At 45.2% G+C, this 60,948-nt stretch overlaps 1 protein-coding gene across 4 annotated transcripts; it reads right to left on the reverse strand.

Moving 5' to 3' along the window:
• Nucleotides 1-23,863: 23,863 nt before the first annotated feature.
• GMEB2 (glucocorticoid modulatory element binding protein 2) lies at nt 23,864-52,040 on the reverse strand. Of its 4 annotated transcripts, none has more exons than XM_069751056.1 (11): nt 51,913-52,040; nt 39,958-40,098; nt 38,324-38,398; nt 37,974-38,062; nt 37,026-37,156; nt 36,392-36,495; nt 35,203-35,354; nt 31,369-31,449; nt 31,020-31,157; nt 30,528-30,650; nt 23,864-25,703 (listed from the first exon to the last, which is right to left on the reverse strand). In XM_069751056.1, the coding sequence occupies exons 2-11, from the start codon at nt 40,074-40,076 to the stop codon at nt 25,057-25,059; spliced, it is 1,659 nt and encodes a 552-aa protein (XP_069607157.1). In that variant the 5' UTR covers nt 40,077-40,098; nt 51,913-52,040; the 3' UTR covers nt 23,864-25,056. The 4 variants fall into 4 exon arrangements, with proteins under 4 accessions (XP_069607157.1, XP_069607156.1, XP_069607159.1 ...); XM_069751055.1 differs by having other exon boundaries at nt 35,197-35,354; XM_069751058.1 differs by lacking the exon at nt 38,324-38,398.
• Nucleotides 52,041-60,948: the final 8,908 nt, after the last annotated feature.

Below are 60,948 nucleotides of genomic sequence, written 5' to 3' on the forward strand. Positions count from 1 at the left end.
AGCTTATAGCTTGGGATAGTACCTCTGATGCTGGACATTACTTAACAAAATTTATCTAGGGGGGAATGTGAAGGAACAAATTATGAAAGATTCTCCATTTTGTGCTAGATTCTCCATTTTGTGCTTTGACTCCATTTTCTTGTTGGTTAAAGGTAAATTCTGTTATTTAATTAGGTAAAAGGTTACAGCTGCCATGAAGTAATTTTATCTTGTTTTTCATAAGTTTGTTATTCAACTAGGCTATGGTTCATAATTGGTATAAAGATCTTGAGTGTTCTAACTCGAGCCAGATAAGAGACTCGGGGGTGTATCGCTATACAAGACTGAGGCATCTGTTAGTATGTCTTTTTTATGCCAAGAAGACATGACCATATCTGTAGTTTCCGTTTTTTTCTGTATCCTCATGGGTTAAGTTTTTCCTGCATTCTTATAGGTTAAGAACTGTGAGCGTGTTCTTATGCTGATTGGTTGAAGTATAATTTTTATGACTATAAAGAGTGATGCACAATAAACGGGGGCCCAGAGATCTGCTTGATCCCCCCCAAACAGAGACATACGTCTCCGTCTGGTCATTTTCAGTTGCCGGCAACGCCCTGTAGATTAATTTGGAAATCACTGAGTGAAGGATCAGTTTAGATCCTCCCTCAACACAACTTTGAGCCGAGTCGCTTGCGATAAGGAAATCGTCTAAGTAAGGGACTATTAATATATTTTGTTCCCTTATGTGAGCCATCATTTCCGCCACTATTTTTGTGAATACCTGTGGAGCTATTGATATTCCAAACGGGAGGGCTCTGTACTGGAAATTTCTTACTTGTCCGTCTATTGAGACTGCCATTCTGAGAAATTCTCGGGATTGTTTGTGAATGGGCACATGGTAATATGCATTGCTTAAGTCTAGCACGACCATGTAGCAGTTCAGGAAGAGGATTTTTATGGTGGATCTTATTGTTTCCATTTTGAACTTTTGTTTTTTTTACATATTTTTTCAGGTTTTTTAGATTTATTATCGTTTGATAAGAGCCATCCGGTTATGGCACTAGAAATAATGGGGAGTAAAAACCCCTTCCTGTCTCTTGGGGGGGGAGATCTCCTGAATTACAGACTTCTGTAATAGGGTTATAATTTCGTTTTCTAGTGCGGTTTGCTCTGCTGCTGAGGACCTTGTCTTTGTTATTACATAATTTTGTTTTTGGGGGGGGGGGGGTAAAGAGAAAAAAATCTATTTTTAGCCCTGAGTGTATTAGATTTAAAATCCAAGAGATGTGGGATATTTTCTTCCAGGCGGGAAGGAACGAAGTGAGTCTTCCCCCCACCCTGGGAAAAACGTCATTTAGAGGGTTTTTTTGTCACGGGAGGTGTTGCCAAAAAGGAAACCCCTGTCCTTTCTTCTTCCTTCGTCCCATCTAATTTGTTCTCTGGGGGGCCTTCGGCGAAAAAATCTCCGGTTCCGAAAGGACTGTCTAAAGGCAGTTGGTCCTAAGTTTGGAAACCCTTTCTTTTTATCCCCCGCCTTCTGGAGGATGTTATCCAAGGTCTCCCCAAACAAGAAATTTCCTTCACATGGAATAGAACATAGTTTGAGCTTCGTTTGGAGATCCCTCGGCCAACCTTTAAGCCATAATGTGCTTCTGGCTGCGTTGGACAGAGCTGCAGCTTTGGATGTTAAGCGTACGGAGTCCGCTGAGGAATCTGCTAGGAACGCTGCTGCAGCTCTAATTACAGGAATTGAAACTAGCATTTTATTCCTGGGTGAACCGTCTTTAATTTGTTTTTCCAACTGGACAACCCACACCATTAAAGATCTAGAGGTGCGTGTCGCTGCTACCGCAGGTCTCAAGCTACCCTCAGCCGATTCCCAGGCCCCCTTAAGAAAGGTATCCGCTTTTTTATCTAAAGGGTTTTTAAGGGTACCCATATCCTCAAATGGGAGAGCAAATTTTTTTGAGGCCTTGGCTACAGCAACGTCTAATTTAGGCGCTTTGTCCTAAGAAGTAGATGCCTCCTCTTCGAAAGGATACTTTCTTTTAAGAGAGGGTACCGAGGAATTTCTCCTATCAGGTTTCTCCCATTCGTTTTTATCAATGTTTGAACATTAGTATTTAGGAGAAATGTTCTCCGCTTTTTCTGCCCCAGGCCACCAAACATTATGTCTTGAGCAGTTCTATCAGGATGGGGATCCTCTACCCCCATAGCAACTCTAACAGCTTTCACTAGAGCGTTTACCTCATCTAGTGGGAAGCAGTGACGGCCTGAATTCTCATCTGAGGAAGATGAGGAGGAATCAGATTTATTGGAATCAGCGTCCTCAGATGTAGACTGGTCAGAGTGGGAATATACCACCTCTTTTTTCTTATCTTTCCCCTTTTTGAAAGATGTGAGGGCATTCTGAACTTCAGATCTAATTATTGTTTTCAGTTCAGACGTGAAATCAGGGGTTTCTTCACATAATAAACGTTGTATACATGAATTACAAAGCTTTTTGTTCCAGGCTACCGGCAAAGCTTTGTTACAGGTGGGACAGGATCTATTTTTCGTTTTCTCCAACCTCTTCTTTCCCTATTAAGGGAGAGGAAGGAACCCCATTACAAAAAACAGACTTTCTCGGAGTTCACTCACCATTCAGACATGGACGTAGGTACCGGTTCTGGAGGGGGGCCAGGATCTGGTAGAGGAGAAACTTGAGAAGGTGATTTGGTCGCTGCAGCAGATCTGCTGCGCTGCGTTGAGCGACTGCTGGACCCGCTTCTCCTGGTCCCCTTAGGTTCTGCTTGCTTCTTATGGTGCTGGTGTTGCTGCCTAGGCTGCTGCTCCGGTTCTTGCTGCGCGTCGCTATCCTCCATGTTACCAGGGAGTTTGTGCAACAAGCATGTGAGCACTATCTCCCTATTTGAATTTGCCGCCACTTCCCAGCATCTGACGTTCTTTCCGGCATCTACGTCACGTCCCAGGGAGAAAAATGCTTCTGCACATGCACGCGGCGATGACCCAAAAGTCCTACTGCATTTCCTGAGCGTGCACTTGTCGGCACAGGTGCTCCGGGTGTCTCAGCGCCCCTTCCTCCGTCGGAATGGCGGCGATTCTCCCTCCGCACACCCTGAAGAACCCCACAGTTCCAGCGATGGCGGCATCGGGCACTGGACCAGCCGCGACAGGAGCCTCTTCGCTGCCAGAACCCGGCTGGCCGGCCCCGGTCCTTGGATATGGATCTTCTTTGCAGGTACCGCGCCGAAAAAGGGTTCCTCGTCAGGGACAGGAAACCAACTGATGCGAGGGAGAGGTACCGCCCTTTTATCTGTAGGTTTCCTGTTCTTGAAGGGTGGATCCCCTGTCTCTGTGGTGCTGTCATGGGAGACCGAGAAATTAACATTTTACTTTTTTTTCACAAAAATGTTACTTTAGCCCCACATTTTTGTATTTTCACAAGGGTAAAAGGAGAAAAACCTCATAAATTGTGCAATTTCTCCTGAGTACGCCTATACCCCTTATGTGGGTAAAACTACTGTTTGGGTGCACGGCAGGGCTGGGAAGGAGCACGGTTTGACTTTTTGCACGCAAAGTTGGCTGGAATCGAGAGTGGACACCATGTCGCTTTTAGAGAGCCCCTAATGTGGAAATCCCTCACAAGTGACACCATTTGGGAAACTTGATCCCTCAAGGAACTTATCTAGATGTTTAGTGAGCACCTTGAACCCCCAGGTGCTTCACAGATATTTATAACGTTAAGTCGTGAAAATAAATTAAAAATCACTTTTTTTCCCACAAAAATGTGTTTTAGCCCCAATTTTTTTATTTTAACAAGAATTACAGGAGAAATGGACCCAGAAAGTTGTTGTGAATTTTTTTCTGAGTATGCCGATAAAGCACTGCTTGGGTGCACGGCAGGGCTTGGAAGGGAAGGAGTGACTGTTAAACAATGGAAATCCCCAACATGTGTCCCTATTTTGGAAACTAGACCCCTTTCGGAACTTATCTAGATGTGTGTTGAGCAGCTTGAACCTTTATAAGGTTGAGCATTGAAAATAAAATCTCATTTTTTTTCCACAAAAATGTGTTTTAGCCCAATTTTTTTTTATTTTAAGAAAAAAAGAAAAAAAGCCAGCTCACCATATCCAGCAGAGCACGGAACCAAGTCCTGACACGATGCGAACCAATGGAAAAAAAAACCCACGATGTTCCAGCTCCAAAAGGTAAAATAAACAAACTTTATTGGGAAAATATAAAAACATGAAAAATCATGAGCTCCATGAAGACAACACCATGACCTGCGTGAGTATGGCTACGCGTTTTGACCGGAAAGGTCTTTGTCAAATAAAGTTTGTTTATTTTACCTTTTGGAGCTGGAACATCGTGTTTTTTTATTTTTTTTATTTTAACAAGGGTAGCAGGAAAAAATGGATCCCAAAAATTGTTGTGAACTTCTCCCTCACCCCTGAGTACGCTGATGCTCTGTATGTGGAAAAAAACTACTGTTTGAGCGTACGGCAGGGAAGGAGTGACTGGAGAGCAGCTTTTGATGGAATGGCCTGCGCTCATCATGACACATTTGGAGAGCCCCTGATGTGCCAAAACAGAGGAAATCTCCCAACAAGTGACTGCATTTTGGAAACTAGACCCCTCAAGGAATTTATCTAGAGGCATATTTTTATAGTAATGATTACAATGCTTTTCGTTTTACTGGTGTATGAATTCATAATGTGGTATCATGTGTAAGTTGTGCAGAGTTCATCAGACTATTAGGGTATGTGCACACGATGCGGATTTTGCTGCGGATCGGCCACTGCAGATTCGCAGCATTTTTCCCCCGAGTTTACAGTACCATGTAAACCTATGGAAAACAAAATCCGCAGTGCACATGCTGTGGAAAAAAATGCGCAGAAACGTAGCGTTGTTTATTCCGCAGCATGTCAATTCTTTGTGCGGATTACACCTGCTCCATTATAGGAATCCGCACAAAATCCGCAAAAAAACACGGTAAATCCGTGGTAATTCCACAGGAAATTCCCAGTGCAGTTTCCTTAGCTAGAAGGAATATAGAGCGCACATAGGGTCTTATCCGAGATAAAGGGAATATTCGTGAGAGACAGTATAAATACGCTCACCTATTATGGTTGTGTGAGACACAACCACTGCACTTAGCATTAGCGGCTACTGCAAGCCCCGATGTGATGATCCTTTGCCAGGTGAAGAGAATGGGGCATCAGACTGCGCTGCTCGCCTGTCAGGATAATGTACCAGAGAAGTCCAAGTAGATGTAATAGAGAATAGACTTTATTTCTACGCGTTTTTTGGTGATCACACAGATCTGAGGAAGTGGTGTGATCACCACGAAACACGTAGAAATAAAGTCTATTCTCTATTACATCTACTTGGACTTCTTTGGTACCTTATCCTGACAGGCGAGCAGCGCAGTCTGATGCCTCATTCTGTTCACCTAGCAAATGATGATCGGTTCTGAACATATTCGGTTATTTCTACTCCCATTGACTCTAATGATGTTCGACGGTGTTCCACGAATATTGCAAAAACAATATTCGATGCCGATCATATTCGGAACGGAATCCGAACACATTCGCTCAACTCTACCCCTAATACATGAAGAGTGTTTAGGTGATCCTAAGGATATGTTTCCATGGTACGGATTGGCAGCGCTTTGGACACAGCTCCGTCCAAAGCGCTGCCGGCGGTTATTCCGCATGTGTTCATTGAACACAAGTGGAATCACCGCATCATATACATGGACTGTGTAATATATCTTGCGGAGACTGAGAGGCATGGACACCCCCCAATCCAAGAGGCTCAGAAATCTATTGATGGTCTTCTATGGAGAGGTACAACTCTTTTTCTCTCCCTTTCAGGTTCCTGTCCAGAGGTGTTGGGAGAAGGTTAAGGTAAGGATGAAGAAAAAGAAGGAAAGAAAGTAGAGGAAGATCTAGCTTTCCCTTATGTTACTTCATTTCTCTAAGGCTTTAGGGCAGGGGTGTCAAACTGCATTCCTCGAGGGACGCAAACAGGTCATGTTTTCAGGATTTCCTTGTATTGCACAGGTGATAATTTAATCACCTGCACAGAATGATTCCAGCACCTTGTGTAATGCAAAGAAAATCTTGAAAACACGCATGGTCTGAGGCCCTCGAGGAATGCAGTTTGACACCCCTGTTTTAGGGCATGTATAGACATTTCTATCTATACTGGGCTTATCTATGTTGGCTGCTTAGGGAACATTTGCTAGTGCAGCAAGCCCTGGTGCAGCTGCCCCCCCAGGTTTTCTATGTGGGCAGGCACTGGGGACGAGCAGCACAGCAGTGATTGGTGGCGCAGGGTTACGGTACCATTACGTTTGAGGCCTTCACGCCATCCTTCCGTTTCATTGGTTATTGTTTTCCAATTTAGGCCCCGGCTTCAGCGCAGCCTAGCCTTGGTGGCTAGCTCCACCCCTCATCCCAGCATCATCGGGCGGGCTTTTCTCCCAACCGTTGCAGCCCCGCCCCTCCTCAGAGCTCCGACTGTTAGCCCTGCCCCTTTTCCGGCCTCATAGTGCAAGTTCTTTCTGGAAGTTCTTTTCCTCCAGTGGCACGGAATCTCGGCGTGCTTTTCACTCTGTGGGCCTTCCTCTTCCTCCCTGCGGTCACCATTTGTCGGCATCGGAACGTGGCCTCTGCAGGAATGTCTACATTTCCTCCTGAAATTGTCTTGGAGCTCCCCTACAGCCTGGAACCAGACAGGACCTGCATATGTAGCTCTGCTCTGCAGACTGACACTCTCCTCAGCATATATCTTTCTGTCCTATAACCTTCTGGCATTAGTGGGTCTGCTTATCATGTCTAATCCTATAGAACGCTCTCGCCCTCCAGCTTCTTCCTCTGCTCATCAGGCACGTTGTTTGCTCTTCATATAAATGCAAACTCCCTTCAGGTCAGTCCTCTTCCCTCTGTCAGGACTGCAGCAGCCCCCTGCACCGGCTACCCAGGAGTCCTATACTGCCCCAGGAGAGAGTGGAGCCCATTTCCCAGTGTGGGCTACCTCTCTCTCAATCTGTGACAGACCTCACCAAGGTGTCGCCGACTCTGGTGTTTGTTCTTGACAGATTGCCCCTTCCTACCTCCGCTGTTAATCACAGGCTGTACCTACCAACACGGGTCGTAAGAGATCTAGGTCTTCCTCCCGCACTCACCCTGGTCTCTCCCAGTGGACAGCTTCCTCCCGAGTCAGGCGAGGCTGTTGCGGATGTACTGTCATATGAGGACTTGGACCTGGATTCTGACCAGGCCACTAATATGAGAGACATGGTCCATAGCCTCATTGTGGTTGTCATCCAGACCTTTAACCCCTTTCTGACCTCGGACGGGATAGTACGTCCGAGGTCAGAAGCCCCGCTTTGATGCGGGCTCCAGCGGTGAGCCCGCATCAAAGCCGGGAAATGTCAGCTGTTTTGAACAGCTGACATGTGCCTGTAATAGGCGCGGGCAGAATCGCGATCTGCCCGCGCCTATTAACTAGTTAAATGCCGCTGTCAAACGCAGACAGCGGCATTTAACTACCGCTTCCGGCCGGGCGGCTGGAAATGATCGCATCGCCGACCCCAGTCACATGATCGGAGGTCGGCGATGCTTGTACATTGTAACCATAGAGGTCCTTGAGACCTCTATGGTTACTGATCGCCGGTAGCTGTGAGCGCCACCCTGTGGTCGGCGCTCACAGCACACCTGCAATTCTGCTACGTAGCAGCGAACATCAGATCGCTGCTATGTAGCAGAGGCGATCTTGTTGTGCCAGCTTATAGCCTCCCATGGAGGCTATTGAAGCATGGCAAAAGTTTAAAAAAATGTGGAAAAAATTAAAAAAATATAAAAGTTTAAATCAAACCCATTTCGCCCCAGTCAAAATAAAATTAATAAAAAAAAAAAAAATCTAACTTACACATATTTGGTATCGCCGCGTTCAGAATCGCCCGATCAATAAAAAAAAGCATTAACCTGATCGCTAAACGGCGTAGCGAGAAAAAAATTTGAAACGCCAGAATTACGTTTTTTTGGTCGCTGCGACATTGTATTAAAATGCAATAACGGGCGATCAAAGGAACGTATCTGCACCGAAATGGTATCATTAAAAACGCCAGCTCGGAACACAAAAAATAAGTCCTCAACCGACCCCAGATCATGAAAAATGGAGACGCTACGAGTATCGGAAAATAGCGCAATTTTTTTTTTTTTAGCAAAGTTTGGAATTTTTTTCACCACTTATATAAAAAATAACCTAGTCATGTTTGGTGTCTATGAACTCATAGTGACCTGGAGAATCATAATGGCAGGTCAGTATTAGCATTTAGAGAACCTAGCAAAAAAGCCAAACAAAAAACCAGTGTGGGATTGCACTTTTTTTGCAATTTCACTGCACTTGGAATTTTTTTCCCGTTTTCTAGTACACGACATGGTAAAACCAATGATGTTGTTCAAAAGTACAACTCGTCCCACAAAAAATAAGCCCTCACATAGCCATATTGACGGAAAAATAAAAAAAGTTATGGCTCTGGGAAGGAGGGGAGCAAAAAACGAACACGGAAAAATGGAAAATCCCAAGGTCATGAAGGGGTTAACATTAAGGATACTGCTATGGAACCCGCAGAACAGGTGGTTTCATTTAGATGGTTGAAACCAGCTCCCAGGTTCTTTGCCCCAGAGAATTTGAGGAGGTACTTTCCAGGGAACAGGAAAACCCGACCAGGTGCTTCCAAAGAGGGAAGCGCCTCGGCATCCTATATCCCTTTGCCCCTGAGCTCACTGGACCACTTCTCCGACTGTTGACCCTCCAATTTCCAGAATGGAGCATCCCTCAAAGACTCATTGACGGGACCATAGAGTCCTTTGCAAAGTCTGCCTATGAAGCGGCCGCTTCTACATTGTGCCCTGCCTTTGCCACCACCTGGGTGTCAAAGTCCATAGCTTCATGGGCTAAACAACTTCGTCAGGGTATTCTTTCTGGAGCCCAACAGGAGGAATCGGCCAACCTCACCGACCAGATTTCTCATGCAGGGAAGTACACAGTATCCGCTTCCCTGGACACCACTTCATGTGCTTCTCAGGCGTCCAGCAATTTAGTGGCCATCCTATTTGGCTTAAGGCGTGGCAGGCAGACTTATCTTCAAAAAAGTCCCTTACCAACTTGCCATTCCAGGGTTCCTGGCTTTTTGGCTCCAAGTTGGACCAAATTATTAAGGAGGTCACCGGGGGGACGAGCTCTCTCCTTCCTTAGTCCAAACCTTGCAGGCCTTCTCTGAAGTGTAAGCTTCAGCCGTTTCTCTTCTACAGAGGATTTCAGTTATAGCTTCTGCCTAGTGCTGCTGTAGCTGACCGATTGCTCCGATTTGTCCTGCTGCGTTTGCTGTCTGAACCCATGTCTGTTTTCCCCTGTTCCCATCTTGACTCAGTGTTTCCCTTTAGCGAGCAGACTTCTTGGTTTGACTTGGTGTGTATCCTGACCGGTTTCTGTCATTTGTCTAATCCGCTCTTGACAGTTACTGACCCCCTGGCTTGTCTCTCACAGTGAGTTTGCGTATTCCTTTGGTACTGTGCTACAGTCTAGGATTTGACCCGGCTTGTTTTGACTATTCTGCTGCCACCTGTGGAAGCCTGACTGTTGCACTGCAGGATAGCTCTGTTTAGTGCAGACCTGCTTCCTCTATACTGCCATCTAGTGAAGCCTGCACCTACCTGCATTGCAGTAGCATGACAGGCAGAACCATTTTCAGTTTGTCGCCATGACGTTCAGGCTTGCAACTGCTCCCAGGGTTTTCACAAAAATCATGGCAGCGGTAACATAGTAACATAGTTAGTAAGGCCGAAAAAAGACATTTGTCCATCCAGTTCAGCCTATATTCCATCATAATAAATCCCCAGATCTACGTCCTTCTACAGAGCCTAATTGTATGATACAATATTGTTCTGCTCCAGGAAGACATCCAGGCCTCTCTTGAACCCCTCGACTGAGTTCGCCATCACCACCTCCTCAGGCAAGCAATTCCAGATTCTCACTGCCCTAACAGTAAAGAATCCTCTTCTATGTTGGTGGAAAAACCTTCTCTCCTCCAGACGCAAAGAATGCCCCCTTGTGCCCGTCACCTTCCTTGGTATAAACAGATCCTCAGCGAGATATTTGTATTGTCCCCTTATATACTTATACATGGTTATTAGATCGCCCCTCAGTCGTCTTTTTTCTAGACTAAATAATCCTAATTTCGCTAATCTATCTGGGTATTGTAGTTCTCCCATCCCCTTTATTAATTTTGTTGCCCTCCTTTGTACTCTCTCTAGTTCCATTATATCCTTCCTGAGCACCGGTGCCCAAAACTGGACACAGTACTCCATGTGCGGTCTAACTAGGGATTTGTACAGAGGCAGTATAATGCTCTCATCATGTGTATCCAGACCTCTTTTAATGCACCCCATGATCCTGTTTGCCTTGGCAGCTGCTGCCTGGCACTGGCTGCTCCAGGTAAGTTTATCATTAACTAGGATCCCCAAGTCCTTCTCCCTGTCAGATTTACCCAGTGGTTTCCCATTCAGTGTGTAATGGTGACATTGATTCCTTCTTCCCATGTGTATAACCTTACATTTATCATTGTTAAACCTCATCTGCCACCTTTCAGCCCAAGTTTCCAACTTATCCAGATCCATCTGTAGCAGAATACTATCTTCTCTTGTATTAACTGCTTTACATAGTTTTGTATCATCTGCAAAAATCGATATTTTACTGTGTAAACCTTCTACCAGATCATTAATGAATATGTTGAAGAGAACAGGTCCCAATACTGACCCCTGCGGTACCCCACTGGTCACAGCGACCCAGTTAGAGACTATACCATTTATAACCACCCTCTGCTTTCTATCACTAAGCCAGTTACTAACCCATTTACACACAATTTCCCCCAGACCAAGCATTCTCATTTTGTGTACCAACCTCTTGTGCGGCACGGTATCAAACGCTTTGGAAAAATCGAGATATACCACGTCCAATGACTCACCGTGGTCCAGCCTATAGCTTACCTCTTCATAAAAACTGATTAGATTGGTTTGACAGGAGCGATTTCTCATAAACCCATGCTGATATGGAGTTAAACAGTTATTCTCATTGAGATAATCCAGAATAACATCCCTCAGAAACCCTTCAAATATTTTACCAACAATAGAGGTTAGACGTACTGGCCTATAATTTCCAGGTTCACTTTTAGAGCCCTTTTTGAATATTGGCACCACATTTGCTATGCGCCAATCCTGCGGAACAGACCCTGTCGCTATAGAGTCCCTAAAAATAAGAAATAATGGTTTATCTATTACATTACTTAGTTCTCTTAGTACTCGTGGGTGTATGCCATCCGGACCCGGAGATTTATCTATTTTAATCTTATTTAGCCGGTTTCGCACCTCTTCTTGGGTTAGATTGGTGACCCTTAATATAGGGTTTTCATTGTTTCTTGGGATTTCACCTAGCATTTCATTTTCCACCGTGAATACCGTGGAGAAGAAGGTGTTTAATATGTTAGCTTTTTCCTCGTCATCTACAACCATTCTTTCCTCACTATTTTTTAAGGGGCCTACATTTTCAGTTTTTATTCTTTTACTATTGATATAGTTGAAGAACAGTTTGGGATTAGTTTTACTCTCCTTAGCAATGTGCTTCTCTGTTTCCTTTTTGGCAGCTTTAATTAGTTTTTTAGATAAAGTATTTTTCTCCCTATAGTTTTTTAGAGCTTCAATGGTGCCATCCTGCTTTAGTAGTGCAAATGCTTTCTTTTTACTGTTAATTGCATGTCTTACTTCTTTGTTTAGCCACATTGGGTTTTTCCTATTTCTAGTCCTTTTATTCCCACAAGGTATAAACCGCTTACACTGCCTATTTAGGATGTTCTTAAACATTTCCCATTTATTATCTGTATTCTTATTTCTGAGGATATTGTCCCAGTCTACCAGATTAAGGGCATCTCTAAGCTGGTCAAACTTTGCCTTCCTAAAGTTCAGTGTTTTTGTGACTCCCTGACAAGTCCCCCTAGTGAAAGACAGGTGAAACTGTACAATATTGTGGTCGCTATTTCCTAGATGCCCGACCACCTGCAGATTTGTTATTCTGTCAGGTCTATTAGATAGTATTAGGTCTAAAAGTGCTGCTCCTCTGGTTGGATTCTGCACCAATTGTGAAAGATAATTTTTCTTGGTTATTAGCAGAAACCTGTTGCCTTTATGGGTTTCACAGGTTTCTGTTTCCCAGTTAATATCCGGGTAGTTAAAGTCCCCCATAACCAGGACCTCATTATGGGTTGCAGCTTCATCTATCTGCTTTAGAAGTAGACTTTCCATGCTTTCTGTTATATTTGGGGGTTTGTAACAGACCCCAATGAGAATTTTGTTACCATTTTTCCCTCCATGAATTTCGACCCATATGGTCTCGACATCCTCATTCCCTTCGCTAATATCCTCCCTTAACCCCTTAGCGACCGCCGATACGCCTTTTAACGGCGGCCGCTAAGGGTACTTAAACCACAGCGCCGTTAATTAACGGCGCTGTGGAAAAAGTGTATAGCGCCCCCCACAGGCCGATTTTCTCCGGGGTCTCGGCTGCCGAGGGTAGCTGAGACCCCAGAGAACATGATTCGGGGGGTTTTTAACCCTCCCCGCATTTGCGATCGCCGGTAATTAACCGTTTACCGGCGATCGCAAAAAAAAAAAAAAAAAGCGATCTCTTTTTAATTTCTCTGTCCTCCGATGTGATCGCACATCGGAGGACAGAGAAAAGGGGTCCCAGGTGGCCCCCCAATACTCACCTAGCTCCCCCGATGCTCCTCGTGTCTCCCGGTGGGCGCCGCCATCTTCAAAATGGCGGGCGCATGCGCAGTGCGCCCGCCGGCCGGCACCGGGAGAATCTTTGGGGTCTCGGCTGCCTGGGGTAGCCGAGACCCCAAAGAGCATGATCGGGGGTCGGTTTTAGCGACCCCTGTTTTGCGATCGCCGGTAATTAACTGTTTACCGGCGACCGCAAAAAAAAAAAAAAAAAAAAAGTAAAGTGTAATTCTCTGTCCTCTGATGTGATCGCACATCAGAGGACAGAGAAATAGGGGGATTCGGGGACCCTAGCATACTCACCTAGGTCCCTGGATCCTCTTGCTGCTCCTCCTGGCCGCCGGCAGAAGAACATGGCGGACGCATGCCCAGTGCGCCCGCCATCTGTCTCCATCTGCCGGCCGGCAGGAGAACAGCAGTTAGGGCTAAAATTAGGGTTAGGGTTAGGGGTAGGGTTAGGGTTAGGGTTAGGTTAGGGGTAGGGTTAGGGGTAGGGTTAGGGGTAGGGTTAGGGGTAGGGTTAGGGTTAGGTTAGGGGTAGGGTTAGGGTTAGGTTAGGGGTAGGGTTAGGGTTAGGGGTAGGGTTAGGTTAGGGGTAGGGGTAGGGTTAGGGGTAGGGTAGGGTTAGGGCTAGGTTAGGGGTAGGGTTACGGCTAGGGTTAGGTTAGGGGTAGGGTTAGGTTAGGGGTAGGGTTACGGCTAGGGTTAGGTTAGGGGTAGGGGTAGGGTTAGGGGTAGGGTTGGGGCTAAATTTAGGGTTAGGGTTGGGGCTAAATTTAGGGTTAGGGTTGGGGCTAAATTTAGGGTTATGCTTCTTTCACACTTACGTCGGTACGGGGCCGTCGCAATGCGTCGGCCCGACATACCGACGCACGTTGTGAAAATTGTGCACAACGTGGGCAGCAGCTGTAGTTTTTCAACGCATCCGCTGCCCAATCTATGTCCTGGGGAGGAGGGGGCGGAGTTACGGCCACGCATGTGCGGTCAGAAATGGCGGATGCGACGTACAAAAAAACGTTTCATTGAACGTTTTTTTGTGCCGACGCTCCGCCAAAACACAACTGATCCAGTGCACGACGGACGCGACGTGTGGCCATCCGTCACGATCCGTCGGCAATACTATGGGCAAAAAACGCATCCTGCGGGCACATTTGCAGGATCCGTTTCTTGTCCAAAACGACGGATTGCGACGGAATGCCAAACAACGCAAGTGTGAAAGTAGCCTTAGGGCTAGGGTTAGGGTTGGGGCTAAAGTTAGGGCTAGGGTTGGGGCTAAAGTTAGGGTTAGAGCTGGGATTAGGTTTAGGGTTTGGATTAGGGTTGGTATTAGGGTTAGGGTTGGCATTAGGGTTACGCTTGGGATTAGGGTTAGGTTTGGGATTAGGGTTAAGGTTAGGGTTGTGATTAGGGGTGTACTGGGATTAGGGTTAGGGTTGAGATTAGGATTAGGGGTGTGTTGGATTTAGGGTTTTGATTAGGGTTATGGTTAGGGTTGACATTAGGGTTGTTTTGGGGTAAGGGTTGTGATTATGGTTAGGGTTAGTGATTAGGATTATGGATCAGGTTGGGATTAGGGTTAGGGGTTGGAGCTAGAATTGGGGGGTTTCCACTGTTTAGGTACATCAGGGGGTCTCCAAACACGACAGCCAATTTTGCGCTCAAAAAGTCAAATGGTGCTCCCTCCCTTCTGAGCTCTGCCGTGCGCCCAAACAGTGGGTTACCCCCACATATGGGGCATCAGCGTACTCGGGATAAATTGGACAACAACTTCTGGGGTCCAATTTCTCTTGTTACCCTTGTGAAAATAAAAACTTGGGGGCTACAAAATCTTTTTTGTGAAAAAAAAAAATATTTTTTATTTTCACGACTCTGCATTCTAAACTTCTGTGAAGCACTTGGGCATTCAAAGTTCTCACCACACATCTAGATAAGTTCCTTGGGGGGTCTAGTTTCCAAAATGGGGTCACTTGTGGGGGGTTACTACAGTTTAGGTATATCAGGGGCTCTGCAATCGCAACATAATGCCCACAGACCATTCTATCAAAGTCTGCATTCCAAAAAGGCGCTCCTTCCCTTCCGAGCTCTGCCGTGCGCCCAAACAGTGGTTTACCCCCACATATGGCACATCAGCGTACTCGGGATAAATTGGACAACAACTATTGCAGTCCAATTTCTCCTGTTACCCTTGTGAAAATAAAAACTTGGGGGCTACAAAATCTTTTTTGTGAAAAAAAAAAATATTTTTTATTTTCACGACTCTGCATTCTAAACTTCTGTGAAGCACTTGGGCATTCAAAGTTCTCACCACACATCTAGATAAGTTCCTTGGGGGGTCTAGTTTCCAAAATGGGGTCACTTGTGGAGGGTTTCTACTGGTTAGGTACATCAGGGGCTCTGCAAATGCAACATAATACCCGCAGACCATTCTATCAAAGTCTGCATTCCAAAACGGCGCTCCTTCCTTCCGAGCTCTGCCGTGCGCCCAAACAGTGGTTTACCCCCACATATGGGGTACCAGCATACTCAAGACAAATTGGACAACAACTTTTGGGGTCCAATTTCTCTTGTTACCCTTGTAAAAATAAAAACTTGGGGGCTACAATATCTTTTTTGTGGAAAAAAAAAATATTTTTTATTTTCACGGCTCTGCATTATAAACTTCTGTGAAGCACTTGGGCATTCAAGGTTCTCATCACACATCTAGATAAGTTCCATGGGGGGTCTAGTTTCCAAAATGGGGTCACTTGTGGGGGATTTCTACTGTTTAGGCACATCAGGGGCTCTCCAAACGCGACATGGCGTCCGATCTCAATTCCAGCCAATTCTACATTGAAAAAGTAAAACGGCACTCCTTCTCTTCCAAGCTCTGCGGTGCGCCCTAGCAGTGGTTTACCCCCACATATTGGGTATCAGCGTACTCAGGAGAAATTGCACAACAACTTTTGTGGTCTAATTTCTCCTGTTACCCTTGTGAAAATAAAAATTTGTGGGCAAAAAGATCATTTTTGTAGAAAAAATGCGATTTTTTTTTTTTCACGGCTCTACGTTATAAACTTCTGTGAAGCACATGGGGGTTCAAAGTGCTCGCCACACATCTAGATAAGTTCCTTAAGGGGTCTAGTTTCCAAAATGGTGTCACTTGTGGGGGGTTTCCACTGTTTAGGCACATTAGGGGCTCTCCAAACGCGACATGGCGTCCAATCTCAATTCCAGCCAATTCTACATTGAAAAAGTAAAACGGCGCTCCTTCACTTCCAAGCTCTGCGGTGCGCCCAAACAGTGGTTTACCCCCACATATGGGGTATCGACGTATTCAGGAGAAATCGCACAACAACTTTTGTGGTCTAATTTCTCCTGTTACCCTTGTGAAAATAAGAATTTGTGGGCAAAAAGATCATTTTTGTGTAAACAAAAGCGATTTTTTTATTTTCACGGCTCTACGTTATAAACTTCTGTGAAGCACTTGGGGGTTCAAAGTGCTCGCCACACATCTAGATAAGTTCCTTAAGGGGTCTAGTTTCCAAAATGGTGTCACTTGTGGGGGGTTTCCACTGTTTAGGCACATCAGGGGCTCTCTAAACGTGACATGGCGTCCGATCTCAATTCCAGCCAATTCTGCATTGAAAAAGTCAAACGGCGCTCCTTCACTTCTAAGTTCTGCGGTGCGCCCTAACAGTGGTTTACCCCCACATATGGGGTATTGGCGTATTCAGGAGAAATTGCATAACAAAATTTATGGTTACATTTCTGTTTTTACACTTGTGAAAATAAAAAAAATGGTTCTGAATTAAGATGTTTGCAAAAAAAAGTTAAATGTTCATTTTTTCCTTCCACATTGTTTCAGTTCCTGTGAAGCACGTAAAGGGTTAATAAACTTCTTGAATGTGGTTTTGAGAACCTTGAGGGGTGTAGTTTTTAGAATGGTGTCACACTTCATTATTTTCTATCATATAGACCCCTCAAAATGACTTCAAATGTGATGTGGTCCCTAAAAAAAAATGGTGTTGTAAAAATGAGAAATTGCTGGTCAACTTTTAACCCTTATAACTCCCTAACAAAAAAAAATTTTGTTTCCAAAATTGTGCTGATGTAAAGTAGACATGTGGGAAATGTTATTTATTAACTATTTTTCGTGACATATCTCTCTGATTTAAGGGCATAAAAATACAAAGTTTGAAAATTGCAAAATTTTAAAAATTTTCGCCATATTTCCGTTTTTTTCATAAATAATCGCAAGTAATATCGAAGAAATGTTACCACTAACATGAAGTACAATATGTCACGAAAAAACAATCTCAGAATCAGCGGGATCCATTGAAGCGTTCCAGAGTTATAACCTCATAAAGTGACAGTGGTCAGAATTGCAAAAATTGGCTCGGTCATTAAGTACCAAATTGGCTCTGTCACTAAGGGGTTAAAGTGGACTTTAGACAAAACTTTACATAGAGACAAACCCCTCCTCCTCTCCGATTTTTACGATCCTTTCTAAACAGACTGTAACCCTGTAAGTTAACTGCCCAGTCATAGCTTTCATCTAACCATGTCTCGGTTATTCCCACTATGTCAAAGTTACCTGTAGATATTTCTGCTTCTAGTTCTTCCATCTTGTTTGTCAGGCTTCTGGCGTTTGCGAGCATGCAGTTTAGAGGATTTTGTTTTGTTCCAATCTCCTCGCTGTGGATTGTTTTAGAAATGTTCTTACCTCCCTTCTGAGTATGTTTTCCTGGATCTTCTTTGTTCAAGTCTAATGTTTTTCTTCCCGTCCCCTCTTCTTCTAGTTTAACGCCCTCCTGATGAGTGTAGCGAGTCTTCTGGCGAATGTGTGTTTCCCAGGTTTGTTGAGGTGTAGTCCGTCTCTGGCGAGGAGTCCATCGTACAAGTAATTCACACCGTGGTCCAGGAATCCGAATCCTTGTTGTCTGCACCATCGTCTTAGCCAGTTGTTTGCATCAAGGATCCTGTTCCATCTCCTGGTGCCATGCCCGTCTACTGGAAGGATAGAAGAAAAAACTACCTGTGCATCCAGTTCCTTTACTTTCTTCCCCAACTCTTCAAAGTCTTTGCAGATTGTCGGTAGGTCCTTCCTTGCCGTGTCATTGGTGCCAACATGTATCAGAAGAAATGGGTGGACGTCCTTGGAGTTGAAGAGCTTTGGTATCCTATCGGTCACATCCTTGATCATCGCACCTGGAAGGCAGCATACTTCTCTTGCAGTTACGTCCGGTCTGCAGATGGCTGCTTCTGTGCCTCTCAGTAGTGAGTCTCCCACCACCACCACTCTTTGTTGCTTCTTGGCTGTACTTTTTGCTGTCACTTGTTGCTGTGTGCCCTTTTCTTTTTTGCTTGCTGGTATTGCTTCATCCTTAGGTGTGCCATCTTCATCCTCTAGAAAGATTTGATATCGGTTCTTCAGTTGTGTGGTTGGTGATTTCTCCATGGTCTTCTTGCTTCTTTTGGTCACATGCTTCCACTCATCTGCTTTTGGAGGTTCTCTGACACTTTTTTCACCTTCTGTGACCAGTAGAGATGCTTCTGTTCTGTCTGTAGAAAGTCTTCATTCTCTTTGATGAGTTTCAAAGTTGCTATTCTTTCTTCCAGACCCCGCACCTTTTCTTCTAAAAGGGCCACTAGTCTACACTTCTGACAGGTGAAATTTAATTCTTCTTCTGGTCGATCTGTGAACATGTAGCACATGCTGCAGCTCATCATGTAGGTTGTCACATCTGCCATGTTGCTCCTAGATCCTGCTGACTTGCTGTGTGTTTTCCTTCTTGTCTAATCTACTCAGCCAAGCTCTCTTGCATTAATACAGTCTAGTGCTCATCCCGTACCTCGACAACATTTTCATCAAGGCTCTGTCCTTTTACTAGACCCAGGAAAGTGTGTTCTCGACACCCAGTTCAGATTGCTAATCAACAGGGCAAAGTCTTGCCTTGTCCCAACTCAGTGCCTCATTTTTCTAGGCATGCTGGCACCCGGCAGACGAGGGTTTTTCTTCCCAAGGAAAAGAGAGCAATCCTACAGCAGGGGGTTTGCTCTCTGCAGGGCCCTCGGCTTCCATTTTTCCGCTCGGCCATGGTGGTCCTGGGAAGGATGGTGACAGCATCGGAAGCAATTTCCCTTTGCACAATTCCGTTCAAGACAGCTTCAGCAGGCAATCCTATCTCAGTGGAACAAGTCTGTTCTCGCTCTGGATCATCTAGTTCGGCTCTCCTGAGTCAAACGATCTCTCAATTGGTGGCTGTCATCCCCTCTCATTTTCTAGGGTCGGTCATTCCTTCCTGTTTACTGGCAGGTGGTGATGACGGACGCCAGCCAGCCTTGTCAGCTAGGGTTCAGTCTTTCGCCACCTGGCCATCCAGGGACATTGGTTGGAAGAGGAATCATCTCCTTGGGAAGGAATCCTCGATATAAGGGCCATTCTTCTGTTCCTCTGCCACTGGGAAAAGTTTCTCAGGGGTCTGCCAATAAGAGTTCAGACGGACAATGCCACGGCGGCGGCATATGTCAATCACCAAGGAAGAACTCTGAGTCCCTTGGCGATGGTTGAGATATTCAAGATTCTGCTCTGGGCTGAGGCGACGGTTTCGTTGATATCTGTATATTCCCGGCGTGAACAATTGGGCCGCCGACTCTCAGCCATGAAGGTCTCGCGGTGGGAAAGTGGTCTCTGCATCAGGATATTTTCCATCAGATTTGCCAAGCTGAACAGGAAGGTGTGGTGAAATATGAATATATATATAGTGCCTACAAGTAGTATTCAACCCCCTGCAGATTTAGCAGGTTTACACATTTGGAATTAACTTGGCATTGTGACATTTGGACTGTAGATCAGCCTGGAAGTGTGAAATGCACTGCAGCAAAAAAGAATGTTATTTCTTTGTTTATTTTTTTTTTAAATTGTGAAAAGTCTTTTCAGAGGGTCATTTATTATTCAACCCCTCAACCCACCAGAATTCTGTTTGGTTCCCCTAAAGTATTAAGAAGTAGTTCAGGCACAAAGAACAATGAGCTTCACATGTTTGGATTAATTATCTCTTTTTCCAGCCTTTTCTGACTATTTAAGACCCTCCCCAAACTTGTGAACAGCACTCATACATGGTCAACATGGGAAAGACAAAGGAGCATTCCAAGGCCATCAGAGACAAGATCGTGGAGGGTCACAAGGCTGGCAAGGGGTACAAAACCCTTTCCAAGGAGTTGGGCCTACCTGTCTCCACTGTTGGGAGCATCATCCAGAAGTGGAAGGCTTATGGAACTACGGTTAGCCTTCCACGGCCTGGACAGCCTTTGAAAGTTTCCTCCCGTGCCGAGGCCAGGCTTGTCCGAAGAGTCAAGGCTAACCCAAGGACAACAAGGAAGGAGCTCCGGGAAGATCTCATAGCAGTGGGGACATTGGTTTCAGTCAATACCATAAGTAACGTACTCCACCGCAATGGTCTCCGTTCCAGACGAGCCCGTAAGGTACCTTTACTTTCAAAGCGTCATGTCAAGGCTCGTCTACAGTTTGCTCATGATCACTTGGAGGACTCTGAGACTGACTGGTTCAAGGTTCTCTGGTCTGATGAGACCAAGATCGAAATCTTTGGTGCCAACCACACATGTGACGTTTGGAGACTGGATGGCACTGCATACGACCCCAAGAATACCATCCCTACAGTCAAGCATGGTGGTGGCAGCATCATGCTGTGGGGCTGTTTCTCAGCCAAGGGGCCTGGCCATCTGGTCCGCATCCATGGCAAGTGTTGCAGTGGCCTAGTCAGTCTCCTGACCTTAACCCAATTGAAAACTTGTGGAAGGAGCTCAAGATTAAAGTCCACATGAGACACCCAAAGAACCTAGATAACTTGGAGAAGATCTGCATGGAGGAGTGGGCCAAGATAACTCCAGAGACCTGTGCCGGCCTGATCAGGTCTTATAAAAGATGATTATTAGCTGCAATTGCAAACAAAGGTTATTCCACAAAATGTTAAACCTAGGGGTTGAATAATAATTGACCCACACTTTTATGTTTAAAATTTATAAAAATTTAACTGAGCAACAAAACTTTTTGGTTTGTAAGATTTATGCATCTGTTAATAAATCCTGCTCTTGTTTGAAGGCTCTAACTTATTTGCATCTTATTAAACCTGCTAAATCTGCAGGAGTTGAATACTACTTGTAGGCATTGTATATCTATATGTGTGTAGGGACATATGTCTAGGGCTATATGTGTGACCAGTGATAATGTGATAACATCTGTCCTGAAGGCAAGTCGCACCTGGGTGTTAATAGGTACTTCCTTGGGAATAGTAGAAATTCTGTCTCCAGATCTCACCAGGAGGTCTAGCTAGGGGCGAAAAGAAAAGCAACATTTGGCACCTTCTAGGTCTTGGAGGGGAGATGCTAAATTAAATTATCTCGCTGAGGATCTGTTTATACCAAGGACGGTGACGGGCACAAGGGGGCATTCTTTGCGTCTGGAGGAGAGAAGGTTTTTCCACCAACATAGAAGAGGATTCTTTACTGTTAGGGCAGTGAGAATCTGGAATTGCTTGCCTGAGGAGGTGGTGATGGCGAACTCAGTCGAGGGGTTCAAGAGAGGCCTGGATGTCTTCCTGGAGCAGAACAATATTGTATCATACAATTAGGTTCTGTAGAAGGACGTAGATCTGGGGATTTATTATGATGGAATATAGGCTGAACTGGATGGACAAATGTCTTTTTTCGGTCTTACTAACTATGTTACTATGTTACTATGTAAATTGCGGCTTGAGGGAAGCTTTCCCTGGGAACCATCTCACATGTGTCTCCAGAGGAAAATAGTATATATTCATTAGTAGAGCAGCCGTGCCCAATCAAACAGACCGCAATTATGATATTAATCTGGGAGGCCGGTCTAGAAACCTGACCTCAGACCAAAGTTATAAATTTAGGCTACAGACAGAGAATTGTGTTCACATGATGGGGGCAGCCTGAGAAGCTGATGTGATCCAATGTACCTTCTTCCTTCCCTCAGGGAGCAGAAAGCAACTACCAGTTAGATAATTTCTGTAAGTTTTCTCCTGTTTATTTTGACATTGTTTGCATAAGTTGTATGTCTTTTTATTATCATATTTTTATACCTTTTTCTTATTGTAAGCATTGAACATTTTGCTATTAAAGTATAAACTTTATCAAGTTGAACCTTGAGTGTTCTAAAAGAATCCATAGGCAAAAGGTGTGTGAGACTTATGAGTGATAGACATATTTTTATTAGTATTATTAGTTCCAGGACTCATAGCCTGTGTATGAGCGGGTGTGTGGCCTGAGTCGGTGTGTGATTTATGCTCCCATTACAGCATAGGACAGAAGTTGAATGCTGGACTGAGAGTGGGAGATAGATTAACCCTTGCAGGCAAAACCTAAAGTCACGTGTGAGAGCAGGTACGTGACGAATAAGTGACACCACGGAGAAGGGATCCGTGACAGAAGGTTCCACAGATTGTTTCCAGGTCCCATGATACTCTTGCGGTGGGCGCCGACACTCTGGCAATACCCTGGTCACAGTTTGCTCTTCCCTGTTTCCTCCCTTCCCCCTTCTTCCCAAGAAGATCAAGGTGGAAGGGGTACTGGTCATTCTGATAGCGCCGGATTGGCCCAAAAGGTCTTGGTGCGCAGAGATCATCAATCTTCTCATGGATGCCCCCTGGAGGCTCCCAGACAGACTGGATCTTCTGTCCTAAGGACCGATCTGCCACCAAAATTCTCTGTCGCTCAATTTAGCGGCGTGGCTGTTGAAACCACGGTTCCGAGAGCATCCGGGTGTTCAGATAGGGTGATTCAGTCCATGACCAGGCTAAAAAGCCGTCATCATCCGGAGTCTATTATCAGACTTGGAGAGCCTATTTCAGCTGGTGCGAGTCTAATCACATCCTGCCTATGTCCTTTGCTCTCCATTCATTTCTGGCGTTTCTCCAGGTGGAACTTGGCGCTGGTCTTGCTTGTGTTTCTTGTGGCCATCACCTCTACTAGGCTTCTCGGATTTGGCGGCTCTTTATTGTCGCCCCCCCTTTCCTGTTCTCCACCAGGACAAGGTGGTTTTGCAGCCTCTACCTTCTTTCTTTCCCAAAGTGGTATCCACATTTCACCTAAAAGAGGATATTGTCTTCCCTTCCTTTTGCCCGGCTCCAACTCATTCTTTGGAGCGTTCCCTGTACAGGTTAGACCTAGTCAGGGCGGTGCGGGTCTATCTGGCTAGGACCGCCCCTTTTAAGAAGACATAGTCTCTCTTTGTCATTCCAGAAGGTGTGCGTAGAGGCCTCCAAGGTTACGATTGTTCGCTGGATCAGGATGACAATTTTGGAGGCATAACGAACAGAGCACCTCCCCCTGGGATTAAGGCACACTGTACCAGAGCAGTGGGGGCCTCTTGGGGAGTACACTATAGGGCATCCGCCCTGCAACTCTGCAAAACGGCAACCTGGTCTTCCATCTACAGGTTCACTAAATTTTACAGGGCTCATACCTACGCTTCGGCAGACGCCATCCTAGGTAGAAGGATCTTGCAGGCAGCAGTGGCGAGTTCTCCAACCTGAACAGAGTTTCTGCTGTTCCCTCCCCAGGGACTGCTTTGAGACATTCCATGGTTTCCTGTGTCCCCCAATGAAGCGTTAGAGAAAACAGGATTTTTGAATCTCGTAAAATCTGTTTCTCAAAGCCTTCATAGGGGGACACTTCAACCTCCCATGTATATCAGCTCTGGTTACTGTAGTTTGAGTTGTATTTGTTTCTTCACAAGTTGCTTCTCCTACTGCTTTCTCACTAACTGATTAACCCTAGTGCCAGTCAGTGGGTGTATACTGCAGAGGAGGAGCTAACTTTTTTGTGCAGTGTCAGCCTCATAGTGGCAGCAGCATACACCCATCGTTTCCTGTGTCCTCTAATGAAGGCTCCGAGAGAAACAGATTTTACGGTGAGCAACCAAACATCCTGTTTTATTACACCGGGTCTGTGTTTCTTCATATACTTTGCTTTATCATATCTGATAGAAAAGACCTACGTAGCCTGGAAGCTCGCTTTGTAACAATTTATTTGTTAGCCATTAAAAATTCATCATATCTACGAATTTATTATTTTGTTTCTCTTACCAAGAGCAAATCAGTATATTTTTTGGCACTGCAGACAAGAGTGTCATGGGTTAAAAGGGGTATTCCATCTTTAGCTCTCCTATAATATCTCAATCAAGCATATGACAAGGTTGAGAACAGGCCACGCGACTCAAACAAATTGTCTTCAGTCTATGGTTTTCCAACTTTTGAAGCTGGAGGTTTAATCCCCCTTTAAGAGTTTGTTCAGATGGTTAGCGGGTATTTGCCTTGTGGTAAATAGTAACCACACAGTCTTAAGAAGACACTATACACGGACTAAGAAGTTCTAACCTGAGCTAAGGTAAACTGCCGGGATAAAACCTTCTTATATCTGCTGAATACTGAAGGCATCTCTGTGTTAGGATCTACAAGGAGGGAGGTTTAAAGAGGCAGCATTGGGAGGACTCCTGGATGTCTGGAAGCCTTTACCTGTGTGGTAAGAACGATTAGCACTAAGTTCCATAATCTCGTCCAAGTACGGCGCAGGCGGCCATTGCATATGTTAAATCATATTTCATCTATCAAGCTGTCAGGAAGCGGCGATATCGCTTCATCCTGTCTCGGTTCTCTGCCTTCTCCTGCAAATATGGTCGCCTCTGCAAATTAAAAAGTAACACGAGACGTGTGGGGTAACAGCCCACGTCACCCCCTCCACTAACCTCATATTTTCTGCTTTCTGTCAGTTGCCTCCAGGTATGTTAATCACTCCTTACCTGGAAGTAACTTCATTTTTGGCTCTAGAGTCACAAATAAGCATACATAAGGGTACCCTGCTGCCCAATTGATTCTTGGCAGAGAGAGGACATGCTCGATACCGTGCTAGGTTGTTGGCGTCTTATTTTAATAACACTGAAGTTTATGGTACTCTACTTGCAAAAAAAAGGCTATGGCGCAAATATGAGGGAAAGGGCAAACGTTGGTAATTTCAGATTGCCCACAGGAAGATCTCAACAAAATATCGTAACTTTTCCATAGCCAGGATGATCTGCAGTAAAGTTCTGTGCAACGTGCCGCAGGTCTATAGCCTCCATCCATCCTCTTTGGTTCATTCTGCTTACTTATTCCTCCGAAACATGGCAACTCGGGAGTTCAAATGCACCTAATCATGGCTCTCAAGTCTATTTCAGTTCCTGGTCCTCCGCTAGTGACGTTACTTCTATGGTGGTATGTTCCTCTTCTCCATCGCCTGACTCACAGGGCAGAGCAACTATAGTGCTCCCAGCCGGTGCTAACTGAGCAAGGTTTTGTATCGTGGCCCCCAGGCCCTGCAGCGTCAGCAACTGAATGGGGCTCACTACTTTGAGAACAGTGTTACTGTCTTGCATAGCTGCCGTACTCAGGACGGTAAGGTTGGAGGAGTCAGGGTGTATCTCCAGCGTGCCGGGAAAATTGTTTCCTGAAGGGGTTACTATAGTATAACCACCCAAAACGGGGGAGGAGGGAGAGTTGGCCTGGGAGATAGAGTTCTTGTTAATGACAGTGGAGCTGGATGAGGATGGGATGGAGGTGGAAAGTACTTTACTGAAGGGGAGACCAGTCAGCTGGGAGAGGGACATTCCTTGTGGCAGGGTGATTTGTGTTGGCGGAGGAGAAACCTGGGAGCTTATGGCGGCAGGACCTGAAGTGGCTCTGGTTAATCGTGGTCGTTTGGCAGGAGGAGGAACGTTGACTGGTGTCAGAGTCATCAGGACGTTGTTTAGGTGTTGGGATTTGTGTTTCAGTTCCTTAGCTCTTCGGCGATGCTCATCACATTGCTGCTCCAGTGCTACAAAAGGAAGGAGATGAAATGTTAACTGAACAATGCCGCTTTGTATCATGGGATAATATGTGGACATTCTAAATTGCACCCAAGTCATTACTCCATATACATTGAATGTACTACTCCACATAAATCTACACCCCAGGGCCATCCAAGGGTTTCAGTTTCTAGATTAGGACATTTATGGGATGCCAACACAAGAAACTTCCCAAAGTACCAGTCTAAGGGCAAATAAAGAGCAAGGTACACAAAGCCACCCCAGTTTGTGAATCCTTTAGGTCATCCTGCAGCAAAGAGAACGTGATAGCAAACTGAGTCCTAGTCCTGAAGCGGTGTTCGAAAGATTGAAGATGGGGGATAACTTTGCAATCACTAGTGCAGGTGTAGGTTTTCAGGATTGCTAATTTACTGTAACCTGGTCTACACCCCCTCAATTTAATTCAAGGGCTTGTTCACCATTATAATTTATATATCCGCTAAATTAGTAAAATAAGCAACTTACTAATACAGTATATGCCTCATGTCTGTTACAAGCTCCAGTCCTGTGTCCTGTTAAGTCCTTTATGATTTGTATGTGACACAGGACAGAGTTTCTGCTTTGAGCACATGACAAGAGTGTTGTGTGAACGTGGCTGACTGGACTGATCAGTTCAATAGTTAAGCCCCTTCACTGTCGTAGCTGATGTACAGACACAGAAAGCGGGCTGACAAAGATTTTTCCCACAAAGTACACTTTAATCAATAGATTTTAAAATAAAAATAAGTTCCACAATTGGATGTATTAACCCCTTTCTGCCATCGGACGTACTATTCCGTCCATGTGGGGTAGGCCTTAATTACCACTGACGGAATAGAACGTCCAGCGCGATCGGCTGCGCTCACGGGGTGAGCGCGGCCGAGTGTCAGCTGCCTATCGCAGCTGACATCCGGCGCTATGTGTCAGGAGCGGTCACGGACCGCCCCCGGCACATTAACCCTCGGCACACCGCGATCAAACATGATCGCGTTGTGCCGGCGGTATAGGGAAACATCGCGCAGGGAGGGGGCTCCCTGCGTGCTTCCCTAAGCCCCCCGCAGCAACGCGATGTGATCGCGTTGCTGCGAGGGTCTCCTTACCTCCCTGTAGCAGGCCCGGATCCAAGATGGCCGCGGCATCCGGGTCCTGCAGGGAGGGAGATGGCTTACCAAGTGCCTGCTCAGAGCAGGCGCTTGGTAAGCTTGCAGTGCTCTCAGACAGATGTGTCAGATCAACAATCTGTGATGTCCCCCCCTGGGGCAAAGTAAAAAAGTAAGAAAAAAAAACTTACACATGTGTAAAAAAAAAAAGAAAGAAAAAAAAATATTATTCCCATAAATACATTTCTTTATCTAAATAAAAAAAAACAATAAAAGTACACATATTTAGTATCGCCGCGTCCGTAACGACCCAACCTATAAAACTGTCCCACTAGTTAACCCCTTCAGTAAACACCGTAAGAAAAAAAAAAAGAGGCAAAAAACAACGCTTTATTATCATACCGCCAAACAAAAAGTGGAATAACACGCGATCAAAAAGACAGATATAAATAACCATGGAACCACTGAAAGCGTCATCTTGTCCCGCAAAAAACGAGCTGCCATACAGAATCATCAGCAAAAAAATTAAAAAGTTATAGTCCTCAGAATAAAGCGATGCAAAAATAATTGTTTTTTCTATAAAATAGTTTTTATCGTATAAAAGCGCCAAAACATAAAAAAAATGATATAAATGAGTTATCGCTGTAATCGTACTGACCCGAAGAATAAAACTGCTTTATCAATTTTACCAAACGCGGAACGGTATAAACGCCTCCCCCAAAAGAAATTCATGAATAGCTGGTTTTTGGTCATTCTGCCTCACAAAAATCGGAATAAAAAGCGATCAAAAAATGTCACGTGCCCGAAAATGTTACCAATAAAAACGTCAACTCATCCCGCAAAAAACAAGACCTCACATGACTCTGTGGACTCAAATATGGAAAAATTATAGCTCTCAAAATGTGGTAACGCAAAAAATATTTTTTGCAATAAAAAGCGTCTTTCAGTGTGTGACGGCTGCCAATCATAAAAATCCGCTAAAAAAGTAAATCAAACCCCCCCTTCATCACCCCCTTAGTTAGGGAGAAAAAAAAAAGTATTTATTTCCATTTTCCCATTAGGGTTAGGGCTAGGGTTAGGGTTAAGGCTACAGTTAGGGTTGGGGCTAAAGTTAGGGTTTGGATTACATTTATGGTTGGGAATAGGGTTGGGATTAGGGTTGGGGGTGTGTCTGGGTTAGAGGTGTGGTCAGGGTTACCGTTGGGGTTAGGGGTGTGTTTGGATTAGGGTTTCAGTTATAATTGGGGGGTTTCCAATGTTTAGGCACATCAGGGGCTCTCCAAACGCGACATGGCGTCCGATCTCAATTCCAGCCAATTCTGCGTTGAAAAAGTAAAACAGTGCTCCTTCCCTTCCAAGCTCTCCCGTGTGCCCAAACAGGGGTTTACCCCAACATATGGGGTATCAGCGTACTCAGGAAACAACTTTTGGGGTCCAATTTCTCCTGTTACCCTTGGGAAAATACAAAACTGGGGGCTAAAAAATAATTTTTGTGGGGAAAAAAAGATTTTTTATTTTCACGGCTCTGCGTTATAAACTGTAGTGAAACACTTGGGGGCTCAAAGTTCTCACAACACATCTAGATAAGTTCCTTGGGGGGGGTCTAGTTTCCAATATGGGTATGGGGTCATTTGTGGGGGTTTCTACTGTTTAGGTACATTAGGGGCTCTGCAAACGCAATGTGACGCCTGCAGACCAATCCATCTAAGTCTGCATTCCAAATGGCGCTTCCCTTCCGAGCCCTCCCATGCGCCCAAACGGTGGTTACCCCCCCCCCCACATATGGGGTATCAGCGCATTCAGGACAAATTGGACAACAACTTTTGGGGTCCAATTTCTCCTGTTACCCTCGGAAAAATACAAAACTGGGAGATAAAATATAATTTTTGTGGGAAAAAATTTTAGTTTAATTTTTATGGCTCTGCATTATAAACTTCTGTGAAGCCCTTGGTGGGTCAAAGTGCTCACCACACATCTAGATAAGTTCCTTAGGGGGTCTACTTTCCAAAATGGTGTCACTTGTGGGGGGTTTCAATGTTTAGGCACATCAGTGGCTCTCCAAACGCAACATGGCGTCCCATCTCAATTCCTGTCAATTTTGCATTGAAAAGTCAAACGGCGATCCTTCCCTTCCGAGCTCTCCCATGCGCCCAAACAGTGGTTACCCCCACATATTGGGTATCAGCGTACTCAGGACAAATTGTACAACAACGTTTGGGGTCCATTTTCTCCTGTTACCCATGGTAAAATAAAACAAATTGGAGCTGAAGTAAATTTTTTGTGAAAAAAAGTTCAATGTTGATTTTTATTTAAACATTCCAAAAATTCCTGTGAAACACCTGAAGGGTTAATAAACTTCTTGAATGTGGTTTTGAGCACCTTGAGGGGTGCAGTTTTTAGAATGGTGTCACACTTGGGTATTTTCTATCATATAGACCCCTCAAAATGACTTCAAATGAGATGTGGTCCTTAAAATAAAATGGTGTTGTAGAAATGAGAAATTGCTGGTCAACTTTTAACCCTTATAACTCCCTAACAAAAAAAAAATTTTGGTTCCAAAATTGTGCTGATGTAAAGTAGACATGTGGGAAATGTTATTTATTAAGTATTTTGTGTGACATATCTCTGTGATTTAATTGCATAAAAATTCAAAGTTGGAAAATTGCTAAATTTTCGCCAAATTTCCGTTTTTTTTCACAAATAAACGCAGGTAATATCAAATAAATTTTACCACTATCATGAAGTACAATATGTCACGAGAAAACAATGTCAGAATCACCGGGATCCGTTGAAACGTTCCAGAGTTATAACCTCATAAAGGGACAGTGGTCAGAATTGTAAAAATTGGCCGGTCCATAACGTGCAAACCACCCTTGGGGGTAAAGGGGTTAAACAAAATGTTCCTGTGCTGAGATAATGTTATAAATGTGCCCCTGCTGTGTACTGTGTAATGGCTGTTTCTGACCATGCAGGGACATGGTCTGATCATACCACAGCTCCTGGGCAGGGGGGAATCAAAAAAGAGGATTCAGACATGACAGCATTGGGTCACAGCTGCTGGTTCCTGTAATAAAACATTTCTCTGTCTGTTTAAAACTAGTTTGACCTCACAGAAAGAATCAGGCCTGATGCCATGCTGTAATGTCTGTATCCTCTTTTGCTTCCTACCTGCCCAGTGGTATGATCACACCATGTTCCTGGCAAGTTAGACACAGGCATTACACAGTACACAGCAGGGGCACATTTATAAGATTATCTCAGCACAGGAACATTTTAACATATAGTATTGCAGAAAAGAGAAGCCAGCTCACCTGCCATAGTTCGTGTGTGTAGCTCGTGTGTCGCCCTGACCAGACGTGGAAACTGCAGAAACTTGGTTTCTACATTTTAACACATCCAATTGTGAAACGTATTTTTATTCTATTGATTAAAATGTACTTTGCCCGTGGCATAACCCCCTTTAACTGTTGACAGCATGACAGCCCCCTCCACACACCGCTCTTGTCACATACCGGCACAGATTACACAATTCTGTGTCACACACAAGGAAGAAGATCTACTGGGTCCCTGGAAACAATCATGTAGCTAAAGATGGGGGTAATTTTTTTAAAATGTACCTACATTGCATAATTTACTATTTTAAGCTTGTCTGAACTTAATTATTTTTAGCTGGGCGACTCCTTCAAAATCATAATAGTATCCCAGTATGAGTACCTGCTAAGTCCCTTGTGTATTGCTCCCTGGATCGATCCATTTGGCTCTTGTGACCAGCTAATACTTTCTTAATGAGGTCCAACATCCCAAAATTTTGGACAATGTTGTTGAGCAACATGGCATCTATAAGAGACAAGACACATATGATTATGACAGTTAAACATTTTTAATGTGACATTCCTGGCTAATTAGTGAGATTCTTTCCTTCCCCTTCAACGAGAGATTATTCCTGACCCAATTCATAAGAGCATTCTGAATGAGCACATGCTGGAACATCAGGGAACAAAGACGTGCCCTGCATTAATACAATGAGCTATTGAGATCTTCATACCCAGACACCAGGCCTTTTATATTAAAACACACAATGTACAACGACCCGGCACTTTATTAACGGTGAATGAACCTGGGAGGAGGTGATACATCACTGCCAGACATCACTCAACTAATCAGGAAAACTACAAAAAATATAAGAAGAAATGCTGGATAATGCACCTTGCAACTGGATGGGAGGCATCTGCAGTCGCTCCTTCATCCCCTTCATGGTTTCCAGCAGCTCCTGGTGAAACTCCTGGATGACCTCCCCCAGCAGACCCGCATCCCGCAAACCTTGCCAGAACCCCAGGGTATCGTCTGCAGAAGAGCGACGCGATGGTTAGTTCAGCAATGGTGATCACCACAATGCTACATTAGTCAGATCCACTGGAAACCTAGAATGGGAGCCATATTGCTGGCTTTCACCCAACTTTACAAGTAATGGATAGAACCAAGAAAAGTCTGAACAGAATTTAAAGACCAGGTTAGACTGACTACGAACATACTATCTATGAATGGTTGTCCTTACCTGCGATGGTGCTGCCCCACTCTCCTGAATTCTCACACGTTTCAATAGTTATTGTGGTTGGGTTGCCATTCACAGCGAAATCTATGTATTGAAAAGACAAATGAACAGAGATAAAAGAGGTAGCATCAAAACTGTAATATTTTAGTATGTCTAAGGAAATGTGATTATGTACCGTATATACTCGAGTATAAGCCGACCCGAGTATAAGCCGACCCCCCTAATTTTGCCACAAAAAAATGGGAAAACTTAATGACTCAAGTATAAGCCTACTGTGGAAAATGCAGCAGCTACCGGTAAATTTCAAAAGTAAAAATAGATACCAATAAAAGTAAAATTAATTGAGACATCAGTAGGTTGTTTTTGAATATCCATATTGAATCAGGAGCCCCATATAATGCTCCATAAAGTTTATGATGGGCCCCATTAGATGCTCCATATTAAAATATGCCCCATATAATGCTGCATAAAGGTTAATAAGGGCCCCATAAGATATTTGCCCTATATAGTGCTGCACAAGCGTCATGGCCCCATAAGATGCTCCGCACAGCCACTTGCCCCTTACAGTGCTGCACAAGCGCTATGGCCCCATACAGATGCTCCATACAGTCACTGCCCCATATAGTGCTGCACAAGTGTTATGGCCCCATAAGATGCCCCGCACAGTCACTGCCCCATATAGTGCTGCACAAGTGTTATGGCCCCATACAGATGCTCCGCACAGCCACTTGCCCCATATAGTGCTGCACAAGTGTTATGGCCCCATACAGATGCTCCGCACAGTCACTTGCCCCATATAGTGCTGCACAAGACTTATGGCCCCATACAGATGCTCTGCACAGTCACTTGCCCCATTTGCTTTTGCTGCCATAAAAAAAAAAAAATCACATACTCACCTCTCCATCGCTCAGGACCCCGGCACTTTTACCTGCTCCTCGTGCGGCTCCGTCTTCGGCACTGACGTTCAGCAGAGGGCGCGCACTGACTACGTCACCGCGCCCTCTGACCTGAGCATCACTGCCAGAGGACGCTGAAGACGGAGCCGCACTGGAACGAGGAGCAGGTAATTATCGCGCAGCGCTGCGCTCCCCCTCCCTGTATACTTACCTGCTCCCGGCACGGTCACGTCCCTGCTTCTTCCACCGCTGCATCTTCTTCCTGTATTGAGCGGTCACCGTTACCGCTCATACAGTAATGAATGTGCGGCTCCACCCCTATGGGAGGTGGAGCCACATATTCATTACTGTAATGAGCATTACCATGTGACCGCTCAGTACAGGAAGAAGCTGCAGCGCTAGAAGAAGCAGGGACGTCCCGGGAGCAGGTAAGTATAATTACACAGCCCCCGCTCCCCCTCCCTTGCCGACCCCCGGGTATGACTCGAGTATAAGCAGAGAGGGGGACTTTCAGCCCAAAAAAATGGGCTGAAAATCTCGGCTTATACTAGAGTATATACGGTACGTAGGCTCCTCAGTCTACATTTTATTCATACCACAAAATCTAAAGCCAAAGCGCACAAAAAAAACCAAAAAAAAAAAACCACAGATTCACTTTCTGGTCTCCCCTAAGAATTAAAAGGCTTGCCCAGGCTAAAGATATTGAAGATCCTAAGAAAAGGTCATCAGCACATCAAGTAATCAAACAGGAGCTGATCTGCAGTGCCCAACCGCAGCTGCTACACACGGAATGGGGCTGCGCAGGGTAGCAAGGGTCAATAAGCTTACATCAGGCTGGCACCAGATCTTATAATGTCTGATTAGTGCAGGTGACGCTAGTCGGACCCCCATTCGATCTTAACTTGATGACATGTTATTGATATCTTTAGTCTGGACGTAAACACATAGGAGTGAGCAACAGCATTTGAGAGTCAAAGTACATGGATGAAATCATTCAGCCACTGCCTGATACAAGCTGGTTGTTACTAGGCAGCTTGTACAGTGATGTGAAAAAGTGTTTGACCCTTCCTGATTTCCTATTCTTTTGCGTGTTTGTCAGGCTTAAAATGTTTCAGATCACCAAATTTAAATATGAAACTCAAAAGTAATTTCCAACCACATATAGGATTTGGCTTACTCAGGATAAATTGTGTAACAAATTATGAGGTCCATTTTTTCCTAATAGACCTTTTGAAAATGAAAAACGTGGGGCTAAAACACCATTTGAGTGGAAAATTTTTTTTTTCATTTCTGAAGACCAATGTTATACAATTCTGTGAATCATTTGTGGGTTTAAAACGCTCACTACTCCCCTTGATGAAATCATCATATGGGTGATGCCATATTGGCGCCAAAGCGGATCTTCAAATATGACATGCACCTGTCGTCTATTAATGCCAAATCTGCGCTCGAGAAGTCAAATAGCACTCTTTCCCATCCGAGCCCTGCCACGTGCCCGGTTGTGTTCCCCCACATATGGTGTGTCGACATACTTAAGAGAAAATGAGCCATCATTTGTTGTACAATTTCTTTTGTTAACGTTGATAACATGAACAATTTGGGGCTAAAGCAACATTTTTGCTTAAAAAATTTTCATTATTCTTTAATTTTAAGGCGCAACTTAATTTCTATGACGCACCTGCGGGTTCAAGGTGCTCACCACACCTCTAGATAAATTCCTGGAGGGGTCTAGTTTCCAAAATGCGATCACTTGTGTGTGTGAGTGTGAGTGTGAGTGAGTGAGTGAGTGAGTGAGTGAGTGAGTGAGTGTGTGTGTGTGTGTGTGTGTGTGTGTGTGTGGTCACCGTTTACCACATCAGGGGCTCTGAAAACGTAACATGGTGTCCGCTATCTATTCCAGCCAATTTTGTGCTCCAAAAGTCAAATAGTGAACCTTCCATTCCGAGCTCGGCCGTGCGCCCAAACAGTAGTTTTCCTCCACAAATTATATGGTTCATTGTCTCTTGTTAAAAATATGATAAGACTAGTCAACCCTTTTAAAGGGTATGTCCACCTTTGATCATCATTTAAAAAAAGGTTGAATGGGAAATAAAAAAAACAGCTGTACTGAGTTAAAGTGCAAAACCAGACACAAGTTAGTAGAAAGCAGCCACATTTTTTAACTCTCATGCATCTCTTTAATATATTACATACAGAAATCTAATACTCCTGCACCACACTCCTCACTGCCAGCAGACACTGTATTGTGCCATTAAATAAGACTGGAAGCCAAATGCCCTCAGGAACGTGTTTGCTACCAGCTAAACCCGCTTCTCCAGTTTCAATGGCTGTAAACTGTAATTTTGTTTTCACCAAATCTAATACAATAGCACAGAGGGAACAATGTAGGCAACCCCTATCTATAGGGACAAAAGAGGTCCCCTGACCTGGTGGCAACTTAATGGAACATGGCAGTCAAGTATCTAGGTGCTGTACTGTTAAAATTACATGAAAAGTTTACAGAACCAGCTATGCAAACTCTCACACACGGGTGGAGAGTGCTACATGATTGGCAACCTCTCTGCAACTGCTTGGATGCAGCCAGCAAAAAAGGGATCAGTAGGTTCTAGATGAGATCCCCCCCATCTATCAGAAACTGATCGTATGTCATAAACACAAAGTTTGTATTTTCATCCTTTTTATTCATCGGATTCCAAATTATACAGCGGCTGCAACCTCATTGCAACCGGCATTAACATTGGAGTCAGAAACTAGAAGCAGTAGGTTACAAAGGGCATCATGTGAAAGCTTCTTGCCGTGTCAGGCACTATCACTACAAACCGAGCATTTGCTGCTCTGCAGTGAACAAAGCCAAAAAGGATATACATTCTGAAGAATGCAAGAAGAGTTTTACAATGAAGAAGAAAACATGTAGGAGCTCAAGCATATGACTTACTCTCACCTGAGGCTGTTGTGATGGGAATGTACTCTGTAGACACCTGGCTGCACAGCGACACGCGGCTCCCCATCACATCGATCTTAGTGCTTCGGCAGGTATTGGAGCAGACCTTTGAGTGCTGATAAAAATCCAATTCTCCAGAGTCCATTATCTTTCTGTTGTAGAAATAAAAAGCCAACACTAGCATCCTAGAATTAAACCTTTTATAATAGATCTCCACCTGTAGACAGGGGCCCTAACAGCAGGTTTCGGCAACGCACTTGATAGCTACATCATGTTACATAGGAAGCAGTAACAGATGGCAGCTTGTTCTTTATCTCTGTCATATCGGATGGTACTTCCCCACTCATTGCCAAAAATGCTGAACACATGCTTTACTTCTATTTTTCTATAAAGGCAACAGATCTTAAGTCAAAAGGTTTTCTATTTCTTGCAAAAAACCTTGCACTCACATTTTCATTATATTTTGATGCACAACCATAGTTCTATAGTAACGTTTGAAAGCATTTTACAATTCTAAATAAAGCCGCTAGGTGGCACTATCCTATTACATAGTTACATAGTTATTAAGGTTGAAGGAAGACTTTAAGTCCATCTAGTTCAACCCATAGCCTAACCTAACATGCCCTAACATGTTGATCCAGAGGAAGGCAAAAAAACCCATGTGGCAAAGAGAATGGCTGGGTTCACACTGCGTTAGTGTGACCCGTTTAACGGACTACGTTACACCGCGGCATAATGCGGTGTAACGTAGTCCGTTAACGCCGCCATTACTTTCAATGGCGGACGCATCGCTAGTGCACGCCCACAATGGGCGTGTGCGCTAGGGATGTGCCGTCATTGAGTGACGGACCCGAGATGCAGGCTGCAGCGTTTCAGAGTCCGGCACTGCTAGCGCAGATGGAGCTAGCAGATGCTCCAATTGCGCTAGCGCTGTGCAAACGTCGACACTTGCGTTAGTGCAGTCCGTTTAACGGGCATCCCATTATTTTATTTGCCTTTGTAACAGCTGCCTGACACTGGCCACTAAATGTGAGTTTGTCATCCACCCATACTGCCAGGACCTCTGCAGCAAATTCTATATGGAACTGTAAATTCACAACATATATTATTTATATTAATACAATACATACATTTACTGAATACTTTTCCCCTGTCACATTTTTAGGCTTCTTCCCTACCCCATGCGAACCTGAGCATAACACCATTCATACGAATCGCTCTCTTCCAGTCCTTCAGCGTGGATTTTCCAGCCAGATGAACAAACTCTTTCGGACTTATTAAGTGTTCATTGTACTAGTAAAGAGGAAAAATACAGCAGTGTCAGACAAAGGGAGAAAAGTGCTAAGCTAAGTAGTAGGATTCTTTAGGTTCATAATAAGGTGCAACAAAAGGCTCATAAAAAGAAAAATAAGTATGTTAGCCAGTTGAAAGAAGACGGACTGCTCTCGGTAAGGGCTTCTTCACACACTGCATTTTTTCACACGCTTTTCAAGGATGAAAAACGCTGCACTGCAAAGTGAATGAAAGTTCTGAAGTCTCCTGCACACGCTGCTTATTTTTCCTTGTGAATTTGAAGCCTCAAGGCATGTAATTTCTTTCAGTATTTTTCACCCACTCAAATGAATGAGGAAGGGGGGGGGAGGAGAAAACACGTAAAAACACAACAAAAACACGTAAAAAATGCACACATTTTACACTAACTACAAAAACAACATAATGATGTTACAAAGCAAGATTTTAGGACTACTTATGGCTCTCCATCAGGCTTAAATGCCTGGCAAAGGCTCTGTGATATGAAAGTGTAACAAGACTGGCTGTCTTACCTGGACACATTTTACATTAATTCCCGGACACACAAACTTCCTCCATAAAAGATTGGCTTTGCTTTCTCCACAGGTGATGGGATAAGCGATTTCTGCCTCCAAAGCCTCTTCTTCCTCATCCCCCATCTTTACTTCTCATCAGAAAGGGTGAAAAAAATATTCATGTGAATTTTTCAACATGAAACTATATGGTCTTAATATGTTTGTATGTATGGGGGAAAGAGGGCGGGATGGAGAGGGAAAGAGGGAGGGATGGAGGGGAGAGGGAAAGAGGGAGGGATGGAGGGAAGAGGAAAGGAAAAAGGGAGGGCGGGAAGAGGAAAGGAAAAAGGGAGGGCGGGAGAGAAAAGGAAAAAGGGAGGGCGGGAGAGAAAAGGAAAAAGGGAGGGCGGGAGAGGGAAGGAAAAAGGGAGGGCGGGAGAGGGAAGGAAAAAGGGAGGGCGGGAGAGAAAAGGAAAAAGGGAGGGCGGGAGAGAAAAAGAAAAAGGGAGGGCGGGACAGGAAAGGAAAAAGGGAGGGTGAGAGAGTAAGGGAAAAAGGGAGGGCGGAAGAGGAAAGGAAAAAGGGAGGGCGGGAGAGGAAAGGAAAAGGAGTGCGGGAGAGAAAAGGAAAAAGGGAGGGCGGGAGAGGAAAGGAAAAAGGGAGGGCGGGAGAGGAAAGGAAAAAGGGAGGGCGGGAGAGAAAAGGAAAAAGGGAGGGCGGGAGAGAAAAGGAAAAAGGGAGGGCGGAAGAGGAAAGGAAAAAGGGAGGGTGAGCGATGGAAGGAAAGAAGAGGAATGAAAAAATATCAGTAAAGTAAAAGACGGAACTAGAAAATAAAGTAGGGAGAAAAAAAGATCAACACCATCTCATCCATTTAACCAGAAGATTTATACCAGTCAGATAAAACAAGGAGAACATTTACAGAATTCCTCTCAGGAAGACGTGTTAAAACGACCACTCACTTACCTAATACGGCTTCTTTCAGTTCCGTAGATGCACTAAATGCTGCTGCATCTACAACATTCTCAGACTCCAGAGCTTCCTCCCCCAGGGTCCTGCACATGAATAAAGAGATACAGAGTTACAATAAGCATATGTACCTACCCCCCCAGACTACATATTATTGTGATGATAACAGGCACACACAGGATAGTGGATAGCCATAGCTCAGCAGGATGTTAATGCTTCTGCAAAAGTAGGTCATTAATGTGACTGATACGTTTTAACCAACTGAGTGGACATCATACAGCAGCTGTCTGATGAGCAGGTCCTTAGAGCCCTTTATGCCACAAATTGGCCAAGTGGTGGATCCCTACCTGAACACTCCAGGCGCAGAGACATCACTACTCCCAACCCAGGGCAGCCTCAGCTCCTGCCCATTCCAGATTGGACTGTAATATTAACACATATGAATTACTGTGCTGGTAATAGTATCACCATTTCGGACATTTCATTTTCCATTGTGGATTGGAATTACTTGAACACTTTCATATACACATATCAGAAGGCACTAATGGAGGTCTGTGGACTTCGAAGATAGTGTGGTGCAAGATACTATGCTCACCATAGAATGCAATAGAACGCCAAGGCCTGTGCTACAGGACACTGATCACCATCATCTGTGACATCCCTATGCGTAACCCCACAAAGCATCCCCTGTACTGATGCCAGTGTGCACTAATTAGGTCATATAAACCACACTTCGTTTTCTTGCTTATACGACACCACTTATTTCTACAGCGCTTTACAGACATCGTCATTACACAAATAATTTACATTTAAAAATTTATATATTATTAATAAACCTTTTAATTAAAGTAGTTTTACTTTTTTAGTGTCCCTTTAAATTCACTCTGTAACCTAAATAGAGTTGAATGGCCCGGATAGCGAGAGACCTGTCGGCAGCCCCACCGGAAAGTGTTTGAAGATGCTCCCATGAGTTAATCTCGGAAGCAGGTCCTGCCTGTTGCCATGACAAAGCCGGGGGAGGCAGATGGGCACCACAGGCTACAGCCTCAAATCTGCCTCCCTCCACAGAGAGATGGCGTATCAGGACAAGGTAAAACCGCCCGGATAAGAATAAATAGCAGGTGACAAGTCAACGCTTTGCAACTCCAACCGAGGGATGAAGACCTCAGAAATGGGACTCTCTCATCAACCCGATGTGACATCAAAAGGGAAGAGACGCTGCTGCAAGATAGACAGAAGAACTGCCTGCCGGACAGCATGTATCCTATCAATTACAGTAGGATATGTGCACAATTCCTGCTTGGCGTCGGATGTTGCTCCTGCAACTCCTCTTCTTGGCATGCATCAGCGTCATACCACGCCTGATGTCAAGGCATATTAAGTGACAAATCTACTGAGGCTTAATTCACGTATCCGTGAAACATGGACTGTGCTGATAATTTTAATATTCTCATTGGTTGTCTTAAACAAAACAGGTTAGGCTAAATGCACACGTACGTGAAACACGGACCATGAAAGAGCAGCATGCGGAATTACAAGTCTTACGACATGCCGCCAGAGACCCCTATGACATATAATCAGGTCATTTCCTTAGGATATTTTTGATGCATGCTGAATACTTAAAAATGTGCTATTTAAGGACAAACTTCGTATCGGTCCCTGAACATACTATTTGTCACTCTGATTTTTCCCAGACCTGGCCTCCATACATCCTGTCAGTAATGTGGAACAAGGCTAAAATAATCTGACGTCATACAGATTTATGGTGGTGGTGAGAAAACTTTACAGTCTGGCGTTTTATTGGAGATTTCATTGCCTCTCTGTTTATCCACAAACACAAACAAAGGGTATGTACAGTTTTGCACTACATGTTGCTGCAGTGCATCTAAAATTAAGCAGCTTCGCAAACTGATTGAAAATCTACATTTTTGTTCAGACAGTTCCTAAGCTACACCTTTAGATACAGAATGTGGATTCCTACCTGTTAGTGGTAACAAGAACAGCTTTCACCTCCTCCATGCCGCTCCCATTCATAATGTGATCAGGTGTGGTCACCACCACCACTTCTTCTACATGCACGCTGACATCTGGGGTGGCCATTTCAGGAAAAACCCTCACGGAGCTGATGTGGAAGAGAACAAACACAATTACAAAACAATAGCCGCAACACACATCGCTACTCCTCCAGCTTCATTACCTGTCTTCAAGCAGACTGTATAGTCCAAGGTCTGCAGCCCGTAGTCAGTGGAGGTACTTCCAGCAGACGGATTAGTGGAAACTGGGGGCTATTTTATTAAATACAATAATCCCTAGCGTCCAGCAAAGGAACTTGCCAAAAATACAACCCCTTATTGCATACCCTACTAGATCACATTGTGACAGTAGAGGAGTTTGCATGATCCCCAGAACCATAGCAAAGAGGACATATCATGCAAAAAAAAACTCTATTAACCTACAGATGTGGGGTTAATCACGTTCTGAACCTGCTCAGCGCCTGCACTTGAACTCAAGGTAGGGTTCCAGTATCAGTTACGGGAGTGGCACTGGCGCGAGTTCAGTCACCGTTTAATGTATGGAGAGCGGTGGAGGTAACTGTGTCGCAGGCACTGACTGACAGCCAGCTTTAATGTTGAGCTGCAGTCAGTCAGTGCTGGGGGCGTGGTTACACCTACAACACAGAGTGGTAACTGAACCCGTGTCGGTGCCACCTCCGTGACTGAAACCCAAACGTTACCGGGAGGAATAAAGTTAATTTCCTCCCGGCAGCGGAGGTCCAAGTGCAGGTGCTGGGTAGGTTCAAAACACTATTAACCTGCAGATTAACCCCATATCTGTAGGTCGCTTCAGTCTCTGATGTTTAGCTTCAGCGAAGGGGAATGAATGTGGCTGTTTAGTAATGCACCCCAAGGCCCTCTGTTGGGTCACATGGTAATTTTACAAGTATAAATTGTTCTGGATCCCTGTCTCAGAGAACTTAGAGAAGAGCGTGTGTGTGCGCACAAGTTAAGTATTTGCGGCAGACTTTTCTACAGCAAAAACAAGTCTCTTTGCAGGAAGAATCTCTGCATTAAAAGTGTGATTTTTTAATGCAATTTTTAAAATTCATTAGAATGGGTCCCAGGCTGCAGCTATAATGATCTCAATTGAAATCCAAATAGGAAAAAGTTAGCTACATCCTCCCTTACTACAAATACCACAGAACTAGAGAGCCGGTGTTCGAAGAAAACACGCCTGCCAGACGAATTCACTGCTTTTAAACAAGCTACATTTGAATTCAAATTTGCCCTCACCTCCGCTAAACAGACCTATTTCACTAACCTTGTATCTTCACTATCCTACAACCCAAAACAACTATTCAGCACATTTACCTCCCTCCTCCGCCATCCACTGCCACCTCCAACTCCCCTCATCTCCTCCGAGGACTTTGCCACCTACTTCAAAAACAAGATCGACCAAACAAGGCTAACCTTTACAGTTCCATCACCCCAACCACTCCATATACCAGACCTCTGCCCTTCCCTAATAACCTCACTCTCCAACATCACTGAAGGAGAGTTTACTCGCCTCTTCTCCAAATCGCACCTCACCACCTGTGCACTTGACCCCATCCCCTCCCACTCCCACCTGCTCCCCAACGTCACTAACATGCTCATTCCAGCCCAAACCCATCTCTACAACCTATCGCTATCTTCTGGTACCTTCCCCTCGGCCTTCAAACATGCCACCATCACACCCATCCTCAAAAAAACTAACCTTGACCCAACTGCTATGCCCAGCTACCGCCCCATATCACTGCTCCCGTTTGCTTCAAAACTCTTTGAGCAGCATGTCCATGGTCAAATTTGCTCCCACCTCTCATCTAAAGGCCCCTTCACATTAAGCGACGCTGCAGCGATACCGACAACGATCCGGATCGCTGCAGCGTCGCTGTTTGGTCGCTGGAGAGCTGTCACACAGACCGCTCTCCAGCGACCAACGATGCCGGTAACCACGGTAAACATCGGGTAACTAAGCGCAGGGCCGCGCTTAGTAACCCGATGTTTACCCTGGTTACCATCCTAAAAGTAAAAAAAAACAAACAGCACATACTTACCTACAGCCGTCTGTCCTCCAGCGCTGTGCTCTGCACTCCTCCTGTACTGTCTGTGTGAGCACAGCGGCCGGAAAGCAGAGCGGTGACATCTCACCGCTCTGCTTTCCGGCTGACCGACGCTCACAGCCAGTACAGGAGGAGTGCAGAGCACAGCGCTGGAGGACAGACAGCGGTAGGTAAGTATGTACTGTTTGTTTTTTTTACTTTTAGGATGGTAACCAGGGTAAACATCGGGTTACTAAGCGCGGCCCTGCGCTTAGTTACCCGATGTTTACCCTGGTTACCAGTGAAGACATCGCTGGATCGGTGTCACACACACCGATCCAGCGATGTCAGCAGGAGTCCAGCGACGAAATAAAGTTCTGGACTTTATTCAGCGACCAACGATCTCCCAGCAGGGGCCTGATCGTTGGTCGCTGTCACACATAACGATTTCATTAACGATATCGTTGCTACGTCACAAAAAGCAACGATATCGTTAACAATATCGTTATGTGTGAAGGTACCTTAACGCTCTCCTTGACAACCTCCAATCTGGCTTCCGCCCCCCACCACTCCACCAAAACAGCCCCGACAAAAATTACTAATGACTTACTCACAGCCAAAGCTAACAGACAGTTCTCCATCCTCCTCCTGCTTGACCTGTCCTCTGCTTTCGACACGGTCGATCACTGCCTGCTACAGATTCTTTCTTCCCTTGGCATCAAAGACCTTGCCCTGTCCTGGATTGCCTCATTCCTTTCCGACCGCACATTTAGCGTTTCCCACTCCCACACCACCTCCTCATCCCGCCCTCTCTCTGTTGGAGTCCCTCAGGGCTCTGTCCTAGGGCCCCTACTTTTTTCCATTTTTACTCTTGGCCTAGGACAACTCATAAAGTCCCACGGCTTCCAGTACCACCTGTATGCGGACAACACTCAGATCTACCTCTCTGGCCCAGATGCCACCTCTCTGCTGTCCAGAATCCCGAAGTATCCGCCATATCCTCCTTCTTCTCCTCTCGCTTTCTAAAACTCAATGTAGACAAAACCGAACTCATCATCTTTCCCCCATCTCACGTATACCCCCTACCTGACTTATCTATTATGGTAAACGGCATTACGCTCTCTCCCGCACCTGAAATCCACTGCCTCAGGGTAACTCGACTCTGCCCTGTCCTTCAAACCGCACGTCCAAACTCTTGCCACCCCCTGTCGCCTCCAACTCAAAAATATTGCCAGAATCCGTTTCTTCCTCAGCCCACAATCTACCAAAACTCTTGTGCATGCCCTCATCATCTCCCGCCTCGACTATTGCAACACCCTCCTCTGTGGCCTCTCCGCTAACTCTCTTGCACCACTCCAGTCTGTCCTCAACTCTGCTGCCCGGCTAATCCACCTCTCTCCTCGCTACTCCCCTGCTTCTCCCCTCTGCCAATCCCTCCACTGGCTCCCAATTCCCCAACGAATCCAGTTCAAACTACTAACACTGATCTACAAAGCCATCCACAACCTGCCCCCTCCCTATATCTCTGAACTAATCTCCCACTATCTTCCCTCACGTAATCTCCGATCCTCCCAAGACCTCCTACTCTCCTCCACACTTATTCGTTCCTCACACAACCGCCTCCAAGATTTCTCCCGAATATCCCCCATCCTCTGAAATTCCACGCCTCAACACGTCCGATTATCCACCACCCTCGGCTCCTTCAGACGGAACCTGAAAACCCATCTCTTCAAGAAAGCCTACAATAACCATTCTGCCACCTCGCCATCGCCAGAGCCGCCGCCTCGCCCCTACCTTCGGTCTCTTCCCCACTATCCCATAAAATGTAAGTCCGCAAGGACAGGGTCCTCTCCCCTCTGTACCAGTCTATCACTGTAAATTTGTTTACTGTAAACGATATCTATAACTCTATATGCAACCCCTTTCTCATGTACAGCACCATGGAATTAATGGTGCTATGTAAATAAATAATATATACATGGTGTCTACACCTGCTGATTTCCATGGGTCAGACCATCCATCCAATATCTATGGGCGTCTCCCGACTCTACCCTGACAGATGTTGGAGGGAAAGGACAGGGAATATTAGAGATAGAGATCATGTTCCGGACTGTCGAGACAGAAATTCAGTCAGTCACCTGCACAGGGACAAGGAACAGAGGAGGAAGGTTGTATTAGTGACTTTAATGGAGACCTAGAGGGAAGTCTGCTCCTTTTTACCCCTTATCTGCCACGATCTGGAGATGGATTAGAGACTGAAATAAAGGCCCCTTCACATTAAGCGACGCTGCAGCGATACCGACAACGATCCGGATCGCTGCAGCGTCGCTGTTTGGTCGCTGGAGAGCTGTCACACAGACCGCTCTCCAGCGACCAACGATGCCGGTAACCAGGGTAAACATCGGGTAACTAAGCGCAGGGCCGCGCTTAGTAACCCGATGTTTACCCTGGTTACCATCCTAAAAGAAAAAAAAAACAAACAGTACATACTTACCTAACGCTGTCTGTCCCCGGCGCTCTGCTTCTCTGCACTCCTCCTGTACTGTCTGTGTGAGCACAGCGGCCGGAAAGCAGAGCGGTGACGTCACTGCTCTGCTTTCCGGCTGACCGACGCTCACAGCCAGTACAGGAGGAGTGCAGAGCACAGCGCCGGGGGACAGACAGCGTTAGGTAAGTATGTACTGTTTGTTTTTTTACTTTTAGGATGGTAACCAGGGTAAACATCGGGTTACTAAGCGCGGCCCTGCGCTTAGTTACCCGATGTTTACCCTGGTTCCAGTGAAGACATCGCTGGATCGGTGTCACACACGCCGATCCAGCGATGTCCGCGGGAGATCCAGCGACGAAATAAAGTTCTGGACTTTCTTCAGCGACCAACGATCTCCCAGGAGGGGCCTGATCGTTGGTCGCTGTCACACATAACGATTTCATTAACGATATCGTTGCTACGTCACAAAATGCAACGATATCGTTAACAATATCGTTATGTGTGAAGGTACCTTAAGGCAATCAGCCCCTTCATACAAATCACTGGTTTTGTACACACGTAGAAAGTGTCGGAAGCTCTTGATGGGAGCCAGAACCGGCAGTGAAATGATGCCAAGGGTTGAGCTTTCATAACAGTAACTGCTGATTTTTTTTGGACAGGTTCGATATAAGGAACAGCGAGTGGCCATATGGCACTGAGCTGCCAATGGACAATCATTAAAAAAGACAGCACACTGTGGAATTGGAAGTTTAGCATTTGGCTGATGTGTTCTTTCTAACGCCAGACATAGGTGCCCAAGATACCGTATGTATCTTTTTCTTCCATTCTAAACAGGTGAACCCAAGCAGTCCCACACTAATCAATGGAGCCCCCTCTGCTTCCGTTTGTATAACAGATGCAGTGGCTCACTTTTCTTTTTTTCCGTTTGTATAACAGATGCAGTGGCTCACTTTTCTTTTTTTCCGTTTGTATAACAGATGCAGTGGCTCACTTTTCTTTTTTTCCGTTTGTATAACAGATGCAGTGGCTCACTTTTCTTTTTTTCCGTTTGTATAACAGATGCAGTGGCTCACTTTTCTTTTTTTCCGTTTGTATAACAGATGCAGTGGCTCACTTTTCTTTTTTTCCGTTTGTATAACAGATGCAGTGGCTCACTTTTCTTTTTTTCCGTTTGTATAACAGATGCAGTGGCTCACTTTTCTTTTTTTCCGTTTGTATAACAGATGCAGTGGCTCACTTTTCTTTTTTTCCGTTTGTATAACAGATGCAGTGGCTCACTTTTCTTTTTTTCCGTTTGTATAACAGATGCAGTGGCTCACTTTTCTTTTTTTCCGTTTGTATAACAGATGCAGTGGCTCACTTTTCTTTTTTTCCGTTTGTATAACAGATGCAGTGGCTCACTTTTCTTTTTTTCCGTTTGTATAACAGATGCAGTGGCTCACTTTTCTTTTTTTCCGTTTGTATAACAGATGCAGTGGCTCACTTTTCTTTTTTTCCGTTTGTATAACAGATGCAGTGGCTCACTTTTCTTTTTTTCCGTTTGTATAACAGATGCAGTGGCTCACTTTTCTTTTTTTCCGTTTGTATAACAGATGCAGTGGCTCACTTTTCTTTTTTTCCGTTTGTATAACAGATGCAGTGGCTCACTTTTCTTTTTTTCCGTTTGTATAACAGATGCAGTGGCTCACTTTTCTTTTTTTCCGTTTGTATAACAGATGCAGTGGCTCACTTTTCTTTTTTTCCGTTTGTATAACAGATGCAGTGGCTCACTTTTCTTTTTTTCCGTTTGTATAACAGATGCAGTGGCTCACTTTTCTTTTTTTCCGTTTGTATAACAGATGCAGTGGCTCACTTTTCTTTTTTTCCGTTTGTATAACAGATGCAGTGGCTCACTTTTCTTTTTGTTACTAAAACAGAACTGACAAATGGAAAATCCCGAAGGACATGTGACCAAAGCCTAACCCAACACTAGACACCTCTGAGGCCAGTGGCTTTTCTCCAAAAGAACAAAAGATTGGGCGCTGCAGTACAAAACGTCTAATCCTTCTCCCCCCTTGACATCAACGGTGGGAAGAGAACCGTGAAGCCATCATACATATTGGATGTTCAGCCGGTGGGGTTTAGCTGACTGATTTTAATCAGCAAGCAGTAGCACCCTCACGCTGCTGAAAAAAAAAAAAAAGTTTGCTACGGAAATAAATCTTGCAAATCCATGCAACAATGATTAGGATGACAATGGCAACAAATCTGCCTGGGAACCATGTGGCTTTTTATGCGGGTTTACAGCAAAATACGCAGCAGAAAATTTGTATACATGAGGGCATGTTCACCCAAATATGGAGAATGCCTAGCAAAAATGGCTTTATACACGCTTTGATGTGGATTTTTCCCATTCAGATCTGTTCCCATAGGGCTCAATTAGACTATCATATATTCGGTCAGTGTTCTTCCATGCTCTGAATAATAACCTAATTGGTAGTGCACATAAGCAATTATTTATAAACTGGTGGTCTGTGTGAAAAAAATTGCAGCAGTCTGGTCTGCTTTCTGGACCATACTCGTGTTAGTCAATAGCAGGCAGCATCTTTGCTTGAATGTTATACAGATGAACTGCACACAGAGCCAGATGCGACCACGATTTATGGATGCGATTAGTTTTAAAGGGTTATTCCCATCTTCATACATGGATATTGTTGGAGAGTGCTTGTAGAAACAAAAACTTTTACAATTTTCTGCATATTAAAACATGTACGGTAAAAGTTTGGAGAGGATGTACGGAGAAGGCTCACTAGCCGAGTCGAACGCTACCTGCAACTGTTAACCTGTTAAATTCCGCGGTCAATCTGACAGCAGAATTTAGAGCGTGCCAGCATAGGGGTTGGATCCTTGTTTGCGCCCATCAGCACCCCGCGATTAAGCTCAAGACCCCGATTCCTGGACCATGAAGTTCCGCTTAAATTTAGCCTGTGGCCTGCCTTCAAAGAAGATCATGATTACTGCTATATACATAGTACAAGTGATCAGATGATTGAAGGCTCAAGTCACCTAAGGTAATTAAAGGGACACTGTCACCTGAATTTGGAGGGAACAATCTTCAGCCATGGAGGCGGGGTTTTTGATTCACCCTTTCCTTACCCTCTGGCTGCATGCTGGCTGCAATATTGGATTGAAGTTCATTCTCAGTCCTCCACAGTACACGCCTGCGCAAGGCAAGATTGCCATGTGCAGGCGTGTACTATGGAGGACAGAGAATGAACTTCAATACAATATTGCAGCCAGCATGCAGCCAGAGGGTAAGGAAAGGGTGAATCAAAAACCCCAAAACCCCGCCTCCATGGCTGAAGATTGTTCCCTCCAAATTCAGGTGACAGTGTCCCTTTAACGCAATAAAAAAAAATAATTAAAATTAAAGACATAAAAATATCAATGAAAATAAGGATATTAAAAAATGGAAAAAAGATAAACATATGTGGGTCCAAAAAGGTTCAATCAAAAATGTAAAACGCATTAACTGTTGGAAGCCATCATGGACAATGTGTATGTCACAAGAACACTTAATTCAAAGTTGAATCTATAAACTCTGGATAACATCAATGAGACCATGAGCTGTAGAAGGATCGCAAAACCTGCCAGGCAGGAAAACAATTACGGCATTTGTCCTGTGGTGTGGCACGTTTTCTTCTGTTGATAGAGTAAAGAGAGCATGTACATGTAAGATGGACATCTTCTCTGCCTTTTGGAAGGTGCATAAACCCTGTAGTGTTTGGATTACAAACCATTGTTCTTGATGGACAGCTGGTCTCCAGCCTAGTACCTTCACACATAACGATTTCGTTAACGATATCGTTGCAACGTCACGTTTTTTGTGACGTAGCAACGATCCCGCTAACGATCTTGTTATGTGTGACAGCGACCAACGATCAGGCCCCTGCTGGGAGATCGTTGGGGAATGATCAGGACCTTTTTTTGGTCGCTGATCACCCGCTGTCATAGCTGGATCGGCGTGTGTGACGCCGATCCAGCGATGTGTTCACTTGTAACCAGGGTAAATATCGGGTTACTAAGCGCAGGGCCGCGCTTAGTAACCCGATATTTACCCTGGTTACCATTGTAAAAGCTAAAAAAAAAAAAAACACTACATACTCACATTCCGATGTTTGTCACGTCCCCTGCCGTCAGCTTCCCACACTGACTGTGTCAGCACCGGACGTAAAGCATAGCACAGCGGTGATGTCACCGCTGTGCTCTGCTTTACGGCCGGCGCTGACAGTCAGTGCAGGGAAGCTGACTGCGAGGGACGTGACAGACATCGGAATGTGAGTATGTAGTGTGTTTTTTTTTACTTTTACAATGGTAACCAGGATAACTATCGGGTTACTAAGCACGGCCCTGCACTTAGTAACCGGCCAGGTCGTATCACTGGTCGTGATCGTTGGTAAGTCGTTTAGTGTAACGGTACCTTAAATGGAATTTGAAGCTGTGCTCAGGCCTGTTTGAAACAAGGACCTTTTGTTATATACAAGGACACCATCTGCAGGAAGCTGAAGACCACTGCAATCACATTTGACCCTTGACTCATCAATTCTGGATCTAGAAGCGCCACCTTCAGGAGAGTGTTTGCATCAGCAGTAGTGATGAGTGAGTATACTCGTTACTCGAGCACGCTTGGGGGTCCTCCGAGTATCTTTTAGTGCTCTGAGAATTAGTTTTCATCGCTGCAGCTGAATGATTTACATCTGTTAGCCAGCAATAAGTACATGTGGGGATTCCCAAGCAACCCCCACATGTACTTCTGTTAGCCAGCATAAGTACATGTGGGGGTTGCTTGGGAATCCCCACATGTACTTATTGCTGGCTAACAGATGTAAATCATGCAGCTGCGCCAACAAAAACTAAATCTCCGAGCACTTACAAATACTTGGAGACCACCCGAGCATGCTCGGGAAATCTCGAGTAACGAGTACACTCGCTCATCACTAATCAGCAGACATGTGCATATTTCTGAAGACCTCAAAATGCTGTCACCTGATTGGATGGTACTATTATGTGGATGTGATACACATATCAAGAATAACAGCATGGGGTGGTCACACAGATCCCACCACTGTTACCAGTTTGTCACAGATGACACTGAAGAGATCACGCAGATCCCATCGCTGTTACCAGTTGGTCAGGGGACACAACTCCGCTGCCTCCAACAGTCAGGACAGTCCTGAATAAACCTTTTTCTAAGATTTCTACACCCGGATGGAGCGCTGTTCATTCTACTTCTTCTGGTTTAAAGGGAACCTGTCACCTGAATTTGGCGGGACTGGTTTTGGGTCATATGGGCGGAGTTTTCGGGTGTTTGATTGACCCTTTCCTTACCCGCTGGCTGCAATATTGGATTGAAGTTCATTCTCTGTCCTCCATAGTACACACCTGCACAAGGCAAGATTGCTTTGCACAGGCGTGTACTATGGAGGACAGAGAATGAACTTCAATCCAATATTGCAGCCAGCGGGTAAGGAAAGGGTGAATCAAACACCTGAAAACTCCGCCCATATGACCCAAAACCAGTCCCGCCAAATTCAGGTGACAGAGTCCCTTTAACTATATCCGGGACGGTTCCCTGGATGTTGAACGGGCGCCCCAGGACTGCGAGTGCTGTCAGCCTTTGCTTGTTGTACTGGTACCCTTAGGGAAATGGCTCAGAGCTTAGCGGAGGGAAGCACTCCGATTGTGAAAATGGGTCACTCTCACAGCAAACTTGTGTCTTCCAGAATGAACAAACACAGACACCCAAACTTTCATTTTTCTAGCTGGATAATAGGCCCACATATTCCCCCTTTGCAAGCTCACAAGGGGGGGGGGGGCTGGTTGTTGGATGTTCTCAGTACTTCAGAATTCCATGAGATCCACCAACTTACAAGGTATCTTCACCAATGGAGGTCCCAGGCGGTAGATATCGTTGTCATGTTTCCTATCATGATTGTATCTTTTTATAAAGATGAAATATGGCATGTATAGCACCATCCACTGGACCATTATTAAGTTGGAGGGGTTAGAGCGGCCCTACAGTGATGAGAGAATGCGTGATGTTTGTACCTTTGCTGCAATGCCAAAAATATATCTCCCATAATTATCAGATTGATGCAAAACTACAATATTCATATCAAGACACAAAAAGTCTCAGAAGAGTAGGTCCTTCTCAGCTTCTGCGTAAACGACTCTCAGACTTCCGGTCTTTTTCTCAAATTATTTCTCTTCTGCAATTACCTGGACACTGCAGGAGGGCCCTATTTCAATGGAGATGGACGTGTCAGCTCTCTCATTTCCTAGTTATAATCCGTGTTCTCGTTCCCCAAGCTATAATTAGCTTCTCTCTGCCACAATTAATACAATATGGTCAATGTGAGGTTGATATATCCCCTCTCTGGAGAGGACTTCTGGATTTTAATTTTACTCTATGACTGTGATCGTACTGGTTTGGTCACTCATGATGTCGAGTCATTTTTACTCCACAATCGTCTGGATTCATCAAAGTGATTTAAGCCAGAATGCTGGAGATTATCGCTTTAACAAGTCACACATTTTTTGCACAACCTCGAGTTACTGTGGACCCCAATGGAACAGCGATAATGTCTAATGTGCCGTGGAGTTAATGGCGCCACGTAAGGAAAGTATAATAAGTAATGCCGCCAGATGTGTCCCCATTCACATGCTTAATGCCAATCAGCCATGCATCTGTGGGGGAGGGGAGCCATAGCTTGCAGCCGGCCATAATGTGGCCACAACCTCCCAGCGACCCTATGGTCTCCATTCTTATAGACAATATGGCCCCTCTGCTGCCAGGCCACAGGGGGGCGCCATTTCCCCACAGTGCAGGCCGAGTAATAACATGGCACACTCCAGTAGGTCTCCCGCTGGTCAAGACCCTGCCTTTGTTACCACAGACCCTAGGATTATCCGAGCTATAACCAAACAGGATGCAGGAAACCTCAATGCGTCCCCGGGAGAACCACAAGTCCCAGCAACAAATGAGGGACCGTGAAGTGGCAGCAAACAAGGAGCAGGGGCGGCGGCCATGCGCGCACAGGTGAGGGCGTTCCCCTCAGTGCGGGGCGGGGGCTCTCGGGGTTCGCCCCCAGTCACCCCACTATTATTAGGGGTGCACACAGGGTGCTGGTTACTATAGTAACGGCATAGGCCGCGCTCCCCGGGCTGCTGTGCGGAAGGTGACGCTTATAACGCGGCCTCGTACGCAGCCTCCTCCTCCCCCCGGCGCCGCCGTGAGCACGGCCCGCCGTCACGTCCTGACGCTCCGCAGGGACCCGGTGCGTGATGAGGGGGAGGGGTGAGGACTCCCCAGGCTGTGGGCGGCACTTTACCTGCTTTCCGCCGCTCCGGGTCTTCCGTGCTGCCTGCTGCCCCGGGGGTTTACGCCGGTTATTGGGCGGTTTCGGGGACGCGGGCGGGGGGTGAAGTGAGAAGGCCGTGCTCGTTCACGTCTCCGGGGAGAAAAGGAGGGGGCTATGCGCGCTCATGTGATGGCTTCAAATATGGCCGACTGTAGAAAGTACCGCGCATGCGTGCATCACTAGTTGCAGGACGCTAGGTGGCGCTGGTCTGCAACTGGATTCCTGGTATGTAATAGGCAGTATACGTTCCTAGACGCTAGATGGCGCTGTGTATGAAGAGTTCCATCATAGCAGCAGAGCTGGGGGTTTAGCACAGTGGGATATTATTGTTATGTTTTGCATTTTATATATGTAATATTTATTTCACATATGAAATTTATATATTTTTTTTTTATCATATATAAGGATTTGTGCATACGTCTTTTTCAGGCGGATTCTGTAAAAAAAACAAAAAAAAACTTTTGCTCTTATTGGCCCTATAACAATATCACGTGAGCCCCGGGAGTGCTGGATCGGCGAAGGCATCGGAGGGGAGTATTGGTGTTATTATACTGGGAACTAAGGGGGGCTTAGTCTGACCCCTGAAAAACCACTCCATAGCATTGTCCCTCCTTCATAAGGCATGTAACATTCGCCAAAATGCAGACGTGGCCAACCGATGGCAGAACACATTTCCACTGCTCCAGAGTCCAATGGTGGCGGCTTTAGGCTATGTGCACACGTTGCGGTTTTTCCCACGGATCTGCAGCAGTTTTCCATGCGGTTTACAGTAGCATGTAAACCTATGGAAAACCAAGTCCGCAGTGCACATGCTGCGGAAAAAAACGCGCGGAAACGCAGCGTTGTTTTTTCCGCAGCATGTCAATTCTTTGTACGGATCTGCAGCGTTTCTGCACCCATTGACTTTCATTGAGTCGGGCAAAACCGCAGATGTAAAAAAGATCTGCTGTTTAGCTGCGGGGTAAACGCTGCAGATCGGGAGGAGGGAAGTGTGTGGGCGGTGACTGCGTGCATGTATGTGCGGGTGGAGTCTGCGGGCTGTCAGTGGGTCTGTGGGGGTCTGCCGGTGCATCTGCGGGGCTGCTGGGGGTCTGTGTGGGGCTGTCGGGGGTCTGTGCAGGCTTTGGGGGGGGGGGTATGCGTACAGGCATTGTCCGATGGGACTACAAGTCCCATCAGGCTATGCTTGCTACAGTGACAGTGATTGACATATTAGCCAATGATGGGACAGTAGTAGTCCCATGATCCAGCTAATGTGTTGAATGTAAAAAAAGAAAAAAACACATACAGTACATACAACATACATATAACATACAATAGTACATACAACATACGACAGTACATACAACATACATATAACATGCAACAGTACATACAACAGTACACACAACATATAACACAGTACATACAACACATACATATAGATATACAGTACATACATATTGACATACAGTACATACATTATAGAGTACATACTCACCCTCACCTTGATCCCCAAAGTCATTGTCACCTGTAAAAAATATTAAAATAATAAACAATCCGCAGTTATCCAATTAATACGATGCAACCGCTCTTCAGGGGCTCCGACAGTACAATGACAGAAGGTATCCTTCCGCACTGTATCCCTCTGCCACTGTGAAAAATAGTCCCTATTCTCACTTGTGGCACTGCTGTGTGGGAAAATTCCCATGCAGCTTTGCCATAAAGTGAGACCCTGAACTCAGGTAACATCTTCAGTGATGCACTGCAGGAGCCATTGTCTCCTGTCAGTGTGTCACTGAAGGTCTATAGAGCAGTGACATCACCCGATGTCACTGTTCTATAGGGGAGATCATCGTGGGACACTCGTTATTAATTGGACTACGGCGGAAAGTGAGTATATGGTTGGTTTTATTATTTTAAATTTTTTGTAGGTGATCGAGTATGGTAAGTATGGTGAAATTAAGAATATTAAAATACTTTTTTCTGGCTGTGTCCTTTTTTTTTTTTTTTTTTTTTTTTAACTCTTTCACTACTATAGGATTAATAATGGATTGGTAAGAAGAACCCGGCACTCAACTTTGAATCAAACTTGTGATATTTATTTTGTAGTACGTAAAACGTTTCGGCCTGATCTGGCCTTCGTCAGTTACGTACTGAGAGGTGTCTGGATAAATGGAGTGCTTCAGAGAGCCAAATAAGCTCCAGGGAGAACCCTTGAACAGTGTGAATCCCTGGGCAGAGCCGCGACTGCAGACTGCTGCAGGCTGAATATGAGACGGGTCAGGACGCGGAGTCCACCGCTGTCGGAAGAGCATGCCCGACTCGGGCATGCTCTTCCGACAGCGGTGGACTCCGCGTCCTGACCCGTCTCATATTCAGCCTGCAGCAGTCTGCAGTCGCGGCTCTGCCCAGGGATTCACACTGTTCAAGGGTTCTCCCTGGAGCTTATTTGGCTCTCTGAAGCACTCCATTTATCCAGACACCTCTCAGTACGTAACTGACGAAGGCCAGATCAGGCCGAAACGTTTTACGTACTACAAAATAAATATCACAAGTTTGATTCAAAGTTGAGTGCCGGGTTCTTCTTATCTATATGCACACGGTTTGGGAACCTACCCGAGCACCTGAGTAGCAGTGCCCACGTCTTTTCATTCACTAATAATGGATTGGTGTCTTATTGACGCCTCTCCATTATTAACCGGGCTTAATGTCACCTTACAATTGCAAGGTGACAGTAACCCCTTATTACCCCATATCCCACCACTACTCGGGAGTGGAAAGAGAGGGGCTAAGTGCCGGAATTGGCGCAGCTTACAGATGCGCCATTTCTGGGGTGGCTGCGGGCTGGTATTTGTAGCCGGGGGGGAAATATCCATGACCCCTTTCTAGGTTGTGAATATCAGCCTGCAGCTGTCTGTGTAGCTTTCTGGCTATAAAATATAGGGGGACCCCATGTCATTCTTTGGGGGTCCCCCTATTTTAATAGTAAAGGCTACGCAGACAGCTGCGGGCTGATATTCATAGCCTGGGAAGGGGCCATGCGTATTACACCCTTCCCAGGCTACAAATATTGGCCCCCGGATGTCAGCTTTCCCCCTCTGGCGCACAAAATTGCACGGGAGCCCACGCCATTTTTTTCCGTTTTTTGATTAATCGTTCATTAATCAACATCAGCCTTGCTATTATATATCTATGGATATATCTATAGATATATTTATAGATAGATATATCTATCCATATATCTATCTACATCTATCCATAGATATATCTATCCATATATCTATCTGGCTTCTTTCACACATCAGGTTTTTGCCGTGAGGCATAATCCGGGATGTTTTGAAAAAAATGGATCAGCTGCTTTTTTCGCTGGATCCGATTTTTTCTCATAGAGTTGTATTAGCTTCGGATTGTGCCTGATGGCCACACGTTTAAATCCGTTTTTTGCCAGATCCGTCAAAAAAAAGCTGTTTCCAGTGGATGGAGAAAACGTACAGAGGAACGTTTTTTCTGTCCGGCGAAAAAATGTACAGCGACGGATCCGGCGAAAAACATATGAAACTGAGATGTGAAATGATGAATCCGGCCTCCGAATCCGGTTTTTCATGCATTTTTTCCATTGAAATCATGCACATTTAACGTTCTCTCTCTCTCTCTCTAAAAAAAAAAAACGAATCCGTTGCACTAGTTTTTTACTATTTGCAACTGATCCGTTTTTTCAAAAATTCGCCGGATCCTGCCTGACGGAAAAAAAACTGATGTGTGAAAGTAGCCTAACTGTCCATATATCTACATCTATCCTTAGATATATCTATCCATACATATATCTATAGATAGATACATATATCTATCCATATGTCTATAGATCTATCTATCTATCTCATTCCTGCTATCTATAGATAGATAGAAGAAATGAGATAAATATATCTATGGATAGATGTAGATCGATATACTGTAGATATATCTATCCATATCTCATTCCTTTTATCTATCTATCTGATAGCAAGAAATGACATCACAAATCTTTTTTTTTTGTTCAGTAATACATCTTTATTTAGCTTTCAAAAACGCATCAAAAACGCACCTGCGTTCTCTGCCAAGAGCTGCAGATTTAGTGCAGAAAAATCCACAGGCAAATCTGCAACGTGTGCACATACCCTTAGGGTATATTTCCACATTCAGGAAACGCTGCGTGTTTGACGCTGCATAGAGCCGCAGCGTCAAACACGCAGCGTCCAGATGTTACAGCATAGTGGAGGGGATTTCATGAAATCCCGTCTCCACTATGCATTAAAAGACGCATGCGGCAGACCCGCGGAAACGGACATGCGGCGCGTCTTTTCAGAATGCAGCATGTCCTTACAATACTCAATCAACGCAGGTGACCTGCCAGTGACCTCAGGTGCAGATTTGGTGCACATTTTACCTGCGTAAAATCCTGACCAAATCCTGATGCAACCCTGAATATGGACACATACCCTTACACCACTTCGTCCGATGCTTGGCATTGTGCTTGGTGATGTAAGGGTGCTTTAGCATTGCACTTACCTTCACAATTGTGGGTCCCGATGGCGATGGGCTGAATGTTATACAGTGGGGTAATGGGGCTGAGTGTCAAGCCTGTATTCAGTGACTAAGACGTGTGCCCCATTACTTTCATCCATATGGTGTCTGTCCATTGTCAGACTGGGGTGTTAAGGGCCCACCAGTAACCAACTCCAGGGCCACTTTTCAACTACATGCAAATGACATCACCCTCAATCACAAATTTATAATGATCTGGGTAGATTGGTAAATGAATAAGATGCCGCCTTTGTCTGTACATAGTGATCTACTATATAATTGTCTAAGGGTCACTTCCGTCTGTCTGTCCTTCTCTCTGTCACGGATATTCATTCGCTGATTGGTCTCGCCAGCTGCCTGTCAAGGCTGCCGCGACCAATCAGCGACGGACACAGTCTGGAAGAAAATGGCCGCTCCTTACTCCCCGCAGTCAGTGCCTGGCGCCCGCATACTCCCCTTCGGTCACCGCTAACACAGGGTTAATGCCGGCGGTAACGGACCGCGTTATGCCGCGGGTAACGCACTCCGTTACCGCCGCTATTAACCCTGTGTGTCCCCAACTTTTTACTATTGACGCTGCCTATGCGGCATCAATAGTAAAAAAAAATGTAATGTTAAAAATAATAATAAAAAAAACCTGCTATACTCACCCTCCGTAGTCCGCTGAACCGCTCGCGCTGGTCGCCATCTTCCATTGCAGGTTCCGGTGGCAAAGATGGTATGGGAGAAGGACCTGCCATGACATCACGGTCATGTGACCGCGACATCATCACAGGTCCTGCGCTCATACCAACCCTGGGACCGGAAGCTGCCGTGGACAAGGGGCCTTCGGAAAGGTGAGTATATGTTTATTTTTTAACCAGTGACAAACGTGGCTGGGCAATATACTACGTGACTGGCCAATATACTACGTGGCTCTGTGCTGTATACTACTTCGCTGTGCAATATACTACGTGGCTCTGTGCTGTATACTACGTGGCTCTGTGCTGTATACTACGTGGCTCTGTGCTGTATACTACGTCACGGGGCAATATACTACATGGCTGCGCAATATACTACGTCACGAGGCAATATACTACGTAACTGGGCAATATACTACGTAACTGGGCAATATACTACGTGGCTGGGCAATATACTACATCACTGGGCAATATACTACGTGTCTGGGCAATATACTACGTGTCTGGGCAATATACTACGTGGCTGGACAATATACTACGTGGCTGGACAATATACTACGTGGCTGGGCAATATACTACGTGGCTGGGCAATATACTAGGTGGCTGGGCAATATACTAGGTGGCTGGGCAATATACTAGGTGGCTGGGCAATATACTAGGTGGCTGGGCAATATACTAGGTGGCTGGGCAATATACTAGGTGGCTGGGCAATATACTAGGTGGCTGGGCAATATACTAGGTGGCTGGGCAATATACTACGTGGCTGGGCAATATACTACGTGACTGTACAATATACTGCGTGACTGGCCATATACTACGTGGCTGGGCAATATACTATGTGGTTGGGCAATATACTACGTGGGCTGTGCAATATACTACATGGGCTGTGCAATATACTACGTGGCTGGGCAATATACTCTGTGGTTGGGCAATATACTACGTGGGCTGTGCAATATACTACGTGGACATGCATATTCTAGAATACCCGATGCGTTAGAATCGGGCCACCATCTAGTTCAAGTATATTGTGCCAAGTACTGCTCATAAAAGAGGACGATGTTATACTCTTGCACAGCGGCCCACCGGCGGATTCTCCTGTTCTCCTGCGGGCCAGTCCAAGCCTGTGTGTGACGTTACTCTGCGACCAGCTCGTTTATTCCTGACCTGGACACAATGAATGAGAACAGTCTTCATCTCCTGTCTCAGCGCAGCACAACTTTTGACGCCCCAAATGTTAGGCTGCCGTCACACGCTCAGTATTTGGGCAGTATTTTACATCAGTATTTGTAAGCCAAAGCCAGGAGTGGGTGATAAATGCAGAAGTGGTGCATATGTTTCTATTATACTTTTCCTCTAATTGTTCCACTCCTGGTTTTGGCTACAAATACTAATGTAAAATACTGACCAAATACTGCTAGTGTGACGGCAGCCTAAGGGTTTCCCCATTTCTGTTTGCAGAGGGTGTAGACACATACACCTATCATAACCCTGCAAATGTTTTATGGTGCCATTACCGTCTCCATGTCCTCACTGTTTGGATTAAATGTATTCACTCTTCATCAAGTTTGTATTCTCCATCATGCCGTCGTCTGTTGTGAATTCTGTTGTCGAGCTCCCTCCTGTGGTCGTGAATGGTACTTCGGTGAGTTCTGTCCGTGGGCTCCCTCTGGTGGCTGTGAGTGGAGCTGCTGCTTCTGAGGTTCCTTACACAGGTGACGGGGTTTATCCTTTGGTTTGCTGCTCTATTTAACTCCACTTAGATCGTTACTCCATGCCAGCTGTCAATGTTTCTGCATTGGTTCAGTTCGCTCTTGGATCTTTCTGGTGACCTGTCTACTCCAGCAAAAGCTAAGTTCCTGATAGTATCTAATTCGTTCATTCTTTTCTTGTCCAGCTGGATATCATGATTTTGTCTTGCTAGCTGGAAGCTTTGGGATGCAGAGTGGCATCTCCGCACCGTTAGTCGGTGCGGAGGTCTTTTTGCACACTCTGCGTGGTCTTTTGTAGTTTTTTGTGCTGATCGCAAAGCTACCTTTCCTATCCTCTGTCTATTTAGTAAGTCTGGCCTCCCTTTGCTGAAACCTGTTTCATTTCTGCGTTTGTGACTTTCATCTTTACTCACAGTCAATATATGTGGGGGGCTGCCTTTTCCTTTGGGGAATTTCTCTGAGGCAAGGTAGGCTTTATTTTCTATCTCTAGGGCTAGCTAGCTCTTAGGCTGTGACGAGGCGCCTAGGGAGCGTCAGGAGCGCTCCACGGCTATTTCTAGTGTGTGTGATAGGATTAGGGATTGCGGTCAGCAGAGCTCCCACATCCCAGAGCTTGTCCTGCATGAGTTTTAACTATCAGGTCATTCCGGGTGCTCCTAACCACCAGGTCATAACAGTACAGCTGGCCCAAAGTATTAATGCATCTCAATAGAGGGATAAGAGAAGTTCTGAGACCATTTTTTTTTCTTTGCACTGTGTTTTGTCTTTCTTTTCCCCTAAACCTTTGGGTGGTTCAGGACACAGGTGTAGAGATGGACATTCAAGGTCTGTCCTCTTGTGTGGATCATCTCACTGCAAGGGTACAAAACATTCAAGATTTTGTGGTTCAGAATCCGATGTTAGAGCCTAGAATTCCTATTCCTGATTTATTTTCTGGGAATAGATCTAGGTTTCTGAATTTCAAAAATAATTGTAAACTGTTTCTAGCTTTGAAACCCCGCTCCTCTGGTGACCCCGCTCAACAAGTAAAAATCATTATTTCTTTGTTGCGTGGTGACCCTCAAGACTGGGCATTTTCCCTTGCGCCAGGAGATCCTGCATTGCGTGATGTTGATGCGTTTTTTCTGGCGCTTGGATTGCTTTATGATGAACCAAATTCCATGGATCAGGCAGAGAAAGTCTTGCTGGCATTGTGTCAGGGTCAGGATGAAGCGGAGGTGTACTGTCAGAAGTTTAGAAAGTGGTCTGTGCTTACTCAGTGGAATGAATGTGCCCTGGCGGCAATTTTCAGAAAGGGTCTTTCTGAAGCCCTTAAGGATGTCATGGTGGGATTTCCCACGCCTGCGGGTCTGAATGAGTCTATGTCCTTGGCCATTCAGATCGATCGGCGCTTGCGTGAGCGCAAAGCTGTGCACCATTTGGCGGTGTTCTCTGAGAATAGGCCTGAGCCTATGCAGTGTGATAGGACTTTGACCAGAGCTGAACGGCAAGAACACAGACGTCGGAATGGACTGTGTTTTTACTGTGGTGAATCCACTCATGCTATCTCCGATTGTCCTAAGCGCACTAAGCGGTTCGCTAGGTCTGCCACCATTGGTACGGTACAGTCTAAATTTCTTTTGTCCATTACTCTGATTTGCTCTCTGTCGTCCTATTCTGTTATGGCATTTGTGGATTCAGGTGCTGCCCTGAATTTGATGGACTTGGAGTTTGCCAGGCGCGGTGGTTTTTCCTTGGAACCCTTGCAGTATCCAATTCCATTGAGAGGAATTGATGCTACACCTTTGGCCAAGAATAAACCTCAATACTGGACGCAATTGACCATGTGCATGGCTCCTGCACATCAGGAGGATATTCGCTTTTTGGTGTTGCATAATCTGCATGATGTGGTCGTTTTGGGGTTGCCATGGCTGCAGGTCCATAATCCAGTGTTGGATTGGAAATCTATGTCTGTGTCCGGCTGGGGTTGTCAAGGGGTACATGGTGATGTTCCTTTGTTGTCAATTTTGCCTTCCACTCCTTCTGAAGTCCCTGAGTTTTTATCTGATTACCGGGATGTATTTGAGGAGCCCAAA

Source organism: Ranitomeya imitator, chromosome 2, assembly GCF_032444005.1.
Source record: "Ranitomeya imitator isolate aRanImi1 chromosome 2, aRanImi1.pri, whole genome shotgun sequence".
In the NCBI taxonomy this organism is placed as follows: domain Eukaryota; kingdom Metazoa; phylum Chordata; class Amphibia; order Anura; family Dendrobatidae; genus Ranitomeya; species Ranitomeya imitator.

Excerpts from the sequence above, each read along its gene's own strand:
- GMEB2 (XM_069751055.1), bottom strand. The coding sequence starts at position 40,076 with ATGGCCACCCCAGATGTCAGCGTGCATGTAGAAGAAGTGGTGGTGGTG. Across the intron at positions 38,063-38,323 it reads TCTGCGCCTGGAGTGTTCAG|GACCCTGGGGGAGGAAGCTC; the intron begins GTAGGGATCCAC and ends ATTCATGTGCAG. Across the intron at positions 35,355-36,391 it reads ATGAATGGTGTTATGCTCAG|AAAGATAATGGACTCTGGAG; the intron begins GTTCGCATGGGG and ends TTTCTACAACAG.